The sequence below is a fragment of the Engystomops pustulosus genome, chromosome 4, assembly GCF_040894005.1.
Source record: "Engystomops pustulosus chromosome 4, aEngPut4.maternal, whole genome shotgun sequence".
In the NCBI taxonomy this organism is placed as follows: Eukaryota; Metazoa; Chordata; class Amphibia; order Anura; family Leptodactylidae; genus Engystomops; species Engystomops pustulosus.
Window position 1 is genome coordinate 22,975,044 of NC_092414.1, and position 72,089 is coordinate 23,047,132.

The 72,089-nt window shown below is 45.6% G+C and overlaps 4 protein-coding genes across 5 annotated transcripts; all 4 read right to left on the bottom strand.

The window, feature by feature from the left end:
• Window positions 1–10,437: 10,437 nt before the first annotated feature.
• On the bottom strand, window positions 10,438–35,950 carry LOC140128892 (protein kinase C delta type-like). Of its 2 annotated transcripts, none has more exons than XR_011855172.1 (2): window positions 10,740–10,909; window positions 10,438–10,570 (listed from the first exon to the last, which is right to left on the bottom strand). XR_011855172.1 is itself a non-coding variant. In XM_072150591.1 (2 exons), exon 1 carries the CDS (start codon window positions 35,760–35,762, stop codon window positions 34,626–34,628), a length of 1,137 nt encoding a protein of 378 aa, XP_072006692.1. In that variant the 5' UTR covers window positions 35,763–35,950; the 3' UTR covers window positions 10,438–10,570; window positions 34,366–34,625. The 2 variants fall into 2 exon arrangements, 1 of the variants encoding a protein (XP_072006692.1); XM_072150591.1 differs by lacking the exon at window positions 10,740–10,909 and adding an exon at window positions 34,366–35,950.
• A 776-nt stretch (window positions 35,951–36,726) lies between these two features.
• LOC140128426 (uncharacterized) lies at window positions 36,727–40,451 on the bottom strand. Its single transcript, XM_072150133.1, has 3 exons — window positions 40,169–40,451; window positions 38,631–39,053; window positions 36,727–36,992 (listed from the first exon to the last, which is right to left on the bottom strand). Exons 1-3 carry the CDS (start codon window positions 40,419–40,421, stop codon window positions 36,727–36,729), a joined length of 942 nt encoding a protein of 313 aa, XP_072006234.1. The 5' UTR covers window positions 40,422–40,451.
• A 19,027-nt stretch (window positions 40,452–59,478) lies between these two features.
• Window positions 59,479–61,785, bottom strand: LOC140128893 (protein kinase C theta type-like). Its single transcript, XM_072150592.1, has 2 exons — window positions 60,274–61,785; window positions 59,479–60,104 (listed from the first exon to the last, which is right to left on the bottom strand). The coding sequence occupies exon 1, from the start codon at window positions 61,668–61,670 to the stop codon at window positions 60,534–60,536; it is 1,137 nt and encodes a 378-aa protein (XP_072006693.1). The 5' UTR covers window positions 61,671–61,785; the 3' UTR covers window positions 59,479–60,104; window positions 60,274–60,533.
• Window positions 61,786–62,403: 618 nt separating this feature from the next.
• LOC140128894 (uncharacterized) lies at window positions 62,404–66,518 on the bottom strand. Its single transcript, XM_072150593.1, has 3 exons — window positions 66,236–66,518; window positions 64,718–65,140; window positions 62,404–62,900 (listed from the first exon to the last, which is right to left on the bottom strand). The coding sequence occupies exons 1-3, from the start codon at window positions 66,486–66,488 to the stop codon at window positions 62,635–62,637; spliced, it is 942 nt and encodes a 313-aa protein (XP_072006694.1). The 5' UTR covers window positions 66,489–66,518; the 3' UTR covers window positions 62,404–62,634.
• Window positions 66,519–72,089: the final 5,571 nt, after the last annotated feature.

Here is a 72,089-nt window from a genome sequence, read left to right on the forward strand (position 1 = left end):
GTAGTAATGTAAGAACAGAGTAGGTGATGTATAGTGTAGTGATGTAAGAACAGAGTAGGTGATGTATAGTGTAGTGATGTAAGAACAGAGTAGGTGATGTATAGTGTAGTGATGTAAGAACAGAGTAGCTGGTGTATAGTGTAGTAATGTAAGAACAGAGTAGGTGGTATATAGTGTAGTAATGTAAGAACAGAGTAGGTGATGTATAGTGTAGTAATGTAAGAACAGAGTAGCTGGTGTATAGTGTAGTAATGTAAGAACAGAGTAGGTGGTATATAGTGTAGTAATGTAAGAACAGAGTAGGTGATGTATAGTGTAGTGATGTAAGAAGGCCGGGGCTCAGGAGTAGATGTCACTCCCTGTCCTATATCTTTCTTTCTCTCCCTAGAAGCACAGAAAGAAACATGTCTGACAGACTCAGCAAGTATATCACTGGAGTTACCATATTATATCATCTGCTGTCACCACATACACCTCACACATCATGTACTAGTGTAGCCTCAGCTTACACATCATATATGAGAGGATTTTACCTCAGGAATTAATAACTACCACAGATCATGTCTCCATGTCTCCTCATGTACCTGCTCCCAGCCATCTTACACATGGCAGCTCTGGCTGGGATATATGTGAGCTTATAACCCCACACACTGTAGATATGACTGGTTAATGTTACAGGGGAGCAGCATTACCTCATGTATTGTGCACATGGAGAAAGTTATGTTAGAGGCTGCCATGTTTCCTCAGCCATGTGTCCGCAGCTGCCAGCTATCTTATACCCTGCAGCTATGGCTTTTATATACTATACTTTACTATATATACTATATCTTACACATGGCAGCTATGGCTGTGATATCTGTGAGCTCATATCCTCACACACTGTAGATATGACTGGTTAATGTTACAGGGGAGCAGCATTACCTGATGTAATGTGCACATGGATGTAAGAAGTGACCATGTGTCCTCAGGAGTCTGCTCCTATATTTCTTATACCCTGCACCGATGGCTGTGATGTCTGTAAGATTATACCTCACACTTTAGATATGGCTGCTTTATGCTACATGGGAGCTTTATTTACTAGTTTCATGTGGACATAATGGCAGTCCAGGAGTCGTTATGTTCCTGCCCCTCACATGTTATATACCTGCTCCATGAGACAGATAGGTATGTATATGGGAGCAGCACTGTATATAGTAAGATAATTACCCATGTATATGCTCCTTGTCACCTGACATACTACATATATGGCTGATATGTGAGCTTACACTGTATAGTGCACTACTTTACATGAGGGAGTACTTATCTCACACACTGTATATATCACTGATTTACAAGAGGGTGTAGTTACCTCAAACATTGTGCATATCACTGATTTACAAGAGTGTGTTCTTACCTCACACACTGTACATATCACAGATTTTCAAGAGGGTGTACTTACCTCACACACTGTACATATCACTGATGTATATGAGGGTGTACTTAGCTCACACACTGTACATATCGCTGATGTATATGCATACCTCCCAACTTTTGGAGAAGAGAAAGAGGGACACAAAGCTCCTCCCCCTTTTTCTAAGCCACGCCCATTGTCCCACCCTCAAGCATAGTATAATATCGAACTTGATGGTCCCCAAATGCTACAACGCCCCTTAATTTGCCCCCCTTCCCGTGGACCAATATAATATCCCCTAATGCAACTCTGTAACATGTAAAACATATAGACTGTCCTCCAGTCTCCTCCTGTAGCCTCCAGCCCCCTGTCCTCCTCCTGTAGCCTCCTGTCCTCCAGCCTCCTCCTGTATCCCCCTGTCCTCCAGCCTCCTCCTGTATCCCCTTGTCCTCCAGCCTCCTCCTGTATCCCCTTGTCCTCCAGCCTCCTCCTGTATCCCCTTGTCCTCCAGCCTCCTCCTGTATCCCCTTATCCTCCAGCCTTCTCCTGTCCTCCAGCCTCCTCCTGTCCTCCAGCCTCCTCTTGTAGCCTCCTCCTGTCCTCCAGCCTCCTCCTGTAGCCTCCTCCTGTCCTCCAGCCTCCTCCTGTCCTCTAGCCTCCTCCTGTCCTCTAGCCTCCTCCTGTCCTCTAGCCTCCTCCTGTCCTCTACCCTCCTCCTGTCCTCTACCCTCCTCCTGTCCTCCAGCCTCCTCCTGTAGCCCCCCTGCCTCCTCCTGTAGCCCCCCTGTCCTCCAGCCTCCTCCTGTCCTCCAGCCTCCTCCTGTAGCCCCCCTGCCTCCTCCTGTAGCCCCCCTGCCTCCTCCTGTAGCCCCCCTGCCCTCCAGCCTCCTCCTGTATCCCCCCTGCCCTCCAGCCTCCTCCTGTAGCCCCCCTGCCTCCTCCTGTAGCCCCCCTGCCCTCCAGCCTCCTCCTGTAGCCCCCCTGCCCTCCAGCCTCCTCCTGTACCCCCCCTGCCCTCCAGCCTCCTCCTGTAGCCCCCCTGTCCTCCAGCCTCCTCCACGTGTCCCCCAGTCTCCTCCTGTTCCCCAGCCTGCTCCAGCATCCTCCTCCTGTCCCCCAGCCCCTCCATCCTCTATCTTCCTGCTGTCCTCCAGCCTCCTCCTTCTGCTCCAGCCTGCTCCTGATTTCCCAGCCTCCTCCTCCTGTCCCCCAGCCTCCTCCTCCTGTCCCCCAGCCTCCTCCTCCAGCATACTCCTCCTGTCCTCCAGCCTCCTCCTCCAGCATACTCCTCTTGTCCTCCAGCCTCCTCCTGCCCCCCAGCCGCCTTGAGCATCCTCCTGTCCCCCAGCTGCCTCGAGCATCCTCCTGTCCCCCAGCCCCTCCATCCTCTATCTTCCTGCTGTCCTCCAGCCTCCTCCTTCTGCTCCCCAGCCTGCTCCAGCCTCCTCCTGTCCCCCAGCCTCCTCCTCCTCCTGTCCCCCAGCCTCCTCCTCCTCCTGTCCCCAGCCTCCTCCTCCTCCTGTCCCCAGCCTCCTCCTCCAGCAGCCTCCTGATTTCCCAAACTCCTCCTCTTGGTGATCGGATGTCATGGTAGCCTAAAGTCCCATTGAGACTAGTAGGCCTGCCATGTGTAATGATCTCTAATAGCAGATGAGAGGCTATTAGAGATCAGCAGTAATATTGCTATACACTAGTATTCCAGTATATTATATTAGAGAGTCTAAAATAATGGTAACATTTTTTTAAAAAAATTGAAAAAAAAAAGAAAAATTTTAAAGCAACCCCCTTTCACTAGATCACATATATACACATTATATACCTGTCACACTGCCCCCCCACACATTATATACCTGTCACACTGCCCCCCCACACATTATATACCTGTCACACTGCTCCCCACACATTATATACCTGTCACACTGCCCCCCCACACATTATATACCTGTCACACTGCCCCCCCACACATTATATACCTGTCACACTGCCCCCCACACATTATATACCTGTCACACTGCCCCCCCACACATTATATACCTGTCACACTGCCCCCCCACACATTATATACCTGTCACACTGCCCCCCCACACATTATATACCTGTCACACTGCCCCCCCACACATTATATACCTGTCACACTGCCCCCCCCCACACATTATATACCTGTCACACTGCCCCCCCACACATTATATACCTGTCACACTGCCCCCCCACACATTATATACCTGTCACACTGCCCCCCCACACATTATATACCTGTCACACTGCCCCCCACACATTATATACCTGTCACACTGCCCCCCCCACACATTATATACCTGTCACACTGCCCCCCCACACATTATATACCTGTCACACTGCCCCCCCACACATTATATACCTGTCACACTGCCCCCCCACACATTATATACCTGTCACACTGCCCCCTCCCACATAGGCGTCACATGGTCATGACCTCATCGAAGGTCCTTGACCACATTCACTGCTGTGATGATCCCCAGAGGTAGTGTGTGCTGCAGCCAGCAGGTGTGCCCTGCCCACCCGAACCCCCCGCCCCCCCCTCGCGGTTACCGCGGTCACCGCGTCCGCGGTTACTCTCAGCCAGGCAAGTCGGACCCTGGTCCCGGGACCAGGAGACGGGACTCAGTCTCCTGGCCCGGGACAATGCGGGGAATAGCGTGACATTCCCCTATCCTCCCGGGGCGGCGGGACTGGGGTTAAAAAGCGTGACAGTCCCGCCGAAAGCGGGACGGTTGGGAGGTATGTATATGGGGGTGTAGTTACTACACATTGCAAATATCACTAATTTACATGAGGTTAATTACCTCCTGTATGCTGTATAATGTTACACAGGAACATTTGTACCTTCATGTCAAATGTACACACGGCTAATGTATTACTTTAATGTATACTGAGGTATACTTATCTGCATGGCAAACAATCACAAGCCATGACGGCTAGAGGTGGATTCCAGGGTATTCCGGCAGTAATCACTCGGACTAGGATTCCTTATCTAATTAGGTTTCTTTATTTCATAGCTTTGTAATACGCATTTCGAGCCCGGACTGGGCTCTTTCTCAGTTACATACAGGCATGACATACATTAAAAGTGTGTGGCTTATAAGCTTATGTTTTTTGGCGCAAATCTGTGTTGCGTCAGCATAACCTTAGGAGGCCCATTTTGACATATTTATTGAGGAATTCTTGGTATTTTTTTCTCCAATTGTGAAAATCTTGGGCATTCTTAAGAAACATTGGAACATCATCAAATCTGACCCAGTACTAACCAAAGTTGTACCAGACAACATATCTTGTATCTTTAGGAGAGCCCCTAAAATAAAAAATGTATTAGGTCCCAGCATTCCTAAACAATACAAATCATCTACATCATCTACCATCACCCAAAAAAGTAGTTTCAAATGCCACAAACCCCAGTTCCTATGTTGTAAAATAATAAAGGTATGTGATGCAGTCACATCGGATAATACTAATAATAAAAAATTTAACCTCAAGCACAAATTGAACTGTTGTAGCAAATATGTAATATACCTTATCGAATGCCAATGTGGCATGCAGTATGTAGGTAGAACTACCCAGGCCCTACACTGCAGGATCAATTAATATCGCTACAATATCAAACATAAAGTCCTAAAACACGGACTTTCCATGCACTGTGCGCTCAAACATAAAGGGGAAGGGAAAATTAACATCATCCCAGTTGATTACATCAGCTCGGAGATCAATAACAGATTTGGGGTATTAACTGGCTAGCGACCACCCGCCGTGTATTCACGGCTGCATGGAGAGGGCTCACGGGCTGAGCCCTTTCCTTAGCCGGTAAGGTCTTTGCTGCATATTGCAGCAAAGACCTTACCGGTAACACCCGCGATTGGTGCTAGCACCGATCGCGGGTGTTATAACAGCGATCGCTGCCGGCAAAGCTGCCGATGGCGCCGCCATCTTGCCTAGGATCGTCGCTCCCCATGACATCATTGAGGAGCGGCGATCCGTCTCCATGGTAGCCTCGGGTCTTCCGAAGACCCGAGGCTATTTCGTTTTAACCCCTTCATTACAATGTGCTGATAGCACATTGTAATGAATGAGGAGGAAAATCCCCATATACTGCCATACTCTAGTATGGCAGTATATGATAGGATCGATCAGACAACCTAGGGTTAAAGTACCCTAGGGAGTCTGAAAAATAGTAAAAATAAAAATAAAAAAAAAGTAAAAAAAAAAATTCTAATAAAAAAACCCTAAAATTTCAAATCACTCCTTTTCCCTAGAACGGACATAAATATAAATAAACAGTAAAAATCATAAACACATTAGGTATTGACGCGTCCGAAAATGCCTGATCTATCAAAATATATTAACGGTTTTTCAATGCGTTTAACCCCATAACGGAAAATAGCGCCCAAAGTCGAAAATGGTACTTTGTTGCCATTTTGAAAAATATAAAATAATCTATAAAAAGTGATCAAAAGGTCGTACAATCCTAAAAATTATATCATTGAAAATATTATCAAATGTCGCAAAAAATGACACCACCCACAGCTCCGTACAACAAAGTATAAAAAAGTTATTAGCGCCAGAAGATGGCAAAATAAAAAAAAAAAAATTTGTACAGGAGGTTTTAATTTTTGTAAATGTATGAAAACATTATAAAACCTATACAAATTTGGTATCCCCGTAATCGTACTAACCCAAAGAATAAAGTATACTTGTCATTTGGGGCGATCAATTAAAGCCGTAATATCCAAGCCCACAAGAAAATGGCGCACATGCGTTTTTCACCATTTTCACTGCATTTGGAATTTTTCCCCGCTTCCCAGTACACGGAATGAAATATTCAATACCATCACTATGAAGTGCAATTTGTTATGCAGAAAATAAGCCGTCACACAGCTCTTTACGTGTTAAAATAAAAAAGTTATAGATTTTTGAACGTGGGGAGTGAAAAATGGAAATGAAAAACCAGGAAAGGGCCCGGTCCTTAACCGGTTAAATAAAAAAGAAATCTATTGGATTTATAGGTTTAACACCCTCAAACCATCTGGTCTTAATGAGATGAGAGAAACAGTATTGATCTAAATACTATTTTATTCCACTACGATCACCATCTCATATATCTTTACCCCCTTCAGCCATACTGACACTTACCACTTCATCGACGAGACAGGGACATCTGCTCTCCGCATCAACATACACTCCCATCCACTTACGTGACGTACCAGGTGAGTTCGCCCTCCCACTTTTTTGGACCATAGCAGCTTCCGTAATCCTAAAGACACCAGTGCAGCAGCCGTAGGCAAAAATCTGTAATAAGGACATCGGATGGTAATTTCAATTTCAACAGCACAAATATTGTCGGTCATCGCTCGCTTTTATTAAGTTTATAAACTGGGTCATATTTATATTGATTTTTATTGATTTTAATGGTATTATTTATATAAATATATTTTTAAATACAATATTGGTATTTATCACGTGTTAATATTTGTGTACTTTTTATGTCATGTTATATTTTGTATTTCCCCTCTTACCAAAAACAGATCTAATTTTATGAATGAACACTACTATACCTTATGTTTTTTTAGAAAATGGCTTAAAGGGGAGGTTCTGGTATATTCAAGCTAACCTATAGCATTTCAGTATTTTATCACCTTTTCACGCCCACTGCAAGGTTTTTTCTGTTTTGATATACACTACTGCCTGTTTGAAATAAACTCAGTGATTTGAGTACAGCTTATGACACCTTACAATTGTAGAAGGGCTTTTTGAGCCCTAGATAAAGATCTTTAACATGGTAATAATCATTTTATATAGAGGCTTTTATTAGAAACATTACATGTTTAGTATCTGTTCGTATATATATACATTGTTATGTGTATACCTTATAATATTTATACAAAAAACACTTTAAAAAAGTATATACTAATAATAGTATGGCGGTAGTATATAGAGATCAGTGGGGCCGATGTATTAAGACTGATGCAGTGTGTACACTCAGTGGGAGTCATTTATCTTTATTTTTCTCCCTGTTTTTCCTGTCTTCTTGAGACGTATTGCAATTTTTGCTCCTTTTTGGGGACATTTTGAAATGTCCGGCGGGCGTTTGTTTTTTTGTCAGTAAAAACATTTATCATCTATTCCAGATGTGCTAAATGTTGCAAATGACATTTAGCATTTCAAACTGTCTAAAATGTGCATAATTTTTTTGGCACAGGACACCAGACGAAACCATACATAAGGAAAACTTAGAAAATGGAAAGAAATTACTTGAGACATTTGTAAAAAATCTCTCAAAAAGAGATCTGAAAAAGACCTCATTTAACACAATGAAAAAGGGAGATTGATAAATTACCAAAAAAGCGGATAGAAAAAAGACAGACCAAAACAAACAGAGATGAGTTAAATGACCTCCAGTGAGTGACATGCCAGGTTTACCAGTCGATTACAGCCTCTTAGTAATTCCAGTGGATCACCCATGAGCGGGAATTTAAATCTACACCAGGTCCGGCGGGCATGGATTTCACTCACAAACCCCAGGCTTAAAGGAGTATTCCTATCTGGGAATTTACATTTAATTTAATTCATTTGCCATATGTAAACATTTCTTCAATTGGATGTTATAAAAAAAATGTTCCTGTGTGAAGATAATTTCTTATAAAAGATAGCTTCCTCGGATACGACCACCTCACATTTTGGCAGCAGTGGCCAGACATGTGCTATTGAGTCCTGCCTGTCCACCTGCCTTCAGCAATCATTACCACAGGATGACTGTGGGACCTGCAGTAACTCCAAAGTACTCAAAAGTAACCTTTTGTTTCTTTGTGCAATCCCTCCAGCAGAGGTGGCCGTATCCGGGGAGTCTTGTTTCTAAGGGACCATATGACTACATTAATGCGAAATTATCTTCACACAGGTAAATTTTTTTTAATAACATCTAATTGAAGAAATGTTTATATATGACAGGTTAATGAATCTGAATGTGAATGGCCAGATGAGAATACCCCTTTAAGTAAGAATTTTTCATCTCAGACATGTTGTACTGCCTGCATTCATGATCCACTAGAGGACAGACTTTACGCATGGCAAAGAAAACGCTCTGCAAACCAAATGCAACGCCCCTGCCAATGCGCAAGGCAGAGGAGTGTTTGCGAATAAGCCCCCTGTATCATTCGGTACATCTAGAGGTAACTAGCAGCAGTAGTTTCTGCCTGAACAGGCAAGGGTTAATCTTATTGAATACTGTTATCCAATTAAATGCTTCACTGTAAGCTCGAGTTTGATTGGAGAGTGAGACCACCTGACCAGAGTGTAACAAAACCCCGGGACAAGTCCTCTTAGTGCTGAGCTCTCACCTGATGAGCAGCTCTTGCCAGCCAGCTCTCTTACCAGAGAGACCTTAGAGCAGTGGTTCTCAACCTGTGGGTCGCGACCCTGGCGGGGGTCGAACAATCAAAACACAGGGGTCACCTAAAGCTATCGGAGCCACGATTTTATAGCATTTTTTGGCACAAATACAATATTCTTGTATATGGTTTGGGGTCATTGCAACATGAGGAACTAACTGTATTGCGGGGTCACAGCATTAGAAAGGTTGAGAACCTCTGCCTTAGAGCAAATGCTCTGACCACAGGCCTCTTAGGCCCCAGCTCATCTTCCAGAACACACACTGAGAGAAGGAGACACAGAACACCCAGGAAAAAGCTGCAGCTTCCATATCTGGACACAGCTACCTCCCAGCCTGCACCTACTACCAGGCTGGTGAATCTACTCCTGAGGATCACTCTCCATGACCACTCACAGTAATCCGGACTTCTCCTATAATCCGGCATCTGTTCTGAAATCGCTTGGCCTGTTGCCTGCAGTTGTTCCAATAAAGAACCGTGGGTTACTTTTGCACAATGTTGCCTTCGTCTGGTCCCTGCACACGGCTGTTACACCAAGGGCGCTCCATCCACTACCCCGGGACATATACTACATATACTACATATACTACAGACACTAAGGGGTTGACCCAGGGAGATTCAGTATATCAGCCTCTCCCTCCATATTTTTTGCACACACCACCTGCTGTAGACCTGCCAGACTGTAGGACAGCCCTCCGATCTCCATACCAAGCACCGTGACCACAGCGTGCCTAGGCCACAACCGCCAGCCACTCCAGTATTCTGGTCACCGGCTGCTTCCAGGCCCCAAGAAACGGCTAGGCCCCGGTGGGGGTTGTTGCACAAGCCACAGGCTAAGTGCCTTCCCAAGACTGAAGGGACCCAGAAAAGCCTAAATGTGCTAAATAGAAATTAATTTATGCCATGCTCTAAAAACATACAAGACCACATGCCGGTGCGATCCTGGAAATGACATGCAGAAGTGTTACATATCCCAGCAGAAATATTCTGTGACTGGGTCCAAAAACTGCTACGTGCCATTTAGGATACTGGGGCCTTTTTGTGTGGTTGAAGGCCATTTGAACCTCTCAAGCATCAAAGCAAGAGCAAGGGTTAATAACACCTACCAACATTTGAATCCCACCAAAATGACAAACAGTTTCTATATATTAATGATATTAAATGAAAACAGCACCATGTGATGTAATGTTAGACAAATGTAGAGAATTTTTTAATGATGAGCCTATCAATATGTCTTTTTAATGTGGGAGGAAACCGGAGTACCCGGGGAAAACCCACGCAAACACGGGGAGAACATACAAACTCCATGCAGTTGATGCCCTTGATAATATTTGGACTCTGCAAGACAACAGTGCTAGTCACTGAGCCTCCGTGTTGCCCATGATGGTGGCAGCAGATCATCTTGCTGCAGAAAGTCCAGTTAATGTGTCAAGTCCAGTGGGTGCAGAAGGAAATCCACTTTTTAAGTGAATACATCTTACTGCAGAAAATCCAGTGGTTGAGTCGAATCCGGTGGGTGCAGAAGGAAATCCACTTCGAGAGTGAATACGTCTTACTGCGGTCAAGTCCGGTGGGTGCAGAAGGAAATCCACTTCAAGAGTGAATACTTCTTACTGCAGAAAATCCGGTGGGTTTGTCATATCCAAGTCCTTGAAGATAGCTGCCTGTCCGCTGGTGATTGTGGGGACATGGCTTTAGTAGAAGGAGATGAAGTCACACAGGAGATCACAGTCTGGCATGGAGAAGGTGGATGCATCAGAATTCCCTAATAACACAAAAGAGAAATAATCATCATTATATTATATCACTATCCTGAATAACAAGTGATTTATACCCCCTGATATTTATAGTATTCACTAACTTTGTGGGCATCTCCCTAGACATGTAACCCTGACCAGCAGTATTTACATACTGCATCTACATCTCCTACTCACATGTTGTGCTGGGTTCTCCATGTGATGAGCCTACAGATGACATGGATCTGCTGAGGTTATGGAGGGGAGCGCAGGTGTTTTTTAATTTCACAGTAAGGACAGGATGGCCACAGAGAGGTCAAATGTCTTCTATATTCTGGTTGATGTGAGGACTTTCCTTGGCCTTTGGTGCCGATGTTCTTCTAGAGGTGAGCATCTCTTCCAGCATTATTGTCCTGATGTTACTTTCTTCATGGCCATTTGGATAATAGATTGGCCACTCAGTCTGTGGTCTGTACCATGTCGTTGGGATAATAGGTGTCAGACCATGCAGGACATACAAAGCTGAAGTCAATTATCTGTTCAGCCTCGCTGCTCATCTTGTAATCCAGGCAGCGGCCTTCTGGCAGGTTTAGGTCCTCAGGAGCTGCCAGCAGTATACGTGGGGGAACTGCCGTCCTGTTCTCCACATCAATCCAATTTATTCTATAGAAGAATGGATGATTCCTGATGTTTCCTTTAACTCCAAGCCGATTTTGTGGATCTTTACACAGAAGTCCTTTGATAAACTTTACAGTCTCATCGTTGAGGATCCTTGGGTAGTAAGGATTCTTGTTGATGACTGCAAGCTTAATTTCTGCCCTTGATGTCCCACTGAATGGGTATATTCCAGTTGTCATGTGGTATAAAGTAACTCCCAGAGCAAAGAAGTCCACCTCTGGTCCATAGTCCATGCAATTGACCATTTCCGGGGCAGCAAACCCTGGTGTGCCCTTGCATTGTTGTGAGGTTTTGTCATGCACATCAGTCAATGCCAGGCCAAAGTCGGTGATTTTGATGTGGCCCTCTCTGGTCACCAGAATGTTTGGAGCCTTCAGGTCTCTGTGAATTATGGCTTTTCTATGGAGAAACTGCAGACCGCAGATGACTTCTGCTGTGATGAATCTGGATGTGGGAATATCCAGGAGAGTTTTCTTGAAGAGGATATCTTCAAGGCTTCCCTTGGTGGCCAGTTCCATCACATAGTAGACTTGGTTGTCAGTCTGGAAGGCAGCTAGGCCATTGATCAGAAAAGGGTTCTCATGGGATAGGCGCAGGATGTCGCGCTCTGCCATGCTGTACTTACGCTTGGTGTACAAGTACTTATTGACCACTTTGATGGCAACATGTTCTTTCCTGATGTGATCTGTTGCCAACAGAACTTTTCCAAATGCTCCTTCTCCAAGTAGTTTGTGGAGGGTGAAGCATTTCAGATCAAGTGGTACCAGGACAGTCTCCTTCTGAGTAGATGTGGCCGGCGCCTCCTCCAGACAGACATAGTCACCTCTCGCTTCATGGCAACTGCTGGGACTTGGTGTCACGTCTTCCCTGTCCTCTGCTCCATGCTTCTCGCTGCCCTGCTCCATATGCTGTATGCACCCGTCCTGATAGCTCAAGTGTTGATCTCGTTCCTCTTGGTAGTGCGGACGGATCTGTTCTTCAGCGCAGCAGATAGGTGTTTCCTTCCTGTCAGATTTCTCATTGACTGTTTAAGAAAAAAAAAGATTTTAATGTTGTTATTATCCCAACATAAAACAATTATATGATATCACCTAATGTGACCAAATACTTCAGTGCTGAATTTATGGATAAGAAGTGGAAATTGTATATGTTTTGTGATATAAGACTTTCAGTCTATTTATTTTAAAAACCCTCTTAGTCCTTAGTAATTATCATTATAGATGCTATTTTGATAAATTATATGAGCAGAAGACATGAAATACTGTTTGGTGCTTTAAGCTCAGTTTGAGGCTATGGCCTCTATAACAACGCCCCCCCCCCCCATTCTATGTACTTAAAGTACTTGTGTATAAGCCATGTTTTTCAGCACAAAAAATGTTCTGAAAAACCCCAACTTGGCTTATACATGAGTATATAAAAAAAATAAACGTATATACTCACCTTCCGATGCTCCTCGCGGCTCTTCTTCCTTCTCTTCTTCACAGGCTACAGAACGGATAGAGATGCTTCCATGTGCTCAGCCCGCTGGTGCACGCTATGATATCAGCAGTGGTGACACCGCCGCGTCATAGTGTGCATCAGCGGGCAAAGTGCATGGAGGCTGCTGGGCATTTCATTAGCTGGGGGTGCTGCTGGGCATTATATTACTGGGGGAGGCTGCTGGGCATTATATTGCTGGGGGAGGCTGCTAGGCATTATATTGCTGGGGGAGGCTGCTGAGCATTATATTGCTGGGGTAGGCTGCTTGGCATTACATTACCCAGGGAGGCTGTGACCAATGCACTTCTCTAAGCTTATACTAGAGTCGATAAGGTGATAAAATTAGGGACCTCAGATTATACTCAAATATATATGGTATTTATAGTTCTCTCCATCATTTCCTACCTTTTTCATCCTCCAGGCTGATGCTATTGGGTGCAGGGACGTCTCTGGAAGGTTCTTCCACCTCCTGCTCCCTACAGTACAGGGCATGTACACCCTTCTGGCTGTGGACCTGGGCCTGGATCTCCTGGTAGTCTTGGAGATTGTGCTGGACCACATCCATGCTGGGGGTCAGCTCGTCCATCACCTGGCCAGGTATATTCAGGCTCTGATATTCTCTAGCTTCAGGTTTCTTCTTTCGGTCAGAAGTCGCATGGACTATAAAGAAATAGAAGTGTAATTTATTATTATGGATTAATAATACATTTTCTTATTACTTGTTTATAATTCATATAACATTACATAATATTACACATCACAGGGACAGTTCAGTTATTGGGGAATTTCTTCATACCTGCTTTGAATGTGACAATAAAGCAAGTAAAATCTACAATGGGCTGTAACATGTGTCAGATTGGCCAGATTATTAATCTCTTGTATAATTCGACAATATATTGGAATTTTGTGGACCTTCTGTGCTTCTAGGTATATAAAGTCTTCATATATATATAACAATAACAATATTGTTTAGGAAATGCAATACAAGTTTGTGGATCAGATTTCCCTAGGATTCTGTTGCCTTTTACCTAGTAAGATTCCCCTCCATTGTCTTAAGCAGGGGTCCCTAAACTATGGGGGGGGGGGGGGGGATGATAAAAGAAGCCCTTTCTAATAGCTTACTGTGAGGGGGGGGGTAGCCTTATCAAAAAGCTTACTGAGGGGGCCCTATCTAATGGAAAGCAAATAGGTGTTTCCTTCCTATTACATTTCTCATTGACTGTTAAAGAAAAAAAAAGATTTTAATGTTGTTATAATCCCAACATAAAGCAATTATATGATATCACATGATGTGACCAAAGACTTCAGTGCTGAATTTATGGATAAGAAATGGATATTGTATATGTTTTGTTATATTACACTTTCAGTCAATTTATTTTAAAAACTTTCTTAGTCCTTAGTAATTATCATTATAGATGCTATTTTGATAAATTATATGAGCAGAAGACATGAAATACTGTTTTGTGCTTTTAGCTCAGGTTGAGACTATGGCCTCTATAAAAACGCTCCCCCCATTCTATATACCGTAAAATACTTGTGTAGAAGCCAAGTTTTTCAGCATAAAAAATGTTCTGAAAAACCCCTACTTGACTTATACAAGAATATATTAAAAATGAACATACATACTCACCTTCCGATGCTCCTCGCGGCTCTTCTTCCTTCTCATCTTCACAGACTACAGAACGGGCAGAGATGCGTCCATGTGCTCTGCCCGCTGGTGCACGCTATGATATCAGCAGTTGTGACACCGCTGCGTCACAGTGTGCATCAGCAGGCAAAGTGCATGGATGTTTCTCTGCCCGTTCTGTTATCTGTGAAGAATAGAAGAAAGAAGATCCGCGCAGCACATTGGAAAATGAGTATGTATGTTTATTTTTTTTATACAATTAGGGGCTGGGTTTTACATTACTGTGGGAGGCTGCTGAGCATTACATTACTGGAGGAGGCTGCTGAGCATTACATTACTGTGGGAGGCTGCTGAGCATTACATTACTGTGGGAGGCTGCTGAGCATTACATTACTGGGGGATGCTGCTGAGCATTACATTACTGGAGGAGGCTGCTGGGCATTATATTACTGGGGGAGGCTGCTGAGCATTACATTACTGTGGGAGGCTGCTGAGCATTACATTACTGGGGGAGGCTGCTGAGCATTACATTACTGGGGGAGGCTGCTGATCATTACATTACTGGGGTAAGCTTCTGAGCATTACATTACTGGGGAAGGCTCTGATCGAAGCATTTCCCTAGGCTTATGCTCAAGTCGATACGTTTTCCAAGCTATTTTTGATAAAATTAGATATTTATAGTTGTCTCCATCATTTCCTACCTTTGTCATCCTCCAGGCTGATGCTATTGGGTGCAGGGACATCTCTGGAAGGTCTCCCTGCCTCTCGGCTGCCATAGTTCTGGCTCAGGATCTGTACTTGATCCTGTTGGTAGGGCAGGAGGATTTGCTGTTCTTCGTAGCTGATAGAAGGTTCCTTCTTGTCAGGTGTTTTCTTGTCCTCCAGACCGATGTTACTGGGACCAGGGACATCACTAGAAGGTTCTTCCACCTCCTGCTTCATATAGTACAGGGCATATACATCCTCCTGGCTGTGGACTTGGGCCTGGATCTCCTGGTAGTCTTGGAGATTGTGCTGGACCACATCCATGCTGGGGGTCAGCTCGTCCATCACCTGGCCAGGTATATTCATGCTCTGATCTTCTCTAAATTCAAGTTTCTTCTTTCGGTCAGAAGTTGCATGGACTATAAAAAAATAGAAGTGTAATTTATTATTATTGATTAGTAATACGTTTTCTTATTACTTCTATATAATTCATATAACATTACATAATATTACACATCACAGGGACAGTTCAGTTATTGGGAATTGTCTTCATACCTGCTTTGAATGTGACAATAAAGTGGGTGAACTCTATAATGCGTCATAACATGTGATTATAAATCTCTTGTATAATTAGACTGTATATTGGAATTTTGTGGACCTTCTGTGCTTCTAGGTATATACAGACCGCATTCTGCAACAGTTGGATGTCCAGCAAATGAGGAGTTAAAATATACAGTCCTCATACATTTAACAATAACAATATTGTTCAGGGAATGTAATAAAAGTCTGTGGATCATATTTCCCTAAGATTTTGTTGCCTTTTACCTAGTAAGTTTCCCCTCCAGCAGGGGCCCATAAACTAATGGAGCGGGGGGGGGGGGGGGGAGCCCTTACTGAGGGGGCCCTATCTAAAGGAATACTGAGGAGGGGTTGCCTTATCTTATAGGGCCCCCTTAGTAATCCATTAGATAGGGTCCCCTCAGTAATCTATCTAATGGATAACTGTATGGGGGTGTCTTATCTAATACATTGAAGTCAAGTAACTTGCCTAATTTCTATGTATCTCTCCCCTCTGAGACATTTCCTATTCTCAGGAACCGTGCACTCAAAATGGCAACCATCTTTGGCAGCACTTATGTCTGTGCTCAGACTTTTTCCAGAATGAAACATCTGAAATCTCGAAGCAGATCTAGACTTACGGATACACACTTACATCACTTGTTACGGCTAGAGGTGACAAATATGGAACTGGACATTGACCATCTCATTAGCCAAAAGCTGACCCAAAGTTCCCATTGAAATACAGATAAGTTTGTTGATTTAAATTAACTTCTTAATGAATTTAAGCTGAACTGTGATTGGTTGATATGGGTAATGAGATGGATGTTACATAGTTTATACGAAAAAAGACATGTGTCCATCAAGTTTAACCAAGTAGGGGAAGGGATGCAAGGCTGTTGTGTGGGTATATAATGGTATATAATATCCTACCTTTCTGGTCCTCCAGAACGATGCTGCCGGATCCTGTGGCATCGCTGGAAGGAGTCTCCTTCTTTTTGGATTTCTTTCTCCTTCCCCCACATAAGATCAGTCTTTCCCAGGCTTTCTGCAGGCTCGCTAAGAATCGTTGTGATCGGGTTTTCTTAGGTTTTCCCGCCTTTTCCTGGGGTTCTTCCATGTGTATGACTTTCTCCTCTCCTCCTTTTCTCTCCAAGTGCTTTGTCTTCGTCTTTGCTTTCGGCATGATGCGCTCTCACATATGTCACCTCTCACCTCCTGAATGTGAGTTCTGAGACCCTGAGCCGCGCACCTGTATTTATACCCTATGGGCATTGTGATGTCATCGATTATGTCATCAGGTTCTGCCAATGTGATGTCACAACTCCTCTCCCTGGCTTCTCAATTGTGATGTCATCAGGTTCCGCATTTTGATGTCACAGCTTTAGCTCTCCAGCCGCCATGTTGTTCCATAATAACAAGAAGTCAAGTGACTGGATGAAGCCATTTTATAATTAAAGACATTGCAGTGTGATTAAAGGGATCTATATCTTGATTCAATCCTATTTTGATCTCACAATAAGCCCCATACATTGTATATACAAGTTGTAGTGGGTAGCGTATGTATACACCAGATATTGTAGTGATATAAGATGTATGACCTCTCCTTACTACAGGCCTATCAGAGTAGATTAGGGCAGTGATGTGATACCAAGGCCTCATGTACATTGCCGTTTATTAGAAGCAACGGCATCTGCAATCTATTTTTTGCACCTTAGACAAGGCCCCATTGATTTTAATAGGTGATACTGCTTTCTAGGCTGTGAGACAGCAACGCAAAATGTAGTATTTGTCCTATTTTTTGACATTTTGCGGCACGGTCTCTCCATAGAAGTCTATGGAAGCACAAAAAAATGGTCACATATGGTGTTGTCTACTGCCTGTGGTCAGGTTATTTTGGTGGGTTGCTCAGGAGGCCTCTGTTTTTCTCTTGGGAATACGGCTTGCTTACAGCGGCATATGGTTTATATACGGAAGGCACACGGCAAAAGACGGCGCCAAAAACAGGACTGAAAGATGCATACAGTCATGTGCATAAGGCCTTAGTGAAAGTAAATATTCATATGTATTAGGAAAAATAAAATAAAATACATTGGGGCTTAATTACTAAGGGTCTGCGGACTGCACAAACGTTGGATATTCCGATGTTTACTGTTTTACGCTGCATTTAAAAGCAGATTGTGGCGCAAACAACTGGATTTTGGCGCAAACGCACCGACTTTCATGCCACAGAAATCGGCGGGTGGGCCAACGGACTATCCGATGGATTCGGACAACGTGTGGGATTTCACATTCAAAATATCAGGATATCAGGCGCACAATCATAGTGAATCGCAGCAACTCCGAATCCTCGTTGGACAATGCACCTCGGGGATCGCGATGGAACGGGTAAGTAAATGTGCCCCAATGTGTAGTAACACATTGGGGGTCATTTACTAAGGGCCCGATTCGCGTTTTCCCGACGTGTTACCCGAATATTTCCGATTTGCGCCGATTGTACCTGAATTGCCCCGGGTTTTCGGCGCATGCGATCGGAATTTGGCGCATCGGCGCCGGTATGCACGCGACGGAAATGGGGGGGGGGGGCGTGGCCGAATGAAAACCCGACGTATTCGGAAAAACCGCCACATTTTTTTAAAAAATTGTGTCGCGAAAATTTCACTCACCTTCATCCTGGATAGGCCGGTGTATTTCGAGGCATTCCAGCGGACTTCAGCGCAGCAGCGCCACCTGGTGGACGTCGGAGGAACTGCTTTGATGAATCCCGGCCGGACCCGAATCCAGTGCAGAGAACGCGCTGCTGGATTGCGAACGGACCAGGTAAGTAAATCTGCCCCATTGTCACTTGGAATGTTGTGTAGTATAGTAATATACATGTATATGTAATTTATGTATTGTAATCTTATACAAAGCCCTAAGTCCAGGGCAAAGTGCGGCCCTTGGCAACATTAAAAGTGGGACCCCAAAATAAAACTATTTTATGAACAGTCACAGTCAGTAAGAGGCTCCTTTAGCCCTGCACAAGAATAACCCTTTGTAGTTACACACAGTAGTAGAAGTATAAAGTAGATTATAAATACAGTACATAGATGATAAAAGATAGATATGAGAGATAGATACAATGGAAGAGAGATAGAAGATTGATAGATGGATAGATAATAGATAGGAGATAGATAGACACTTGCCCCATTTTCAAAATTGCATTAAAGAGTTTGTAGACATAGGCGCCTTCATGCAATTTTGGATCAAACTGTAACATTATATAAAAAATGCATAAAATTTTACCTTGATGGCATAAAATAACCGAAAATATTTACTTAAATGTTATAGATGGGCATGTGTACAGTTCGCAGATATCTCATAGTCAATTGTTCCCATAAATTAATCAGAATAATGTCACTACTGTCATGGTTGGTGAGGGGTGAACCATCTGAGAGTCTCTTTGGGAAGCGTCTGTGGACCCTCTGGACCACCGCGGGGGTTGGTATGAGACCCGCGGTGGCGGCCAAGGCAACAGATGCAGGAAACAGTCACAGCTTGAGATGACAGCAGGAACGCAAAGGAGCACTGGTAATACTGGTACAGAGTGAAGACACCGCTGGTCTGGAAGCTAGGAAGGCACAGCAGAAGCACAGGAAGGCAGGAGGTCACCACTTGGCTGGAACTCTGGACGGCACAGCAGGAGTACAGTTGTACGGGAATGGAGCACAGGATACAGACACAGGATACTGAGCACAGGATATGGACCACCGGACACGGTCCACAGGATATGGGCCACAGGACACGGAGCACAGGATGCAGACCACCGGACACGGACCAAAGGATATGAACCACAGGACACGGACCACTGGACATGGACCACAGGATGTGGACCACAGAACACGGACCACAGGATACGGAACACCGGACACGGACCACAGGATACGGACCACTGGACACGGACCACAGGATATGGACCACAGGACACGGACCACAGGATGCGGACCACCGGACACAGACCACGGAGGCGTCTGGAAACGCACAGGAAACGGAACCTCGGGAAACACACAGGAACGGGACCTTAGGATACACACAGGAGGCTTTTATTTCAGTGGGAAGACTTGAAGATCCAGCCGAGAGTGAATGGAGCCGCCGGGTTATATAGGAAACCCGGAAGTGACCAGCGTCCATGGGAAGGGCGATCTCCTTATCAATTCCCCCCTTTTGAGTCTTGCTGGCCTGTAACTCCATCCTGAGCGACCTCCTCAAGCTCCAGGTACCCACAGGTAGGCTAAGCCCTTACCTGCTGGACTTGTTAACTCTTCACCAGATCCCCTGGAGGCCAGTCACTCAGGGGTTACAGGTCTGCATACTCAAATCACATCACTGAGTTTCTATAGTTCATAGGTTTGTAAACAGGCTGGTTCTCCAACAGGCAGCATCATCCTCCGCTCCGGAGGATAGATTTTTGCCCTTTTACCTTCCACCAGCTGTAGCGCTTCCCAGAGTGCCATCACTGCACCACCTGTGCTGACCTGTGTGGAGGGAGTGGTTCTGCTTGTACTACCTCATGTGCACCATTAAATACTGTATATCCAGTGTAGAACCGTCTGACTTCTCCTGCAGACCTGGAGCCATCTATAAAAAAAACTCAACATCTGAGTTAAACACCCTTCCGCCCCCCCCCCTCTGAATCCTGGTAGAGTGGTGACACAACGGCAGGATTTAGAGCTGTGCACCTTTTCAGTGTGACAGGGCATCAGGAGTGCAGACTGGAGTCTGAGCTGTCTGGCCTTTGCTCAGTTGCTTGGGCTGTACTTAGGTGAGGACACTGTGCAAGTCATGTGGGGTTTGCACAGTAACTGAGTGATCTAGGATCTAGGATCAACTCATTGGCCTTGCTGAGCAGATTGCTGGCTGCAGCTACTGACACGTAGCAGCCACGTTCCCCTCACAACTTTGTCTAACAGGGCCTAATAGTGGGCCATTTGGGAGGCTACCACGTTCCTGGGCTAAGACACTTGTGACCTAGATACTCGCTGCAAAATAAAATAAAAGTTCTTGTTCAGTGGGATGTGCCTAAGGCCGGAGCAGACAGGATTTGCCAGCTTAAGGCTTTGGAATGCATCAATTGCCTCCTGACTAAGGGCAAATGGGGAAGAGGCAATTCAGTCAGAAAGGGGCAACATCAGGCTGGGGGCAGCAGACCTTATCCTAGGCCTGCAGGAGCTGGTCAGTCCTAGAAACATGTGTAGAGGCTTAGGACCTCAGGGCAGGGGCACATTCTGGACTGCCAGCTTTCTTTCCTCTGTCGGCCTGTGCCTGGGAAGCAGTGGCCTAGGAAGACCACCTTCTCCTGGCAGCACTAGTTTGTCTCTGGAGAACATCCAGTAAGGAGCTGTCTGCCAGTCTACTCCCTATAGGGCCGTGTAGTATGGAGTACTGGCTGGGGGAGTTTTACCCCCCTTGTGGGAATCTGCATGAGGTATACTGAAATACTGAACAGGTACTGGCAATCTTCATGTAGGGGCACAGAGAGGAAAACATTTGACAAATCAATAGCAGTGAATAATATGTCACTCTCAGGGACTGCTGCCAGTTTGGGCTAGGGACCACTGGGCTTCAGTAGACTTGAAGGTCATGGACCATGCTATATGTATCAGGCTGTTCTTTCCGAGTTTTTTCCTTGACTGGGAATGTGTTAAAATCATCATCAGGCTAGCAGTGGAGGATTCTCTCATCAGTTCTTGTGTGTGCTGATGTCCACCCTCCTATTAGAATATGGCCAGTTACTTAATAATGTCTCCTCCCCGTAACACCCACTTGGGTCGGGCTGTCAGTGGACCGCAACTTTCTCTCAGTCTCACTTTGGCGTGGTCTGTGAAACTAGTCCCTGTTCTTACTGGCTTTCTGTCACAAGTCTGGCAGAGGTGTCTCTAGTCTGCTAACACCTTTGGTAACAACTCGTTACAAAACAGATGTACATTACACTGTCAGGTCATCCCCCATGTGTCCTAAAGCTGTACCGAGTTCCTGTGACACACAGGACTCTCTTAACCATCTCGAGCTCAGTGTTCTGTGCTTTCTATAAAATTCTGGCCAGACTCCAACGTCTCAATATGGAGAAATTCTGTGTTATCTACTCTTGAAAGTCACTGTCTGTTCTGTTCATAACACAGACACAGAATTCCAATCCAAGCTGCGCAGATGTCTGCCCCATGGTCTGACCCACGTTAACTTTATTTTTCTGCAATTGTCAGGATTAGGAATAAGTTTTAACTAGACCATACCCAAACAAACAGCGTCGCACATCCAAGAATAATCCGAACAGAGAACTGAAATAAGATGAAATCATCTCAGCCGGCGTTTATCTCAGACATCTGTCCAGGCTCTTCAAGGGTGCTCAGCTGCTAAACTTAAACTATTATCCTCAACCAGCCTTTATGGCTGCCAACAGAGTAGAGTCATAGGCAATTAACTTTCAGGGACTTGAAGGGAATACAACTGTCTTAAGATGGCCGCCACTGAAGGATGGTAAGGCGTGTCATCTTCTCTAACCACCAGATACGGGGGTGGAGTCTAAGAGAGTGCTGGTCTGCATTCCAGATGACTCCATCTTTCTTCTTTTTTTTTCTTTTCCCTCAAATTCTTTCCACATCAAAAACTTTGAAATGTCCCTTATTGCCCATCTCTTTCTTTAATGGGCACTCTCTAGGATTCCTGTCACTCTGTCCTGGTCCGTCCGTAGTCACTGGTCTAAGTCTCCAGTAATCAACCCCATACACTTTCTTTTCCTTTGTAACACTATGTCAGTTGCCTTTTTAGGTCTGCAGTGTCCATCCATCTTACTTTGATCAATACCTATTTTTGATCTGTGGAATCCCTGTTTTTGTTCAAGGGCTCCGTAAATACAGCTCCAGACTACCCCGCTACCTATCAGTAAGTACAAATTAGAGACCTTCACACAGGAGTTAACTCTCAACTGTAAAATCTCCATCAGTGTCCCTGAGTCTCTACTGTCCCTTACCGCATCATGGGGCCGATCCAATCCCTAATGAAAGATATGTAAACTTGGCCAGAGTTTGTCTCTGCAAATTTCCAGATTCTATCAGCGCTTATATGAACAAAAATCTCAACACCATCACAAACTCGCTGAACTACCTCAACAATCCACAAGAGGACACTGCAGACCTTTTTCTACAACATATATGGTCACTGTCAGTCACCTTACAAGTGATTTTTTGCCACAATTATAGTGACCATACTGTTATATATGGACATTTAAAGACAAAGTACATAATGTCACACAAGGAGATGATCTTACCCAATCTTTTCAGCCAGCGAAACAGAAGTGACAGTCAAGGTAGACAATAAAATAGACTTACCCCGAGCGCTCATTTTCAGTTCTGGTCACTGGCCGCCTGGACTCTTGCGGAGGTCACCTAGATGGTCAGATGTCCATAATAGTATAGCCACCCAAGGGACGCCAATTCTCAGAGAATTTTATCTGGGGCTCAAACTCCCCTCCTCATTCTAAAGGCGACTTTCAAATGATATGAGTCTTTGTATTCCAGCTTTGGAATGGAGTAACACAGGAAAGACACACTGTCCTGTCTGAATATTAGCTCAAGACTGCTTTATTCTTTTGGCACTGAAACTCTTATATGGAAAGTCATAAAACACTCTGCAAGGGGCCTGCAAATACACAAGCGGGCAATACTTTTGGGTGGTTTGACCCTGGAAATGCAACACTATTGGATGTAAGCATACAAAGGAATGTAGAACCATTGGCTGTCTTCATATAAACAAAATGCCCAGGTGTTCACCTGGATACCTTTCCCTAGGTGGTGCTTCATTATAGCGGTAAATGTTGGATGATAAGTTTTGTGTTTATTTACAAAAAAAATAAAAAATGATGAATTTTTTGAAAAATTTGCCATTTTTGATATTCAAAATCACCGCGTTTTCAGGCAGATAGATTTACCACCTAAATAAATTGCTGAATAACATTTCCCATATGTCTACTTTACATTGTCATAATTTTTGAAACGTCTGAATAATTTATTTTGATGTCACGCGATTTTCCGTATTTTCAGAATTGACCATTTTGGGGATAAATACCGTTTTGAATGAAATTTTAAATATTTAACATTAAAAACCCCCTATATAACCAACCCATTTTCAAATCTGCACCCCTCAAACTATCAGAAACAGCTTTTAGGAAGAATGTTAACCCCTCAAGATCTTCATAGTAATTGAATCAAAATGGAGGTGAAATTTAGAATGGTCAAATTGTGTCGGATATACGTTCATTTAGCCCTAAAATTTACACATTTCCAAAAGATAAAAAGTGAAAACCCAACATACAATTTGTTTTGCAATTTCTTCCAAGTACAGAGACCCCCCACATGTCGCCGTTGTGGCCGTTACATGTTTTATGGGCGCACAGCGAGGTGCAGAGGGGAAGAAGTGCCCTGCAGCTGACAGGATTTTAGGTTCCTCATTGGCCCCTTTTGTAGACTATAAAATTTTAGCGTTTTCGTTATCAGGGGCCATGTGATGGCATTTTTTTTTGCAGGATGAGATGCTTTTTCCATTGTTACCATTTTGGGGTTGGTATCACCTATTGTTGAAAATTTAGGAACTGGTTTTTGAGGGCAGGAGTAGAAAAGCATCAATTCTGTACTGGATTTTTTTTTTTCGTGTTCACCTTTTAGCCTAATAATCATGTTATCTTTATTCTATGGGACGATACGATTACGGGGATACCAGACATGAATATATTTTCTTACGTTTTACTAAATTTGTCAAATAAAATCCTAATGTGGGGAAAAATATATCATTTTTGCATTGCCCACTTCCAAGTGGCATAACATTGTTACTTTTTTGGATACGGAGCTGGTTGATGGCTTGCTTTTTTGCGGAACATGTTGTACTTTGCACACGTATCATTCTGGAGTACATATGTTTTTTTGATCAATTTTTATTGCATTTTTTGTAAGATTGAATGGGTAAAAATGATAAGTTTCGGTGGGTTTATAATAGAGATGAGCGAGCACTAAAATGCTCGGGTGCTCGTTATTCGAGACAAACTTTTCCCGATGCTCGAGTACCCGACTCGAATAACGAACCCCATTGAAGTCAATGGGAGACTCGAGAATTTTTCAGGGGGACTGAACAGGGAAGCTTGGCTGAACACCTGGAAACCTCAGAAAATGATGGAAACACCATGGAAATGGACAGGAAACAGCAGGGGCAGCATGCATGGATGCCTCTGAGACTGCTTAATCGCACCCTTATGCCAAAATTATGGGCAACAGCATGGCAATAACAGAGTGACCGTATGAGGCTAGATAGCATCGAAAACATCCAATAATTGACCCTGACACTATAGAAGATGGCATGCAGAGGCAGCGGCAGCAGTGGCAGGCTAGAGAGTGTCATGGCGACATACCCTAAATGGACTCAGGCTTCAAACCAATGGGTGGCAGAGAGGAACCAAAGGAGGTGAGCAAGAAGCGCTGAAATTATTTCCTATGTGGACAAAAGGTTGACGGTATATTTAGTCGATAACACAGCATGGTGGCGACATGGTGACCAAGTTAAGGGGACGACATGTGGAGGCAGCCATGGAGACGACTTCCATGATTAAGAGTGACAGTATGGGGCATCCATATTGCGCTGCTATGATTGAAACTTCAGGTCTCCAGTATGGCGACGACAGATGCGCCGAGTTCCATTATGTATCTGGTGAAACACCCAAAAATTCTGCCTGACACAGCTCGTTTGATAAGGGGATGATGTGCTCTATATCCTCTCGCGCTCCAGCGTCTGGGGTATAGAGAGTTGAAAGTTGCGCATGGTGGACATTGGTGGACGCTGAGGAGGGGAAATGGACAGGGAACAGCAGGGGCAGTATGCATGGATGCCTCTGAGGCTGCCTAATCTTGGGATGGAGCTGGCGGTCCGCTGCCAGGCGAGCTTTCGCCTGTCCAAGCCCCTGTCTCTCGGCTCCTCCCCACCCAAAATGGGCCTGGGGGCCAGAAGCGTTTACTTTAAAAAAAATTTAATTTTCAAAGCAGACGGGGTCGTTTGAATGTTTCATCTAGGAATAATGGAATAGCATAGCGGTTCTATTTTTAATAGTTTTTTCAGAAATGGTTCCATGATTAAGAGCGACAGTATGGGGCATCTATATTGCGCTGCTATGATTGCAACTTCAGGTCTCCAGCATGGCGGTGACAGATGCGCCGAGTTCCATTATGTATCTGGTGAAACACCTGAAAATTCTGCCTGACACAGCTCGTTTGATAAGGGGACCATGTATGGAGGCAGTGAACTAGTAGTAGATTAAAGGTGCTGCAGTTAAAACTATGTTAGTTGGATCTTGGGATGGAGCTGGCGCTCCGCTGCCAGGCGAGCTTTCGCCTATCCAAGCCCCTGTCTCTCGGCTCCTCCCCAAACAGCACTTCTAAGAACCTTTTGTATAAGATCAAGTGTAGTAGTGTTCTGATAAGTTTGGGTTATGGTGGGTGAGGGGAATGTAAACAGAAGCGCAAGAAGCGCTGAAATAATATCGGTAAATGATAAAAGTTTGCCAGTATATTTTGTGGATTACACAGCAGGGTGGTGACAAAGTTAACAAGTTTGATGTGGAAGCCATGAAAACAACCCATAATTCTGCCTGACACAGCTCGTTTGATAAGGGGACCATGTATGGAGGCAGCTATATGGACGACTTTGGGAGGCAGCTATGGAGATGATGTTTGGAGGTAGCAATGGAGACAACGTGTGGAGGCAGCTATAAAGACGACGTGTGGAGGCTGCTATGGAGACAATTAAATTTGGATAGTGCCTGTATGTGGCAGTCCAAAAAATTTTTCAAACCAGAGGAGCAGGTAGGTGGTCCTCCAGAAAAATTAAATAGATTGAGTGCCTGTATGTGGCACTCCCAAAAATTGTTTAAAACAGAGGACCGGGTAGGTGGCCCTCCAGAAAAATTAAATACATAGAGTACTATAGCTAGAGCCAGTTGGCCCTGGCAAAAAATAGCCAGTTTCCTCTGCTTTAGTGTACAAAGAGGAGGAGAAGGAGGAAAATGAGGAGGAGGAGTGCATACATTATTCAGGTTGAGCTTCTTTCACCTGGTGGAGAATGGAAATCCTGAGAAATCCAGGCTTTATTCATCTTGATAAGCGTCAGTCGACAGGCGTGTACGCTTATCGGTGATGATGCCACCAGCTGCACTGAAAACCCGCTCATACAACACGCTAGCGGCAGGGCAGGCAAGAACCTCCAAGGCGTACAGCGCCAGTTCGTGCCACATGTCCAGCTTTGAAACCCAGTAGTTGTAGGGAGCTGTGTGATCATTTAGGACGATGGTATGGTCAGCTACGTACTCCCTCACCATCTTTCTGTAAAGATCAGCCCTACTCTGCCGAGACTGGGGACAGGTGACAGTGTCTTGCTGGGGTGACATAAAACTGGAAAAGGCCTTGTAAAGCGTACCCCTGCCAGTGCTGGACAAGCTGCCTGCTTGCCTACTCTCTCTTGCTACTTGTCCCGCAGAAGTACGCCTTCAGAAGGGAAATACTGTTTCAGCTTGTGTACCAGGGCCTGCTGGTATTCATGCATTCTTACACTCCTTTCCTCTCCAGGGATGAGAGTGGAAAGATTTTGCTTGTACCGTGGGTCCAGGAGAGTGAATACCCAGTAATCGGTGCAATAAATTCTTTGAACGCGAGGGTCACGGGATAGGCAGCCTAGCATGAAATCTGCCTTATGTGCCAGAGTCCAACGCGCAAGAATTCACTACCCTCACTGGCCTGACTGTCCATTTCCTCCTCCTCCAACTCCTCTTCTTCTGCCCATACACGCTGAACAGTGAAGGACTGAACAATGGTCCCCTCTTCTGTCTCGCCAACATTCTCCTCCTCTTCCTCCTCATCCTCCTCCACCTCCTCCGATATGCGCTGAGAAACAGATCTGAGGGTGCTTTGGCTATCAACAAGGGAATCTTCTTCCCCCGTCTCTTGTGATGAGCGCAAAGCTTCTGACTTCATTCTGACCAGAGAGTTTTTCAACAGGCCAAGCAGCAGGATGGTGAGGCTCATGATGGCTGCATCGCCACTGACCATCTGTGTTGACTCCTCAAAGTTACTCAGCACCTGACATATATCAGACATCCTCGTCCACTCCTCATTGTAGACTTGAGGAAGCTGACTGACCTGACTACCAGTTCTGGTGGAAGTTGACATCTGGCAGTCTACAAACGCTCTGCGCTGCTGGTAAACTCTGGATAACATGGTTAATGTTGAATTCCACCTCGTGGGCACGTCGCACAACAGTCGGTGAGCGGGCAGTTGGAGGCGGCGCTGCGCTGCCCTGAGAGTGGCAGCATCTGTGCTGGACTTCCTGAAATGCGCACAGATGCGGCGCACCTTTGTGAGCAAATCAGACAGATTGGGGTATGTCTTGAGGAAACGCTGAACTATGAGATTTAACACATGGGCCAGGCATGGCACATGTGTCAGTCTGCCGAGTTGCAGAGCCGCCACCAGGTTACGGCCGTTGTCACAAACAACCTTGCCTGGCTTCAGGTTCAGCGGTGCCAGCCACAGATCAGTCTGCGCCGTGATGCCCTGTAATAGCTCTTGGGCGGTGTGCCTTTTATCGCCTAGGCTCAGCAGTTTGAGCACCGCCTGCTGTCGCTTAGCGATGGCATTGCTGCTGTGCCTAGAGCTACCGACTGATGGCGCCATGCCCACGGATGGTAATTCGGAGGAGGAGGTGGAGGAGGGGTGGGAGGAGGAGGAGGCATAGTAGGCCTTTGAGACCTGGACCGAGGTAGGCCCCGCAATCCTCGGTGTCGGCAGTATGTGACCAGCCCCAGGATCAGACTCAGTCCCAGCCTCCACCAAGTTAACCCAATGTGCCGTCAGCGAAATATAGTGGCCCTGCTCGGCAGCACTCGTCCACGTGTCCGTGGTCAGGTGGACCTTGTCAGAAACGGAGTTGGTCAGGGCACAGATGATGTTGTCTGACACGTGCTTGTGCAAGGCTGGGACGGCACATCGGGAAAAGTAGTGGCGGCTGGGGACCGAATACCGAGTGGCGGCCGCCGCCATGAGGTTTCGAAAGGCCTCGGTCTCTACCAGCCTATAGGGCAGCATCTCCAGGCTAAGCAGTTTGGAGATGTGGACGTTGAGGGCTTGGGCGTGTGGGTGGGTTGCACTATACTTCCTTTTGCGCTCCAGCGTCTGGGGTATGGAGAGCTGAACGCTGGTGGATGCTGTGGAGGATCGTGGAGGCGAAGATGGGGTTTTCGCACGGGAGGTGTTTGGGCTGGGGTCCTGGGCAGGGGGCTGACTAGCAGATGACACAGGGGAAGGAGCAGTGGTGTGCCCGGCCGGAGGTGAACGGGCTTGGTGCCATTGAGTGGGGGTAAAGACACCTCTTTACACACTTCTTCCACTACGTCAATAATGTCATCATCACCCACAGACTGCGACCGGTGGAAAACCTGGGCATCGGAAAATAGCTCAGCAGCAACCGGACAAGTGGTTTGTGACTGTGGGAAGGGTCCAGAAAACAGTTCCTCACAGTATGCCGGTTCAAATGCCAAATTTTCCTGGGAGGGGGCAGACTGGGGGGAAGGTAGCTGAGGCGGAGGTGCTGGAGGAGTGCTGATTTCGGTGACATGGGTGGACTGAGTGGAAGACTGACTGGTGGACAAATGGCTAGAAGCATTGTCCGCAATCCACGACATCACCTTTTCGCACTCTTCTGGCCTCAACAGTGCTCTACCACAAGTTCCAGTAACTTGAGACATGATGAACCTAGGGAGTGTAGCTCTGCGGCGTTCCCCTGCTCCCTCATCAGCAGGTGGTGTCTCACCCTGCCCAGGACCACGGCCTCTGACCCCTGCAGTAGTTGTACGCCCACGTCCACGCCCTCGTCCTCTACCCCTAGCCCTCGGGTTAAACATTTTCAAAATTAAAGTGTAAATTTCAAATTTATTTTTTTTTTAAACAAAATGATGCTATCCTATTCCTATGGCTAGTTTCTAAACAACACTGACAGCACACAACTGGATTTTGTGCTGTGCCTGATGACTTTAAGTTATAAAAAGAAATAAACGTAAAAAAAAAAAAATCAGCAGACTGTGCCTAATTCAAATCAAACACCCAATAAATTGTCCCTCTTCGGTGTTTGAGGTGGATATGTGTGTCACTAAGAGCTAAACACAACGGTCGCACGTCTCCCTGCAAATTCCTCACAATATGGTACTAGCTGCACTACTAATGGCAGCAAGCCCAGCCACAAGCAAACCAAAAAATAGTAAAATATAACGCTATTGTAGGCCTAAATAAGCCGTTGGGGTTCTCCTATGGCTATTTTCTAGCCTACACTGAAAGCACACTGCTTTGCCAGATTACTTTGAGTTATAAAAAGAAATAAACGTAAAAAAAAATAAATCAGCAGACTGTGCCTAATTCAAATCAAACCCCTAATAAATTGTCCCACTTCGGTGTTTGAGGTGGATATGTGTGTCACTAAGAGCTAAACACAATGGTCGCAAGTCTCCCTGCAAATTCCTCACAATATGGTACTAGCTGCACTACTAATGCCAGCAAGCCCAGCCACAAGCAAACCAAAAAAAAAGTAAATATATAACGTTATTGTAGCCCTAAGAAGGGCTGTTGGGTTCTTGTAGACTCACTCCTGCCTAACAGTAAGCTAATATAACACCCTAACGCTATCCCTGCAGCAGCAGCAGCTCTCTCCCTAACGGCATCCAGACAGAGAATGATACCAGCAGCGCCAGAAGGGGCTAGTCTATTCCAGGGTCACCTGATCAGGCCAGCCTACCACAGCTATCGACGTGTAAGGGTACCACGTTATGCTGGGTGGAGTGCAGAGTCTCCTGGCTTGTGATTGGCTCTGTTTCTGGCCGCCAAAAATCAAAACGGCGGGAGATGCCATTTTCTCGAGCGGGCGAAGTATTCGTCCGAGCAACGAGCAGTTACGAGTATGCTAATGCTCGAACGAGCATCAAGCTCGGACGAGTGTGTTCGCTCATCTCTAGTTTATAACAGTTTTTTTTTTAACAGCATTCATCGTGCAGGTTCAATAATGATTTACTTTGATTCTACGGATTGTTGCGGACGCGGTGATACTATATATGTGGGGTTTTTGTTATGATTTAGACTTTGTTTGGGTTATATGTCTCTTTATATGTTATTGGGCTTATGAGCATTTTTATTGATTTATTTCTACATTTTTTATTGAATAACATTTTTAAATTTTTCACTTTTTCCACCATGGGACATGAACAAGCAATCATCTGATTGCTTGTTCATGATAATACTATGCAATACTAATGTATTGCAGAGTATTAGCAGTGTCAGTCTATGCACAGTGTCATCCTCTGCCCACTCCGACTGCGTGTGTTACACTGGGGTGTTGGCTATATGTTACAGCAGGCACCCCATGTTGGCCGATGGCGGTTCGGTTCCGATCCAGAGCCAAGCATCATCATCTGCAGTGGATGTATCCGCCGCAGAGCGGGAAGGGGTTACAGTGTAAAAATGGATGCAAATGGATGTGACGTATATGACAGATAAACATAGATGGATAACACAAAATGCATCCCTTTTTTGTCAATTTTTAAATATATACATTTCAGCCTACGTCAGGGGAAAAAACGAGATGTGAACCCAGCCTGAAAATTTTTCATCTCAGACATGTTGTACTGCCTGCATTCATGATCCACTAGAGGACAGACTTTACACATGGCAAAGAAAATGCTCTGCATCCCTCAGAGCTAAGTGTCTTCCCAGGACTGATGGGACCCAGAAAAGCCTAAATGTGCTAAATAGAAATTAATTTATGCCATGCTCTAAAAACCCTGAGAGCTTAGAATCATCTGTGGGCTCACATACAAGACCACATGCCGGTGCGATCCTGAAAATGACATCTGCAACGTCCCTTCCAATGCGCATGGCAAGGGAGTAGTAGCGAATAAGCCCCTTTGGCCATCCAGTACATATAGAGGTAATTGTGCAGCGGTAGATACTGCCTGGATAGGCAAGGGTTAAAATGTATTTAATGTGATCATCCAATTACATGTTCTGATACCTGACAATGTTAACTCGAGTGTGACTGGAGAGTGGACCACCACCTGACCAGGAGGTGTAACAAAACCCCTTATCAGGAAAGTTCCAGGAGTCAGATGAGAGCAGACAGCTCTTAAGATCCAGCTTCTGACAGAGAAGCATCACATGCTCTGCACACAGGCCTCCTAGGCCTCAGCAACTACATACAGAGTGACACAGGATAAACAGGACCAAGCTGCAGCTTCCAGCATTGGACACAGCTACATCCCAGCCTGCCCCTGCATCCAGGCTGGTGACACAACTCCTGAGGTTCCTTCTCCAAGATCACTCCAGTACTGCCTTTGTACAGAGTCGTTTGGCTTGTTGTTGCCGTTGGTTCGAATAAAGAACTGTAAGTTACTTTTATGCAGAACATTGCCTCCATCTGGTCCCTGCTACGACTGTATCACCATCAAGGGCGCCCATCCTGCGGTTCCTGCTGTGGTTCCCGATCCTCCGGCTGCTCCCGTTCCGGTTCCGGCACCTTCCCGACCACCTGCGAGACGCTGTCTCAGAACAGCCACGTCGGGAAAAGGAGGCCCAGCGGTTCATGGCAGGCCGATCCAAGAAAGGCACTTGGGTCAAGCAGAACCGGACCACCGGGATGGTCCGGTACTTTGATCGACAGCGGGGCTCCGGCTTCTCCATCCAGGACTACACTGGACGGGAGGTCTTCATTCCCCGCCGGTCCGTCAACAGGCCTGATCTGCCGGAGCAGCTTCACAACTTGAAACCAGGAGAGTGCATTAAATTCTCCCTGTAGGAAGGACCCCGTGGACCCTGGGCGGTTGGTGTCATCCGGATCCCAGATCCAGAGGATGACCGCTACCAGTCCTGTGAGGATCTCTTCGAGGATGATGAGTGGCCAGAGTCTCCGACTTCTTCCTCTTCACCTGCGGTGAGTCCCTAGGCTGTGACCCATGTAAATGCCCCTTCTACTGTCATCGTCAGCATGGGCCCCATTGCCATCCATGGGCCAGGCATGGTCCAGGGGAACACTCCAGCCGCCTCTACTGCGGGGAGTGAGGCTGGATCCCGAGGGTCCTCCGTGGCAAAGGATGGCCCGGCTGATGAGCCTTATCCGGAGGCTCCAACGAGAGCATCACCTCAATCCGCCACCTACCAGTGGGGTGATGACCCAGCCCCGGAAGAGTTGGAGCTGGAGGAAGTCGTGCCACCTGGAAAGTTCCAGGAGTCAGATGAGAGCAGACAGCTCTTAATGTCCAGCTTCTGACAGAGAAGCATCACATGCTCTGCACACAGGCCTCCTAGGCCTCAGCAACTAGAGTGACACAGGACCAAGCTGCAGCTTCCAGCATTGGACACAGCTACATCCCAGCCTGCCCCTGCATCCAGGCTGGTGAAAGAACTCCTGAGGTTCCTATTCCAAGATCACTCCAATACTGCCTCCCTCCTACGACTGTATCACCATCAAGGGCTGCCCCAGGAAGAACCAGTACCACAGCCTCTCCCTCATCTAATTTCTTGCACACACCACCCGCTGGAGACCTGCCAGGCTGTGGGACAGTCCTCCGGTCCCCATACCAAGCACCGTGACACTAGTGCGCCTATTCTGCAAGCACCAGCCACTCCGATATTCTGTGCCCCTGCTACCTTCAGGACCCAAGAAAAGGCTAGGCCCAGGTGGGGGATGTTGCACATCCAGAAGTGATACATATCCCAGCAGAAATATTCTGTGACTGGGTCCAAAAACTGCTACATGCCATTTAGGATACTGGGGCCTTTTTGTGTGGTTAAAGGCCATTTGAACCTCTCAAGCATCAAAGCAAGAGCAAGAATTAATAAAACCTACCGACATTTGAATCCCACCAAAATGACAAACAGTTTGTATATATTAATGATATTAAATGAAAACAGCACCATGTGATGTAATATTAGACAAATGTAGAGAATTTTTTAATGATTAGCCTATCAATATGTCTTTTTAATGTGGGAGGAAACCGGAGTACCCGGGGAAAACCCACGCGAACACGGGGAGAACATACAAACTCCATGCAGTTGATGCCCTTGGTAATATTTGGACTCTGCAAGACAACAGTGCTAGTCACTGAGCCTCCGTGTTGCCCATGATGGTGGCAGCAGATCATCTTGCTGCAGAAAGTCCAGTTAATGTGTCAAGTCCAGTGGGTGCAGAAGGAAATCCACTTGTTAAGTGAATACATCTTACTGCGGAAAATCCAGTGGTTGAGTCGAATCCGGTGGGTGCAGAAGGAAATCCACTTCAAGAGTGAATACGTCTTACTGCAGTCAAGTCCGGTGGGTGCAGAAGGAAATCCACTTCAAGAGTGAATACGTCTTCTGCTGGAAAATCCGGTGGGTTTGTCCTATCCAAATCCTTGGAGATAGCTGCCCGTCCTCTGGTGATTGTGGGGACATGGCTTTAGTAGAAGGAGATGAAGTCACACAGGAAATCACAGTCTGACATGGAGAAGGTGGATGCATCATAATTCCCTAATAACACAAAAGAGAAATAATCATCATTATATTATATCACTATCCTGAATAACAAGTGATTTATAACCCCTGATATTTATAGTATTCACTAACTGTGTGGGCATCTCCCTAGACATGTAACCCTGACCAGCAGTATTTGCATACTGCATCTACATCTCCTACTCACCTGTTGTGGTGGGTTCTCCATGTGATGAGCCTACAGATGACATGGATCTGCTGAGGTTATGGAGGGGAGCGCAGGTGTTTTTTAATTTCACAGTAAGGACAGGATGGCCACAGAGAGGTCAAATGTCTTCTATATTCTGGTTGATGTGAGGACTTTCCTTGGCCTTTGGTGTTGATGTTCTTCTATAGGTGAGCATCTCATTCAGCAGTATTGTCTTGCTGTTACTTTCTTCATGGCCATTAGGATAATAGATTGGCCACTCAGTCTGTGGTCTGTACCATGTCGGTGGGATAATAGGTGTCAGACCACGCAGGACATACAAAGCTGAAGTCAATTAGCTGTTCAGCCTCGATGCTCATCTTGTAATCCAGGCAGCGGCCTTCTGGTAGGTTTAGGTCCTCAGGAGCTGCCAGCAGTATACGTGGGGGAACTGCCGTCCTGTTCTCCACATCAATCCAATTTATTCTATAGAAGAATGGATGATTCCTGATGTTTCCTTTAACTCCAAGCCGATTTTGTGGATCTTTACACAGAAGTCCTTTGATAAACTTTACAGTCTCATCGTTGAGGATCCTTGGGTAGTAAGGATTCTTGTTGATGACTGCAAGCTTAATTTCTGCCCTTGATGTCCCACTGAATGGGTATATTCCAGTTGTCATGTGGTATAAAGTAACTCCCAGAGCAAAGAAGTCCACCTCTGGTCCATAGTCCATGCAATTGACCATTTCCGGGGCAGCAAACCCTGGTGTGCCCTTGCATTGTTGTGAGGTTTTGTCATGCACATCAGTCAATGCCAGGCCAAAGTCGGTGATTTTGATGTGGCCCTCTCTGGTCACCAGAATGTTTGGAGCCTTCAGGTCTCTGTGAATTATGGCTTTTCTATGGAGAAACTGCAGACCGCAGATGACTTCTGCTGTGATGAATCTGGATGTGGGAATATCCAGGAGAGTTTTCTTGAAGAGGATATCTTCAAGGCTTCCCTTGATGGCCAGCTCCATCACATAGTAGACTTGGTTGTCAGTCTGGAAGGCAGCCAGGCCATGGATCAGAAAAGGGTTCTCATGGGATAGGCGCAGGATGTCGCGCTCTGCCATGCTGTACTTACGCTTGGTGTACAAGAACTTATTGACCACTTTGATGGCAACATGTTCTTTCCTGATGTGATCTGTTGCCAACAGAACTTTTCCATATGCTCCTTCTCCAAGTAGTTTGTGGAGGGTGAAGCATTTCAGATCAAGTGGTACCGTGACAGTCTCCTTCTGAGTAGATGTGGCCGTCGCCTCTTCCAGACAGGCATAGTCACCTCTCGCATCGTGGCAACTGCTGGGACTTTGTGACGGTTTTGGTGTCACGTCTTCCCTGTCCTCTGCTCCATGCTTCTCGCTGCCCTGCTCCATATGCTGTATGCACCCGTCCTGATAGCTTAAGTGTTGATCTCGTTCCTCTTGGTAGTGCGGACGGATCTGTTCTTCAGCGCAGCAGATAGGTGTTTCCTTCCTGTCAGATTTCTCATTGGCTGTTTAAGAAAAAAAAAGATTTTAATGTTGTTATTATCCCAACATAAAACAATTATATGATATCACCTAATGTGACCAAATACTTCAGTGCTGAATTTATGGATAAGAAGTGGAAATTGTATATGTTTTGTGATATAAGACTTTCAGTCTATTTATTTTAAAAACCCTCTTATTCCTTAGTAATTATCATTATAGATGCTATTTTGATAAATTATATGAGCAGAAGACATGAAATACTGTTTTGGTGCTTTTAGCTCAGGTTGAGACTATGGCCTCTATAAAAATGCACCCCCCCCCATTCTATATACTTAAAATACTTGTGTATAAGCTGAGTTTTTCAGCACAAAAAAATATTCTAAAAAACCCAAACTAGGCTTATACACGAATATATAAAAAAATAAACATATATACTCACCTTCCGATGCTCCTCCCGGCTCTTCTTCCTTCTCTTCTTCACAGGCTACAGAACAGGCAGAGATGCATCCATATGCTCTGCCCTCTGGTGCGCTCTATGATATCAGCACTGGTGAAACCGCTGCGTCATAGTGTGCATCAGCGGGTAAAGTACATGGAGGCTGCTGGGCATTTCATTTGCCGGGGATGCTGCTGGGGATTATATTACTGGGGGAGGCTGCTGGGCATTATATTGCTGGGGGAGGCTGCTGGGCATTATATTGCTGGGGGAGGCTGCTGAGCATTATATTGCTGGGGGAGGCTGCTTGGCATTACATTACCCAGGGAGGCTGTGACCAATGCACTTCCCTAAGCTTATACTCGAGTCGATAAAATTAGGGACCTCAGATTATACCCGAATATATATATATGGTATTTATAGTTCTCTCCATCATTTCCTACCTTTGTCATCCTCCAGGCTGATGCTATTGGGTGCAGGGACGTCTCTGGAAGGTTCTTCCACCTCCTGCTCCCTACAGTACAGGGCATGTACACCCTTCTGGCTGTGGACCTGGGCCTGGATCTCCTGGTAGTCTTGGAGATTGTGCTGGACCACATCCATGCTGGGGGTCAGCTCGTCCATCACCTGGCCAGGTATATTCAGGCTCTGATATTCTCTAGCTTCAGGTTTCTTCTTTCGGTCAGAAGTTGCATGGACTATAAAGAAATAGAAGTGTAATTTATTATTATTGATTAATAATACATTTTCTTATTACTTGTATATAATTCATATAACATTACATAATATTACACATCACAGGGACAGTTCAGTTATTGGGGAATTTCTTCATACCTGCTTTGAATGTGACAATAAAGCAAGTAAAATCTACAATGGGCTGTAACATGTGTCAGATTGGCCAGATTATTAATCTCTTGTATAATTCGACAATATATTGGAATTTTGTGGACCTTCTGTGCTTCTAGGTATATAAAGTCCTCATATATATATAACAATAACAATATTGTTTAGGAAATGCAATACAAGTTTGTGGATCAGATTTCCCTAGGATTCTGTTGCCTTTTACCTAGTAAGATTCCCCTCCATTGTCTTAAGCAGGGGTCCCTAAACTATGGGGGGGGGGGGGGGGATGATAAAAGAAGCCCTTTCTAATAGCTTACTGTGAGGGGGGGGGTAGCCTTATCAAAAAGCTTACTGAGGGGGCCCTATCTAATGGAAAGCAAATAGGTGTTTCCTTCCTGTTAGATTTCTCATTGACTGTTAGATTTATGGATAAGAAATGGATATTGTATATGTTTTGTTATATTAGACTTTCAGTCTATTTATTTTAAAAACCTTCTTAGTCCTTAGTAATTATCATTATAGATGCTATTTTGATAAATTATATGAGCAGAAGACATGAAATACTGTTTGGTGCTTTTAGCTTAAATTGAGACTATGACCTCTATAAAAACGCCCCCCCCCCATTCTGTATACCATAAAATACTTGTGTATAAGCCATGTTTTTTAGCACAAAAATGTTCTGAAAAACCCAAACGTGACTTATACAAGAGTATATTTAAAAATTTACATACATACTCACCTTCCGATGCTCCTCGCGGCTCTTCTTCCTTCTCATCTTCACAGACTACAGAACGGGCAGAGATGTGTCCATGTTCTCTGCCCGCTGGTGGACGCTATTATATCAGCAGTGGTGACACCGCCGCGTCATTGTGTGCATCAGCGGGCAAAGTGCATGGATGTTTCTCTGCCCGTTCTGTTATCTGTGAAGAATAGAAGAAAGAAGATCCGTGCAGCGCATTGGAAAATGAGTATGTATGTTTATTTTTTACATACAATGAGGGGCTGGGCTTTACATTACTGGGGGAGGCTGCTGGGCATTTCATTAGCCGGGAAGGCTGCTGGGCATTTCATTATCCGGGGAGGCTGCTGAGCATTACATTACTGGGGGAGGCTGCTGGACATTACATTACTGTGGGAGGCTGCTGAGCATTACATTACTGGGGGAGGCTGCTGGGCATTACATTACTGGGGGAGGCTGCTGGGCATTACATTACTGGGGGAGGCTGCTGAGCATTACATTACTGGGGGAGGCTGCTGAGCATTACATTACTGTGGGAGGCTGCTGAGCATTACATTACTGGGGGAGGCTGCTGGGCATTACATTACTGGGGGAGGCTGCTGAGAATTACATTACTGGGGGAAGCTTTTGAGCATTACATTACTGGGGAAGGCTCTTACCAAAGCATTTCCCTAGGCTTATGCTCGAGTCGATAAGTTTTCCAAGCTATTTGTGATAAAATTAGATATTCATAGTTGTCTTCATCATTTCCTACCTTTGTCATCCTCCAGGCTGATGCTATTGGGTGCAGGGACATCTCTGGAAGGTCTCCCTGCCTCTTGGCTGCCATAGTTCTGGCTCAGGATCTGTACTTGATCCTGTTGGTAGGGCAGGAGGATTTGCTGTTCTTCGTAGCTGATAGAAGGTTCCTTCTTGTCAGGTGTTTTCTTGTCCTCCAGACCGATGTTACTGGGACCAGGGACATCACTAGAAGGTTCTTCCACCTCCTGCTTCATATAGTACAGGGCATGTACATCCTCCTGGCTGTGGACCTGGGCCTGGATCTCCTGGTAGTCTTGGAGATTGTGCTGGACCACATCCATGCTGGGGGTCAGCTCGTCCATCACCTGGCCAGGTATATTCATGCTCTGATCTTCTCTAAATTCAAGTTTCTTCTTTCGGTCAGAAGTCGCATGGACTATAAAGAAATAGAAGTGTAATTTATTATTATTGATTAGTAATATGTTTTCTTATTACTTCTATATAATTCATATAACATTTCATAATATTACACATCACAGGGACAGTTCAGTTATTGGGAAATGTCTTTATAGCTGCTGTGAATGTGACAATAATGCGAGTGAACTCTATAATGGGTTGTAACATGTGATTATAAATCTCTTGTATAATTAGACTGTATATATTGGAATTTTGTGGACCTTCTGTGCTTCTAGGTATATACAGACCACATTCTGCAACAGTTGGATGTCCAGCAAATGAGGAGTTAAAATATACAGTCCTCATACATTTAACAAAAACAATATTGTTCAGGGAATGTAATAAAAGTCTGTGGATCATATTTCCCTAAGATTTTGTTGCCTTTTACCTAGTAAGTTTCCCCTCCATTATCTTTAGCAGGGGTCCATAAACTAATGGAGCGGGGGAGGGGGGGGGGGCCTTACTGAGGGGGACCTATCTAAAGGAATACTGAGGAGGGGTTGCCTTATCTGATAGGGCTCCCTTAGTAATCCATTAGATAGGGCCCCCTTAGTAATCCATTAGATAGGGCCCCCTCAGTAATCTATCTAATGGATAACTGTATGGGGGTGTCTTATCTAATACATTGAAGTCAAGTAACTTGCCTAATTTCTATGCATCTCTCCCCTCTGAGACATTTCCTAATCTCAGGAACCGTGCACTCAAAATGGCAACCATCTTTGGCAGCAGTTATGTCTGTGATCAGACTTTTTCCAGAATGAAACATCTGAAATCTCGAAGCAGATCTAGACTTACGGATACACACTTACATCACTTGTTACGGCTAGAGGTGACAAATATGGAACTGGACATTGACCATCTCATTAGCCAAAAGCTGACCCAAAGTTCCCATTGAAATACAGATAAGTTTGTTGATTTAAATTTACTTCTTAATGAATTTAAGCTGAACTGTGATTGGTTGATATGGCTAATGAGATGGATGTTACATAGTTACATAGTTTATACGAAAAAATACATGTGTCCATCAAGTTTAACCAAGTAGGGGAAGGGATGCAAGGCTGTTGTGTGGGTATATAATGGTGTATAATATCCTACCTTTCTGGTCCTCCAGAACGATGCTGCCGGATCCTGTGGCATCACTGGAAGGAGTCTCCTTCTTTTTGGATTTCTTTCTCCTTCCCCCACATAAGATCAGTCTTTCCCAGGCTTTCTGAAGGCTCACTAAGAATCGTTGTGATCGGGTTTTCTTAGGTTTTCCCGCCTTTTCCTGGGGTTCTTCCATGTGTATGACTTTCTCCTCTCCTCCTTTTCTCTCCAAGTGCTTTGTCTTCGTCTTTGCTTTCGGCATGATGCGCTCTCACATATGTCACCTCTCACCTCCTGAATGTGAGTTCTGAGACCCTGAGCCACGCACCTGTATTTATACCCTATGGGCATTGTGATGTCATCGATTATGTCATCAGGTTCCGCCATTGTGATGTCACAACTCCTCACCCTGGCTTCTCATATGTGATGTCATCAGGTTCCGCATTGTGATGTCACAGCTTTAGCTCTCCAGCCGCCATGTTGTTCCATAATAACAAGAAGTCAAGTGACTGGATGAAGCCATTTTATAATTAAAGACATTGCAGTGTGATTAAAGGGATCTATATCTTGATTCAATCCTATTTTGATCTCACAATAAGCCCCATACATTGTATAAAGGAGTTGTACTGCACAGCGTATGTATACATCAGATGTTGTAGTGATATAAGATGTATGACCTCTCCTTACTACAGGCCTATCAGAGTAGATGAGGGCAGTGATGTGATGCCAAAGGCTCATATACATTGCCGCTTATTAGAAGCAACGGCAACTGCAATGTATTTTTTGCACCTTAGACAAGGCCCCATTGATTTTAATAGGTGATATTGCTATCTAGGCCGTGAGGCAGCAACGCAAAACGTAGTATTTGTCATATTTTTTGACATTTTGCGACACAGTCTCTCCATAGAAGTCTATGGAAGCACAAAAAAATGGCCACATATGGTGTTGTCTACTGCCTGTGGCCAGGATATTTTGGTGGGTTGCTCAGGAGGCCTCTGTTTTTTTCTTGGGAATACGGCTTGCTTACAGCGGCATATGGTTTATATACGGAAGGCACATGGTGAAAGACGGCGCCAAAAACAGGACTGAAAGATGCATACAGTCATGTGCATAAGGCCTTAGTGAAAGTAAATACTCATATGTATTAGGAAAAATAAAATAAAATACAATGGGGCTCAATTACTAAGGGTCCGCGGACTGCACAAACGTTGGATATTCCGACGTTTACTGTTTTACGCTGCATTTAAAAGCAGATTGTGGTGCAAACAATTGGATTTTGGCGCAAACGCACCGACTTTCATGCGACAGAAATCGGGGGGTGGGCCAACGGACTATCCGATGGATTCGGACAACGTGTGGGATTTCACATTCAAAATATCAGGATATCGGGCGCACAATCATAGTGAATCGCAGCAACTCCGAATCCTCGTTGGACAACGCACCTCGGGGATCGCGATGGAACGGGTAAGTAAATGTAGTGACACATTGTCACTTGGAATGTTGTGTAGTATAGTAATAAACATGTACAGGCAGTCCCCGGGTTACATACAAGATAGGGTCTGTAGGTTTGTTCTTAAATTGAATTTGTATGTAAGTCGGAACTGTATATTTTATAATTGTAATCCCAGCCAGAACTTTTTTGGTCTCTGTGACAATTGGATTTTAAAAATGTTGGGTTGTCATTAGAACCAGGATTAACACTAAAGCTCAATTACAGACACCTGTGATAACTGTTATAGCTGTTTATTGTAGCCCAGGACTAAAGGACAATAAATTACCAATATCCAAAGGTCCGTTTGTAACTAGGGGTTGTATGTAAGTCGAGTGTTCTTAAGTAGGGGACTGCCTGTATATGTAATTTATGTATTGTAATCTTATACAAAGCCCTAAGTCCAGGGCAAAGTGCGGCCCTTGGCAACATTAAAAGTGGGACCCCAAAATAAAACTATTTTATGAACAGTCACAGTCAGTAAGAGGCTCCTTTAGCCCTGCACAAGAATAACCCTTTGTAGTTACACACAGTAGTAGAAGTATAAAGTAGATTATAAATACAGTACATAGATGATAAAAGATAGATATGAGAGATAGATACAGTGGAAGAGAGATAGAAGATTGATAGATGGACATATAATAGATAGGAGATAGATAGACACTTGCCCCATTTTCAAAATTGCATTAAAGAGTTTGTAAACATAGGCGCCTTCATGCAATTTTGGATCAAACTGTAACATTATATAAAAAATGCATAAAATTTTACCTTGATGGCAGAAAATGTGCTCCAAACCGAAAATATTTACCTAAATGTTATAGATGGGCATGTGTAGAGTTCGCAGATATCTCATAGTCAATTGTTCCCATAAATTAATCAGAATAATGTCACTACTGTCATGGTTGGTGAGGGGTGAACCATCTGAGAGTCTCTTTGGGAAGCGTCTGTGGACCCTCTGGACCACCGCGGGGGTTGGTATGAGACCCGCGGTGGCGGCCAAGGCAACAGATGCAGGAAACAGTCACAGCTTTAGATGACAGCAGGAACGCAAAGGAGCACTGGTAATACTGGTACAGAGTGAAGACACCGCTGGTCTGGAAGCTTGGAAGGCACAGCAGAAGCACAGGAAGGCAGGAGGTCACCACTTGGCTGGAACTCTGGACGGCACAGCAGGAGTACAGTTGTACGGGAATGGACCACAGGATACTGAGCACAGGATATGGACCACCAGACACGGTCCACAGGATATGGGCCACAGGACACGGAGCACAGGATGCAGACCACCGGACACGGACCAAAGGATATGAACCACAGGACACGGACCACTGGACATGGACCACAGGATGTGGACCACAGAACACGGACCACAGGATACGGAACACCGGACACGGACCACAGGATACGGACCACTGGACACGGACCACAGGATGCGGACCACCGGACACAGACCACGGAGGCGTCTGGAAACGCACAGGAAACGGAACCTCGGGAAACACACAGGAACGGGACCTTAGGATACACACAGGAGGCTTTTATTTCAGTGGGAAGACTTGAAGATCCAGCCGAGAGTGAATGGAGCCGCCGGGTTACATAGGAAACCCGGAGGTGACCAGCGCCCATGGGAAGGGCGATCTCCTTATCAATTCCCCCCTTTTGAGTCTTGTTGGCCTGTAACTCCATCCTGAGCGACCTCCTCAAGCTCCAGGTACCCACAGGTAGGCTAAGCCCTTACCTGCTGGACTTGTTAACTCTTCACCAGATCCCCTGGAGGCCAGTCACTCAGGGGTTACAGGTCTGCATACTCAAATCACATCACTAGATACTCGCTGCAAAATAAAATAAAAGTTCTGGTTCAGTGGGATGTGCCTAAGGCCGAAGCAGACAGGATTTGCCAGCTTAAGGCTTTGGAATGCATCAATTGCCTCCTGACTAAGGGCAAATGGGGAAGAGGCAATTCAGTCAGAAAAGGGCAACATCAGGCTGGGGGCAGCAGACCTTATCCTAGGCCTGCAGGAGCTGGTCAGTCCTAGAAACATGTGTAGAGGCTTAGGACCTCAGGGCAGGGGCACATTCTGGACTGCCAGCTTTCTTTCCTCTGTCGGCCTGTGCCTGGGAAGCAGTGGCCTAGGAAGACCACCTTCTCCTGGCAGCACTAGAGTTTGTCTCTGGAGAACATCCAGTAAGGAGCTGTCTGACAGTCTACTCCCTATAGGGCCGTGTAGTATGGAGTACTGGCTGTGGGAGTTTTACCCCCCTTGTGGGAATCTGCATGAGGTATACTGGAATACTGAACAGGTACTGGCAATCTTCATGTAGGGGCACAGCGAGGAAAACATTTGCCAAATCAATAACAGTGAATAATATGTCACTCTCTGGGACTGCTGCCAGTTTGGGCTAGTGACCACTGGGCTTCAGTACACTCATTGGCAGCTTGAAGGTCTTAGACCATCCTACATGTATCCGGCTGTTCTTTCCGGGTCTTTTCCTTGACTGGGAATGGGTTAAAATCATCATCAGGCTAGCAGGGGAGGAGTCTCACATCAGTTATTGTGCGTGCTGACGTCCACCCCCCCTATTAGAATGTGGCCAGTTACTTTAATAATGTCTCCTCCCCGTAACGCCCACTTGGGTCGGGCTGTCAGTGGACCGCAACTTTCTCTCAGTCTCACTTTGGCGTGGTCTGTGAAACTAGTTTCTGTTCTTCCTGGCTTTCTGTCACAAGTCTGGCAGAGATGTCTCTAGTCTGCAAACACCTTTGGTAACAACTCGTTTCAAAACAGATGTACACTACACTGTCAAGTCATCCCCCATGTGTCCTAAAGCTGTACCTAGTTCCCGTGACACACAGAACTCTCTTAACCATCTCGAGCTCAGTGTTCTGTGCTTTCTATAAAATTCTGGCCAGACTCCAACGTCTCAATATGGAGAAATTCTGTGTTATCTACTCTTGAAAGTCGCTGTCTGTTCTGTTCATAACACAGACACAGAATTCCAATCCAAGCTGCGCAGATGCCTGTCTGCCCCATGGTCTGACCAACGTTAACTTTACAAACTCAAGAAAGCAGGTCCTAAAAACATTGCAACACTTTTTAATAGTAATTTTTTTTGCAATTGTCAGGATTAGGAATAAGTTTTAACTAGACCATACCCAAACAAACAGTGTCACACATCCTAGAATAATCCGAACAGAGAACTGAAATAAGATGAAATCATCTCAGCCGGCATTTATCTCAGACATCTGTCCAGGCCCTTCAAGGGTGCTCATCTGCTAAACTATTATCCTCAACCTGCCTTTATGGCTGCCAACAGAGTAGAGTCATAGGCAATTAACTTTCAGGGACTTGAAGGTAATATAACTGTCTTAAGATGGCCGCCACTCAAGGATGGTAGGGCGTGTCATCTTCTCTAACCACCAGACACGGGGGTGGAGTCTAAGAGAGTGCTGGTCTGCATTCCAGATGACTCCATCTTTATTAATTTTTTTTTTCTTTTCCTTCAGGTTCTTTCCACATCAAAAACTTTGAAATGTCCCTTATTGCCCATCTCTTTCTTTAATGGGCACTCTCTAGGATTCCTGTCACTCTGTCCTGGTCCGTCCGTAGTCACTGGTCTAAGTCTCCAGTAATCAACCCCATCCACTTTCCTTTCCTTTGTAACACTATGTCAGTTGCCTTTTCAGGTCTGCAGTGTCCATCTATCTTACTTTGATCAATACCCATTTTGTGATCTGTGGAATACCTGTTTTTATTCGAGGGCTCCGTAAATACAGCTCCAGACTACCCCGCTTCCTATCAGTAAGTACAAATTAGAGACCTTCACACAGGAGTTAACTCTGAACTGTAAAATCTCCATCAGTGTCCCTGAGTCTCTACTGTCCCTTACCGCATCAAGGGGCCGATCCAATCCCGAAGGAAAAATATGTAAACTTGGCCAGAGTTTGTCTCTGCAAACTTCCAGATTCTATCAGCGCTTATATGAACAAAAATCTCAACACCATCACAAACTAACTGAACTACATCAACAATCCACAAGAGGACACTGCAGACCTTTTTCTACAACATATATGGTCACTGTCAGTCACCTTACAAGTGATTCTTTGCCACAATTATAATGACCATACTGTTATATATGGACATTTAAAGACAAAGTACATAATGTCACACAAAGAGATGATCTTACCCAATCTTTTCAGCCAGTGAAACAGAAGTAACAGTCAAGGTAGACAATAAAATAGACTTACCCCAAACGCTCATTGTCAGTTCTGGTCACTGTCCGCCTGGACTCTTGCGGAGGTCACCTAGATGGTCAGATGTCCATAATAGTATGGCCACCCAAGGGACGCCAATTCTCAGAGAATTTTATCTGGGGCTCAAACTCCCCTCCTCATTCTAAAGGTGACTTTCAAATGATATGAGTCTTTGTATTCCAGCTTTGGAATGGAGTAACACAGGAAAGACACACTGTCCTGTCTGAAGATTAGCTCAAGACTGCTTTATTCTTTTGGCACTGAAACTCTTATATGGAAAGTCATAAAACACTCTGCAAGGGCCTGCAAGTACACAAGCGGGCAATACTTTTGGGTGGTTTGACCCTGGAAATGCAACACTATTGGATGTAAACACACAAAGGAATGTAGAACCATTGGCTGTCTTCATATAAACAAAATGCCCAGGTGTTCACCTGGATACCTTCCCCTAGGTGGTGCTAGCGAGCACTAAGACTTTATGTGCTTTGCTTAGGGATGAACCCCACCCAAACTTTCGTTTTCACTACACAAAGTCATGTAAAATGAATACTGAGTCTTTAAAATGTCTGACAGTATGTAAGATGGCATCCAAGACCAGTGTGATATCCTCAACACTGTGGATGAGGCCTCTATTCCCTGGTACCAAGCACTGGGCGGTGCTCAATCAGCCACTTAGGTACCTAGGGATCCAGCTACCCCAAGGCATGGAGATGTTGCACTGCCAACACTAGCCTACTTCATCATTGCCCAGCCCTGGCACTAGGAACACCTAGGATCTATAAAGCTTAGATGCTTGTTGTTTAACACCTTAGATATTGCTGTCACACAAGATAGTGCAGAGAGGGTGACTTCCCTCTGCCAGCCATCAACACCCCGCAGTATCGATGGGGTGCTTTCGACATCATAGGCATGCTGGGGCTCCCTAATATTAGGGACCCCTGGACTGCCTTTAGTATATTTATACAAACCTCCCAACTTTTCCAGATGAGAAAGTGGTACAAGGCCGCGGCAATTTCCTCCTGTAGCCACACCCTAACCACGCCCCAAAATCTGCTGAGGCCGCACTCTTGCACAGCACCACAGGACTCAGATGTGAGTACTAAGCATCTACCATCAGTGATTCTAATGGTAGATGTACTTTAACCCCATGGCGCACCATGAAGTTCCCCAACGTCCTGGTGCGGCAGCAGCTGTATGAAGTGGGCTCACAAGCTGAGCCCTCTTCATACACACTTGTTGTTTGCTGCATAATGCAGCAAACACCCACGATCGGTGCTGTGTGTTAACCATTACATGCCATTGGCAAAGCCACTGGCGGCATGTGATATCATCAGAGAGTGATAATAAGTTGCCATTACAGCCTGTGGTCTTCAGAAGGTGCAGGAAGTGGAAGTAAAAAAAAAACATATATGTTTTTAACCCCTTAAGGACGCAGCCATTTTGTAGCTTAAGGCTCAGTCCCATTTTTTGGATTCTGACTTGTGTCGCTTTATATGGTTATAACTTTTGAACACTGTTACTTATCAAAGTGATTCTGAGAATGTTTTTTCCCCCACATGTTGTGTTTCATTTTATTGGTAAATGTTGGATGATAAGTTTTGTGTTTATTTACAAAAAAAAGAAAAAAGGGTGAATTTTTTGAAAAATTTGCCATTTTTGATACTCAAAATCACCACGTTTTCAGGCAGATAGATTTACCACCTAAATAAATTGCTAAATTTTCCATATGTCTACTTTACATTTTCATAATTTTTGAAATGTCTGAATAATTTTTTTTCTATGTCACGCGACTTACAAATCGAATATCGATTTTCCGTATTTTCAGAATTGACCATTTTGGGGATAAATACCGTTTTGAATGAAATTTTAACTTTTAACATCAAAACCCCTATATAACCAACCCATTTTCAAATCTGCACCCCTCAAACTATCTGAAACAGCTTTTAGGAAGAATGTTAACCCCTCAAGATCTTCATAGTAATTGAATCAAAATGGAGGTGAAATTTAGAATGGTCAAATTGTGTCGGTTATACGTTCATTTAGCCCTAAAATTTACACATTTCCAAAAGATAAAAAGAGAAAACCCAACATAACCAAGTACAGAGTGGCGCACAGCGAGGCGCAGAAGGGAATAAGCGCCCTGCAGCTGACAGGATTTTAGGTTCCTCATTGGCCCCTTTTGAAGACTATAAAATTTTAGCTTTTTCGTTATCGGGGCCATGTGATGGCATTTTTTTTTGCAGGATGAGATGCTTTTTCCATTGTTACCATTTTGGGGTTGGTATCACCTATTGTTGAAAATTAGGAACTGGTTTTTGAGGGCAGGAGTAGAAAAGCATTAATTCTGTACTGGATTTTTATTTTTTCGTGTTCGCCTTTTAGCCTAATAATCATGTTATCTTTATTCTATGGGACGATACGATTACGGGGATACCATACATGAATATATTTTCTTACGTTTTACTAAATTTGTCAAATAAAACCCTAATGTGGGGAAAAATATATCATTTTTGCATTGCCGTCTTCCAAGTGGCATAACATTGTTACTTTTTTGGCTACGGAGCTGGTTGATGGCTTGTTTTTTTGCGGGACATGTTGTTCTTTGCACCGTATCATTCTGGAGTACATATGTTTTTTTGATCACTTTTTATTGCATTTTTTGTAAGATTGAATGGGTAAAAAGGATAAGTTTCGGTGGGTTTTTAACCCCTTCCCGCCGCGGCCCTTTTTCGATTTTGCGTTTTCATTTTTCACTCCCCACATTCAAAAATCTGTAACTTTTTTATTTTTCCATGTACAAAGCTGTGTGATGGCTTATTTTCTGCGTAACAAATTACACTTCAAAAGGGTGGTATTTAATATTTCATGCTGTGTACCGGGAAGCGGGAAAAAAATTCCAAATGCAGTGAAATTGGTAAAAAAACGCATTTGTGCCGTATTCTTGTGGGCTTGGATTTTACGGATTTCACTGTGCACCCCAAATGACATGTCTACTTTATTCTTTGGGTCGGTACGATTACGGGTGTGAAGGAAACCGCAACGTTCCGGACCCCTGAAGGGTACGTAAGGCCACTCAGTTATCCTTTTACAGACACTCCCAGAACGCACGGGCTCTGAGAGGCGCAGGAAGTGATTTAAAGTTGTCCACACAACTTCCGGATATGGCACAACCCTAAATCAAATCCCTGAATGGCTATAAGATCCCTCTCACTAGCCGCAGTGAGACAGAATATTATCAGCCTTATGCTGCCACCAGTTCTCCTTTAATATAAGCCCGGTCCGTAACGGGATTATATAGGGTGAGGAACCAACCCGGTAGCATGTATATAAGCGAGAAACCCGGACGTAAGATTCGTGATCGAGATAAAAGAGCAACACAGATTAGATTTTATATTTAATTGCCTTAAGGGCACACTAGACAATACAGTACACACAATAGATATATACAGTAAACAGAGTACAAATTACACGGGCAGCACCACAAGTCTAAGCAGCTTGGTTAGTTAGTTAGTTACCTTTGTGTGTGGCCTAATGGGGATGGATAGTCCACACTTTTAGATCCTCCCTGCGCTTAGTTGATGTTAGTTTCCCCCAGGGCAAAGACACCGGCCCCTTCAAGGGCGCCCGATTATATCAGGTGTGGACACACCTCTGCCCATCCTAAGGGGGGTCAATGGTCCCTCCTACCTGATATTACATCCAGAGCCCTGGAGAAGCCACAGCTACCCCATGGGAAGGTCCTGGGGTCATGGTTCTGGTATCATTGGATCCGGGTGAATCCCAGGATCGCATTGATACCAAACCTGACCCATTTGCTATGGTCCTATCCAGAGATATTGATATCTCTGGATCTGAGTATCCTAGAGCAATGAACAATGGGTTGTTATGATTTATGGAGAATAACTGATCCAAAAATGTATTTGGTGTTCTGGTGAGACGGACCATAACTTCATAACTGTCTCTATACAACCTGGTGATGTGAAAGTTTTAATGGCTCTTTGTTTGCGACTGGGGAGGCGAGGGGGGGTGAGGCCTGCAGTCGGTTTGTCTGTATAGGTCTTTGAAGCCCAGCCACATGCTGGTTTTGTCAACAAACTGGCTCAATTAGGTTAATTTATGGTGGTGAATTACCAGCAGGCCTCCCCTCCCCCTGGTCACCCTGGTCACATCATCACACCTCCCTCCTATAGAGGGCGCTAAGGGGTAATACCTTTGTGTTTCCCCATGCGCCCACTCACTACCTCTCTAAGCCTGAGAGATACCCAGCTGTGGCGCTGTTGCACCTCAGGAGGCACCCGGTATGCTGAAAACTGGGATGGGGTTTGGTCCCCGGGGTCCATGTGATGGACTGCCAATGGGTTCCTCCCAGGTTGGTTGCTGAGCAACTCCCGGAAGGGGTGAAGGGTTGCCCACAGCTGGGACCTTTGGTCCGTCCGGAGCTGCTGGCAAGCCTCTACATCCGCAATGGGTTCCTCTGCCCAAACTGGACAGGGTACCATTGCATGTGGGTCACTGGGCCATACCTCTGGTGTACCCTGCTGAATTGTCCTCTGGTACAGTCGCCCTTGGTCCCAGGCCCGCTTGGGGTCGGAGTCCAAGGGAGACTCTACCACCTGCTTCTCCTTAATTTTCAGGCAAGCGTCAGCGTCTAACGCTGCCGGAAACTCCTGGCTGGACGTGACAAGAAGTGGTGCAACTGCCCCATCTTCTGCTGGCTTCCCAGGATCGATCTCCTGGCCTCTGTCTGACTTGGCAGCCAATTGGTCGGAAGGGAGGAAGGCAGTGGACCCCCAGAGGGCCTCGAAGCTACGCCTGCACGTCACCGCGGCGATGGTCGCCGTGAACGCAGGTAGTGTCTGCTTCCTCTCAGCTTCCAACCCAGTCTCCAAGGCAGACAGACTGACCTGGTGCTGTGACATTCCAGTTGGGGATGGGCCATGTAGCGAGTCCTTGCCGTGAAGACCTACCTCTACCGGCACTTTCCCGTCCTCGCTGACAGGCCCTCCCTCCTGAGACCACTGACTCGACGTGGTGAGAGTAGAAGAAACCCCCACGCCTTCTGCCAGTTCCTCCGGATCTGTCTCCTGGCCTCCATCTGACCTGGCAGCCACTTGATCAGAAGGGAGGAAGTCGGCGAGCCCCCGAGGGGCTTCAACGCTCCAGCTGCGCGGCCCAGCGGCGATGGTCGCTGTGACCGCAGGTAGCGTCCGATTCCTCACTGCCTCTGACCCAGTCGCCAGGGCAGACAGGTGGGCCCTGTCCTGAGACAGTTCAGTTGGGGATGGGCCATGTAGCGAGTCCTTGCCGTGAATACCTACCTCTACCGGCACTTTCCCGTCCTCGCTGACAGGCCCTCCCTCCTGGGACCACTGACTCGACGTGGTGAGAGTAGAAGAAACCCCCACGCCTTCTGCCAGTTCCTCCGGATCTGTCTCCTGGCCTCCATCTGACCTGGCAGCCACTTGATCAGAAGGGAGGAAGTCGGCGAGCCCCCGAGGGGCTTCAACGCTCCAGCTGCGCGGCCCAGCGGCGATGGTCGCTGTGACCGCAGGTAGCGTCCGATTCCTCACTGCCTCTGACCCAGTCGCCAGGGCAGACAGGTGGGCCCTGTGCTGAGACAGTTCAGTTGGGGATGGGCCATGTAGCGAGTCCTTGCCGTGAATACCTACCTCTCCCGGCACTTTCCCGTCCTCGCTGACAGGCCCTCCTTCCTGAGACCACTGACTCGACGTGGTGAGAGTAGAAGAAACCCCCACGTCTTCTGCCAGTTCCCCCGGATCTGTCTCCTGGCCTCCATCTGACCTGGCAGCCACTTGATCAGAAGGGAGGAAGTCTGCGAGCCCCCGAGGGGCTACAACGCTACAACCGCATGTCCCAGCAGCGATGGTTGCTGTGACCGCAGGTAGCGTCCACTTCCTCTCCACCTCTGACCCAGTCGCCAAGGCAGACGGACCGGCCCGGTCCTGAGACAGTCCGGTTGGGGATAAGCTCTGCACAGAGTCCTTACCTGGGCACTTCACTAGTCCCGGTATTTTCCCGTCCTCCCCTGCAAGCTTTTCCCCCCGCAGCTGTTAGCCCCCTGTCTCTCCCTACTCTAGGAGTGTCAGAGGACAACAGGTATCCAGAGAATGACAGGCCACTCCCCATAGTAGCCTGACCCTCTGCTTGGATGGTCCCCTCCCCCAAGGGCAAAGTGGGACCCATGACTCTACCCACCCCCACATTCCTGGCAGTAGGTAGGTCACACACATCAGTATTATCATTGACAATATCAACATCAGAGTCATAACAATCAATCTCAACAGTTACAGCGGCCGGCTGCATATTGCTGTCTGAGCGATCAGTCCCTGATGATTCTGGGGTCACATACTGTGACACTAGTCGGCCCAAGTCTGTTCCCAGCAGAACACTCACAGGAAGGTCAGGTGACACGCCCACCTCCCTCATGCCCCTCCCCGCACCCCAGTCCAAATACACCTTGGCGATGGGCAGTGCCGGTTCTGTTCCTCCAATTCCGGAAACAGTGAGGGTTTTCCCGGGTATCAAATCCTGTGGTGACACCAGTTCAGGCCGTTCGAGGGTCAACCCAGCACCAGTGTCTCTCAGTCCCATGGCCCTAGCCTGGCCTATGGTGACGGGCTGCAAATTATCAGGGGACCTCCCACCACCCCCACCCACAAACAAAACAGGAGATGGTGTCAGGGACGGTCCTGGGCCTCTCTGGCGCTGTGGACACATGGCCTTGAAGTGTCCTGGTTGTCTGCAGAAATGACACAGATGGTTTTCGCCCACTGATGTGAAGAGGGGAGCATGGGCAGGTTCCCCCTTGGGTGCAGGGGCAGGGGTAAGAGGGATGGTGTTCGTCTTACCCCCTCTCCAGCCAGCAGGTCTCCTGGTCTCCAGCGTCCGGTTGTTGCTGTATTCATCTGCCAGGCCAGCTGTTTCCAAAGCATCTTTGGGTTTCCGGTCACGAAGGTGCTGCTGTAATTCCTCCGGGCAATTCCACAAAAACTGCTCGATGGCGATTAGCTGCTTCAGCTGCTGGAAGGTGGTAAGTCCCAGTCCTGAGGTCCACTGGTCCACTGCTCGGAGAAGAGCCCTCATGTGATCAGTCCAGCTGTCAGCAGACCCCCGCTGCAAACTCCGGAGCTTCTTCCGGTAAGTCTCAGGGGTCAGGTTGTACTGACGGACCAGAGCCTGCTTGATATCATCATAGGTCAGGGTGGTCTCACTGGACAAATAGCCAAATATCTCAAGGGCCTTCCCTCTGAGACGAGGGGTAAGGTACCGAACCCATTGGTCCACAGGCACATGGTACTGTTGGCAAGTTTTTTCAAAAGCCAGCAAAAAAGTGTCCAAGTCAGTACCTTTATCCAAAAGGGGAAAGTCCTCAGTCCGCAGCTTTGGGACATGGCTCTCTGGCAACACTGGACTAGCAGGAGCAGACTGTTGTAGCTGGAGCATCTGCAGCTGGTGTTCACGCTCCCGTTGCCTTTCTGCAGCTTGTGCTCGCTCTCGTCGCTCTGTAGCCTCTACTTGCTCTCGCCGCTCTGCAGCAGCCATGAGGGTCTCGTATGCAGCATGGTTCCCCGCCTGTAAACTGGACAAGGCAGCTTGCAAGATGGCTGCCGAGCCCATCAGACCATGTGGGTGGGCGGTCCAATGTGGGACTGACCACTGGCGACTGGCTCCTTGGGGAGTCTGGGCAGAGCTCCCCCTCGCCTTGAACAATAGCGCCCCCCACCTCCTCCTGGTCCAACTGCGGTACTGCATCGTCCTCTGTAATGTCCACAGCACTGGCAGCATTCTTCCTGCCTTTGTTCCTACCGGCCATTATCACAGCTGTTGGTAACTAACAAAGAACTGCAACTTGATGTACCTCACACCTTACTGTAATTGCACTCTGCTTGTGTCTAGTGCTGAATTGGTCTTAAGATCCCAACACAAACGCTGCTGTTGGCAATCTTTAGTATTTGAGAGTATGGATTACACAATCAAACACTATTATCTCGATTATCCCACCGCTGCCACCAATGTGAAGGAAACCACAACGTTCCGGACCCCTGAAGGGTACGTAAGGTCACTCAGTTATCCTTTTACAGACACTCCCAGAACGCACGGGCTCTGAGAGGCGCAGGAAGTGATTTAAAGTTGTCCACACAACTTCCGGATATGGCACAACCCTAAATCAAATCCCTGAATGGCTATAAGATCCCTCTCACTAGCCGCAGTGAGACAGAATATTATCAGCCTTATGCTGCCACCAGTTCTCCTTTAATATAAGCCCGGTCCGTAACGGGATTATATAGGGTGAGGAACCAACCCGGTAGCATGTATATAAGCGAGAAACCCGGACGTAAGATTCGTGATCGAGATAAAAGAGCAACACAGATTAGATTTTATATTTAATTGCCTTAAGGGCACACTAGACAATACAGTACACACAATAGATATATACAGTAAACAGAGTACAAATTACACGGGCAGCACCACAAGTCTAAGCAGCTTGGTTAGTTAGTTAGTTACCTTTGTGTGTGGCCTAATGGGGATGGATAGTCCACACTTTTAGATCCTCCCTGCGCTTAGTTGATGTTAGTTTCCCCCAGGGCAAAGACACCGGCCCCTTCAAGGGCGCCCGATTATATCAGGTGTGGACACACCTCTGCCCATCCTAAGGGGGGTCAATGGTCCCTCCTACCTGATATTACATCCAGAGCCCTGGAGAAGCCACAGCTACCCCATGGGAAGGTCCTGGGGTCATGGTTCTGGTATCATTGGATCCGGGTGAATCCCAGGATCGCATTGATACCAAACCTGACCCATTTGCTATGGTCCTATCCAGAGATATTGATATCTCTGGATCTGAGTATCCTAGAGCAATGAACAATGGGTTGTTATGATTTATGGAGAATAACTGATCCAAAAATGTATTTGGTGTTCTGGTGAGACGGACCATAACTTCATAACTGTCTCTATACAACCTGGTGATGTGAAAGTTTTAATGGCTCTTTGTTTGCGACTGGGGAGGCGAGGGGGGGTGAGGCCTGCAGTCGGTTTGTCTGTATAGGTCTTTGAAGCCCAGCCACATGCTGGTTTTGTCAACAAACTGGCTCAATTAGGTTAATTTATGGTGGTGAATTACCAGCAGGCCTCCCCTCCCCCTGGTCACCCTGGTCACATCATCACAACGGGCATACCAAATTTGTATAGGTTTTATAATGTTTTCATACATTTAAAAAAATTAAAACCTCCTGTACTATTACGTCACATGTCGGTAAGGGGTTAACAGTTTTTATTTTAACAGCATTCATCGTGCAGGTTCAATAATGATTTACTTTGATTCTACGGATTGTTGCAGACACGGTGATACTATATATGTGGGGTTTTTGTTATGATTTAGACTTTGTTTGGGTTATATGTCTCTTTATATGTTATGGGGCTTATGAGCATTTTTATTGATTTATTTCTACATTTTTTATTGAATAACATTTTTAAATTTTTCACTTTTTCCACCATGGGACATGAACCAGCAGTCATCTGATTGCTTGTTCATGGTAATACTAAGCAATACTAATGTATTGCAGGGTATTAGCAGTACCTCCTGTACCAAATTTTTTGGGGGAATTTTGCCATCTTCTGGGGCTAATAACTTTTTCATACTTTGGTGTATGGATCTGTGGGTGGTGTCGTTTTTTTTGAGGATTTTGATGACGTTTACAATGTTATCATTTTCAGGACTGTACGACATTTTGATCACTTTTTATAGAATTTAAAAAAAAAATTTAAATGGCAAAAAAGTGCCTTTTTCGACTTTGGGCGCGATTTTCAGTTACGGGGTTAAACGCAGTGATAAACCGTTATCATATTTTGATAGATCGGGCATTTTCGGACGCGGAAATACCTAATGTGTTTATGATTTTTACTGTTTATTTATATTTATATCAATTCTAGGGAAAGGGGGGTGATTTGAATTTTTAGGTTTTTTTATTATAATTTTTTTATTTTAACTTTTTTTTTATTTTTACTATTTTTCAGACTCCCTAGGGTACTTTAACCCTAGGTTGTCTGATCGATCCTATCATATACTGCCATACTACAGTATGGCAGTATATGGGGATTTTACTACTCATACATTACCATGTGCTGACACATGGTAATGAATGGGTTAACCCGAAGTAGCTTCGGGTCTTCGTGTGACCCGAAGTTACCATGGCGACGGATCGCCGCTCCCCGATGACGTCACGGGGAGCGACGATCCACGGAAAGATGGCGGCGCATGCGCGCCCGCCGTCTTTTTGAAGCTGCCGGCACCTTTGCCGGTGGCGATCAGCGGTAAAACACCCGGCATCGATCGCGGCTGTTACCGGTAAGCCTTTGCTGCAATATGCAGCAAAGACTTACCGGCTATGGAGAGGGCTCGGCCCGCAAGCCCTCTCCATGTACCGGGACCCGACATGTGACGTACTATTACGTCACATGTCGGTAAGGGGTTAACAGTTTTTATTTTAACAGCATTCATCGTGCAGGTTCAATAATGATTTACTTTGATTCTACGGATTGTTGCAGACACGGTGATACTATATATGTGGGGTTTTTGTTATGATTTAGACTTTGTTTGGGTTATATGTCTCTTTATATGTTATGGGGCTTATGAGCATTTTTATTGATTTATTTCTACATTTTTTATTGAATAACATTTTTAAATTTTTCACTTTTTCCACCATGGGACATGAACCAGCAGTCATCTGATTGCTTGTTCATGGTAATACTAAGCAATACTAATGTATTGCAGGGTATTAGCAGTGTCCGCCTATGCACAGTGTTAGCCTCTGCCCACTCCGACTGCGTGTGTTACACTGGGGTGTTGGCTATATGTTAAAGCAGGCACCCCATGTTGGCCGATGGCGGTTTGGTTCCGATCCAGAGCCGAGCATCATCATCTGCAGTGGATATATGCGCCGCAGAGCGGGAAGAGGTTAAAGTGTATAAATGGATGCAAATGGATGTGACGTATGCGACAGATAAACATAGATGGATAACACAAAATGCATCCGTTTTTCGTCAATTTTTAAATATATACATTTCAGCAGACTTCAGGCGAAAAAACGTGATGTGAACCCAGCCTGAACATTTTTCATCTCAGACATGTTGTACTACCTGCATTCATGATCCACTAGAGGACAGACTTTACACATGGCAAAGAAAATGCTTTGCATCCCTCTGCATACCAAGCCACAGGCTAAGTGTCTTCCCTGGACTGATGGGACCCAGAAAAGCCTAAATGTGCTAAATAGAAATTAATTTATACCATGCTCTAAAAACCCTGAGAGCTTAGAATCATCTGTGGGCTCACATACAAGACCACATGCTGGTGCGATCCTGGAAATGACATCTGCAACGTCCCTGCCAATGCGCATGGCAGGGGAGTAGTTGCGAATAAGCCCCTTTGGCCATCCAGTACATATAGAGGTAATTGTGCAGCGGTAGATACTGCCTGGATAGGCAAGGGTTAAAATGTATTTAATGTGATCATCCAATTACATGTTCTGATATCTGACAATGTTAACTGGAGTGTGACTGGAGAGTGGACCACCACCTGACCAGGAGGTGTAACAAAACCCCTAATCAGGAAAGTTCCAGGAGTCAGATGAGAGCAGACAGCTCTTAAGATCCAGCTTCTGACAGAGAAGCATCACATGCTCTGCACACAGGCCTCCTAGGCCTCAGCAACTACATACAGAGTGACACAGGATAAACAGGACCAAGCTGCAGCTTCCAGCATTGGACACAGCTACATCCTAGCCTGCCCCTGCATCCAGGCTGCTGACACAACTCCTAAGGTTCCTTCTCCAAGATCATTCCAGTACTGCCTTTGTACAGAGTCGTTTGGCTTGTTGTTGCCGTTGGTTCGAATAAAGAACTGTAAGTTACTTTTATGCAGAACATTGCCTCCGTCTGGTCCCTGCTACGACTGTATCACCATCAAGGGCGCCCATCCTGCGGCTGCTCCTGTTCCAGTTCCGGCACCTTCCACACCACCTGCAAGGCCAGAGCCTACTCCGGAGAGACAGCCTGCAGCACCGACACCCCCGTTGCCTCGGGGCCGAGGTGAGGCCCTCCGCCGGCATCTTCGAGACGCTGTCTCAGAACAGCCACGTCGGGAAAAGGAGGCCCAGCGGTTCATGGCAGGCCGATCCAAGAAAGGCACTTGGGTCAAGCTCCGGCTTCGCCATCCAGGACTACACTGGACGGGAGGTCTTCATTCCCCGCTGGTCCGTCAACAGGCCTGATCTGCCGGAGCGGCTTCACAACTTGAAACCAGGAGAGTACATTGAATTCTCCCTGCAGGAAGGACTCCGTGGACCCTGGGCGGTTGGTGTCATCCGGATCCCGGATCCAGAGGATGACCGCTACCAGTCCTGTGAGGATCTCTTCGAGGATGATGAGTGGCCAGAGTCTCCGACTTCTTCCACTTCACTTGCGGTGAGTCCCTAGGCTGTGACCCATGTAAATGCCCCTTCTACTGTCATCATCAGCACGGGCCCCATTGCCATCCATGGGCCAGGCATGGTCCAGGGGAACACTCCAGCCGCCTCTACTGTGGGGAGTGCAGCTGGATCCCTAGGGTCCTCCGTGGCGAAGGATGGCCCGGCTGATGAGCCTTATCCGGAGGCTGCAACGAGAGCATCAACTCAATCCGCCACCTACCAGTGGGGTGATGACCCAGCCCCGGAAGAGTTGGAGCTGGAGGAAGCCGTGCCCCCTGGAAAGTTCCAGAAGTCAGATGAGAGCAGACAGCTCTTAATGTCCAGCTTCTGAAAGAGAAGCATCACACGCTCTGCACACAGTCCTCCTAGGCCTCAGCAACTAGAGTGACACAGGACACAGGACCAAGCTGCAGCTTCCAGCATTGGACACAGTTACATCCCAGCCTGCCCCTGCATCCAGGCTGGTGACAGAACTCCTGAGGTTCCTTCTCCAAGATCACTCCAATACTGCCTTTGTACAGAGTTGTTTGGCTTGTTGTTGCCGTTGGTTCGAATAAAGAACTGTAAGTTACTTTTATGCACAAAATTGCCTCCGTCTGGTCCCTGCTACAACTGTATCACCATCAAGGGCTGCCCCAGGGAGAACCAGTACCACAGCCTCTCCCTCATCTAATTTCTTGCACACACCACCCGCTGGAGACCTGCCAGGCTGTGGGACAGCCCTCCGGACCCCATACCAAGCACCGTGACACTAGCGCGCCTAGTCTGCAAGCACCAGCCACTCCGTTATTCTGTGCCCCGGCTACCTCCAGGCCCCAAGAAAAGGCTAGGCCCAGGTGGGGGATGTTGCACATCAAGAAGTGATACATATCCCAGCAGAAATATTCTGTGACTGGGTCCAAAAACTGCTACGTGCCATTTAGGAAACTGGGGCCTTTTTGTGTGGTTAAAGGCCATTTGAACCTCTCAAGCATCAAAGCAAGAGCAAGAATTAATAAAACCTACCGACATTTGAATCCCACCAAAATGACAAACAGTTTCTTTATATTAATGATATTAAATGAAAACAGCACCATGTGATGTAATATTAGACAAATGTAGAGATTTTTTTAATGATGAGCCTATCAATATGTCTTTTTAATGTGGGAGGAAACCGGAGTACCCGGGGAAAACCCACGCGAACACGGGGAGAACATACAAACTCCATGCAGTTGATGCCCTTGGTAATATTTGGACTCTGCAAGACAACAGTGCTAGTCACTGAGCCTCCGTGTTGCCCATGATGGTGGCAGCAGATCATCTTGCTGCGAAAAGTCCAGTTAATGTGTCAAGTCCAGTGGGTGCAGAAGGAAATCCACTTGTTAAGTGAATACATCTTACTGCGGAAAATCCAGTGGTTGAGTCGAATCCGGTGGGTGCAGAAGGAAATCCACTTCAAGAGTGAATACGTCTTACTGCAGTCAAGTCCGGTGGGTGCAGAAGGAAATCCACTTCAAGAGTGAATACGTCTTACTGCAGTCAAGTCCGGTGGGTGCAGAAGGAAATACACTTCAAGAGTGAATACGTCTTCTGCTGGAAAATCCGGTGGGTTTGTCATATCCAAGTCCTTGGAGATAGCTGCCCGTCCTCTGGTGATTGTGGGGACATGGCTTTAGTAGAAGGAGATGAAGTCACACAGGAGATCACAGTCTGGCATGGAGAAGGTGGATGCATCAGAATTCCCTAATAACACAAAAGAGAAATAATCATCATTATATTATATCACTATCCTGAATAACAAGTGATTTATACCCCCTGATATTTATAGTATTCACTAACTTTGTGGGCATCTCCCTAGACATGTAACCCTGACGAGCAGTATTTGCATACTGCATCTACATCTCCTACTCACATGTTGTGCTGGGTTCTCCATGTGATGAGCCTACAGATTACATGGATCTGCTGAGGTTATGGAGGGGAGCGCAGGTGTTTTTTAATTTCACAGTAAGGACAGGATGGCCACAGAGAGGTCAAATGTCTTCTATATTCTGGTTGATGTGAGGACTTTCCTTGGCCTTTGGTGCTGATGTTCTTCTAGAGGTGAGCATCTCATCCAGCAGTATTGTCTTGCTGTTACTTTCTACATGGCCATTATGATAATAGATTGGCCACTCAGTCTGTGGTCTGTACCATGTCGTTGGGATAATAGGTGTCAGACCATGCAGGACATACAAAGCTGAAGTCAATTAGCTGTTCAGCCTCGATGCTCATCTTGTAATCCAGGCAGCGGCCTTCTGGCAGGTTTAGGTCCTCAGGAGCTGCCAGCAGTATACGTGGGGGAACTGCCGTCCTGTTCTCCACATCAATCCAATTTATTCTAGAGAAGAATGGATGATTCCTGATGTTTTCTTTAACTCCAAGCCGATTTTGTGGATCTTTACACAGAAGTCCTTTGATAAACTTTACAGTCTCATCGTTGAGGATCCTTGGGTAGTAAGGATTCTTGTTGATGACTGCAAGCTTAATTTCTGCCCTTGATGTCCCACTAAATGGGTATATTCCAGTTGTCATGTGGTATAAAGTAACTCCCAGAGCAAAGAAGTCCACCTCTGGTCCATAGTCCATGCAATTGACCATTTCCGGGGCAGCAAACCCTGGTGTGCCCTTGCATTGTTGTGAGGTTTTGTCATGCACATTAGTCAATGCCAGGCCAAAGTCGGTGATTTTGATGTGGCCCTCTGTGGTCACCAGAATGTTTGGAGCCTTCAGGTCTCTGTGAATTATGGCTTTTCTATGGAGAAACTGTAGACCGCAGATGACTTCTGCTGTGATGAATCTGGATGTGGAAATATCCAGGAGAGTTTTCTTGAAGAGGATATCTTCAAGGCTTCCCTTGGTGGCCAGTTCCATCACATAGTAGACTTGGTTGTCAGTCTGGAAGGCAGCCAGGCCATGGATCAGAAAAGGGTTCTCATGGGATAGGCGCAGGATGTCGCGCTCTGCCATGCTGTACTTACGCTTGGTGTACAAGAACTTATTGACCACTTTGATGGCAACATGTTCTTTCCTGATGTGATCTGTTGCCAACAGAACTTTTCCAAATGCTCCTTCTCCAAGTAGTTTGTGGAGGGTGAAGCATTTCAGATCAAGTGGTACCAGGACAGTCTCCTTCTGAGAAGATGTGGCCGGCGCCTCTTCCAGACAGACATAGTCACCTCTCGCTTCATGGCAACTGCTGGGACTTTGTGACGGTTTTGGTGTCACGTCTTCCCAGTCCTCTGCTCCATGCTTCTCGCTGCCCTGCTCCATATGCTGTATGCACCCGTCCTGATAGCTCAAGTGTTGATCTCGTTCCTCTTGGTAGTGCGGACGGATCTGTTCTTCAGCGCAGCAGATAGGTGTTTCCTTCCTGTCAGATTTCTCACTGACTGTTTAAGAAAAAAAAAGATTTTAATGTTGTTATTATCCCAACATAAAACAATTATATGATATCACCTAATGTGACCAAATACTTCAGTGCTGAATTTATGGATAAGAAGTGGAAATTGTATATGTTTTGTGATATAAGACTTTCAGTCTATTTATTTTAAAAACCCTCTTAGTCCTTAGTAATTATCATTATAGATGCTATTTTGATAAATTATATGAGCAGAAGACATGAAATACTGTTTGGTGCTTTAAGCTCAGGTTGAGACTATGGCCTCTATAACAACGCACCCCCCCCCTCATTCTATGTACTTAAAGTACTTGTGTATAAGCCATGTTTTTCAGCACAAAAAATGTTCTGAAAAACCCCAACTTGGCTTATACATGAGTATATAAAAAAAATAAACATATATACTCACCTTCCGATGCTCCTCCCGGCTCTTCTTCCTTCTCTTCTTCACAGGCTACAGAACGGACAGAGATGCGTCCATGTGCTCTGCCCGCTGGTGCATGCTATGATATTAGCTGTGGTGACACCGCCACGTCATAGTGTGCATCAGCGGGCAAAGTGCATGGAGGCTGGGCATTTCATTAGCCGGGGGTGCTGCTGGGCATTATATTTCTGGGGGTGCTGCTGGGCATTATATTTCTGGGGGTGCTGCTAGGCATTATATTGCTGGGGGAGGCTGCTGAGCATTATATTGCTGGGGTAGGCTGCTTGGCATTACATTACCCAGGGAGGCTGTGACCAATGCACTTGTCTAAGCTTATACTCGAGTCGATAAGGTGATAAAATTAGGGACCTCAGATTATACTCAAATATATATGGTATTTATAGTTCTCTCCATCATTTCCTACCTTTGTCATCCTCCAGGCTGATGCTATTGGGTGCAGGGACGTCTCTGGAAGGTTCTTCCACCTCCTGCTCCCTACAGTACAGGGCATGTACACCCTTCTGGCTGTGGACTTGGGCCTGGATCTCCTGGTAGTCTTGGAGATTGTGCTGGACCACATCCATGCTGGGGGTCAGCTCGTCCATCACCTGGCCAGGTATATTCAGGCTCTGATATTCTCTAGCTTCAGGTTTCTTCTTTCGGTCAGAAGTTGCATGGACTATAAAGAAATAGAAGTGTAATTTATTATTATGGATTAATAATATGTTTTTTTAATACTTGTATATAATTCATATAACATTGCATAATATTACACATCACAGGGACAGTTCAGTTATTGGGAAATTTCTTCATACCTGCTTTGAATGTGACAAAAAAAGCGGGTGAACTCTATAATGGGTCGTAACATGTGTCAGATTGGCCAGATTATAAATCTCTTATATAATTCGACAGTATATTGGAATTTTGTGGACCTTCTGTGCTTCTAGGTATATAAAGTCCTCATATATATATAACAATGACAGTATTGTTCAGGAATTGCAAGACTAGTTGTGGATCAGATTTCCTTAGGATTCTGTTGCCTTTTACCTAGTAAGATTCCCCTCCATTGTCTTAAGCAGGGGTCCCTAAACTATAGGGGGGGGGGATGAAAAAAGAAGCTTTTTCTAATGGCTTACTGTGTGTGTGTGGGGGGGGGGGGTAGGGTAGCCTTATCAAAAAGCTTACTGAGGGGGCCCTATCTAATGGAAAGCAAATAGGTGTTTCCTTCCTGTTACATTTCTCATTGACTGTTAAAGAAAAAAAAAGATTTTAATGTTGTTATTATCCCAACATAAAGCAATTATATGATATCACCTGATGTGACCAAATACTTCAGTGCTGAATTTATGGATAAGAAGTGGATATTGTATATGTTTTGTTATATTACACTTTCAGTCTATTTATTTTAAAAACCCTCTTATTCCTTAGTAATTATCATTATAGATGCTATTTTGATAAATTATATGAGCAGAAGACATGAAATACTGTTTGGTGCTTTTAGCTCAGGTTGAGGCTATGGCCTCTATAAAAACGGACCCCCCATTCTATGTACTTAAAGTACTTGTGTATAAGCCGAGTTTTTCAGCATAAAAAATGTTCTGAAAAACCCCAACTTGACTTATACAAGAATATATTAAAAAATTAACATACATACTCACCTTTCGATGCTCCTTGCGGCTCTTCTTCCTTCTCTTCTTCACAGGCTACAGAATGGGCAGAGATGTGTCCATGTGCTCTGCCCGCTGGTGCACGCTATGATATCAGCAGTTGTGACACCGCCGCGTCATAGTGTGCATCAGCAGGCAAAGCGCATGGATGTTTCTCTGCCCGTTCTGTTATCTGTGAAGAATAGAAGAAAGAAGATCCGCGCAGCACATTGGAAGGTGAGTATGTATGTTTATTTTTTTTATACAATGAGGGGCTGGGTTTTACATTACTGTGGGAGGCTGCTGGGCATTTCATTAGCCAGGGAGGCTGCTGGGCATTACATTACTGTGGGAGGCTGCTGAGCATTACATTACTGGGGGAGGCGGCTGGGCATTATATTACTGGGGGAGGCTGCTGAGCATTACTCTACCCGGGGAGGCTGCTGAGCATTACATTACTGGGGGAGGCTGCTGAGCATTACATTACTGGGGGAGGCTGCTGAGCATTACATTACTGGAGGAGGCTGCTGGGCATTATATTACTGGGGGAGGCTGCTGAGCATTACATTACTGTGGGAGGCTGCTGAGCATTACATTACTGGGGGAGGCTGCTGCGCATTACATTACTGGGGGAGGCTGCTGAGCATTACATTACTGGGGGAGGCTGCTGAGCATTACATTACTGGGGGAGGCTGCTGAGCATTACATTACTGGGGTAAGCTTCTGAGCATTACATTACTGGGGAAGGCTCTAACCAAAGCATTTCCCTAGGCTTATGCTCGAGTCGATAAGTTTTCCAAGCTATTTGTGATAAAATTAGATATTTATAGTTGTCTCCATCATTTCCTACCTTTGTCATCCTCCAGGCTGATGCTATTGGGTGCAGGGACATCTCTGGAAGGTCTCCCTGCCTCTTGTCTGCCATAGTTCTGGCTTAGGATCTGTACTTGATCCTGTTGGTAGGGCAGGAGGATTTGCTGTTCTTCATAGCTGATAGAAGGTTCCTTCTTGTCAGGTGTTTTCCTTTCCTCCAGTCCGGTGTTACTAGGACCAGGGACATCACTAGAAGGTTCCTCCACCTCCTGCTCCCTACAGTACAGGGCATATACATCCTCCTGGCTGTGGACCTTGGCCGGGATCTCCTGGTAGTCTTGGAGATTCTGCTGGACCACATCCATGCTGGGGGTCAGCTCGTCCATCACCTGGCCAGGTATATTCAGGCTCTGATCTTCTCTAGATTCAAGTTTCTTCTTTCGATCAGAAGTTGCATGGACTATAAAGAAATAGAAGTGTAATTTATGATTATTAAATCTTAACATGTTTTCTTATTACTTGTATATAATTCATATAACATTACATAATATTACACATCACAGGGACAGTACAGTTATTGGGAAATGTCTTTATAGCTGCTTTAAATGTGACAAAAAAGCGGGTGAACTCTATAATGGGTCGTAACATGTGTCAGATTGGCCAGATTATAAATCTCTTGTATAATTAGACTGTATATATTTGAATTTTGTGAACCTTCTGTGGTTCTAGGTATATACAGTCCTCATTCTGCAACAGTTGGATCCAGCAAATGAGGAGTTAAATTCTGGAGGAGTTAAACTATACAGTCCTCATACATAGGATACCTAGGATTTTGTTGCCTTTTACCTAGTAAGTTTCCCCTCCATTGTCTTTAGCAGGGGTCCATAAACTAAGGGAGTGGGGGGGAGTCCTTTCTAATGGCTTACTGTGGGGGGGGGGCTATCTTATGAAATAGCTTACTGAAGGGACCCTATCTAAAGGAATACTGAAGAGGAGTTGCCTTATCTTATAGGGCCCCCTTAGTAATCCATTAGATAGGGCCCCCTCAGTAATCTATCTAATGGATAACTGTCTTATCTAATACATTGAAGTCAAGTAACTTGCCTAATTTCTATGCATCTCTCCCCTCTGAGACATTTCCTAATCTCAGGAACCGTGCACTCAAAATGGCAACCATCTTTGGCAGCCCTTATGTCTGTGATCAGACTTTTTCCAGAATGAAACATCTGAAATCTCGAAGCAGATCTAGACTTACTGATACACACTTACATCACTTGTTACGGCTAGAGGTGACAAATATGGAACTGGACATTGACCATCTCATTAGCCAAAAGCTGACCCAAAGTTCCCATTGAAATACAGATAAGTTTGTTGATTTAAATTTACTTCTTAATGAATTTAAGCTGAACTGTGATTGGTTGATATGGCTAATGAGATGGATGTTACATAGTTACATAGTTTATACGAAAAAATACATGTGTCCATCAAGTTTAACCAAGTAGGGGAAGGGATGCAAGGCTGTTGTGTGGGTATATAATGGTGTATAATATCCTACCTTTCTGGTCCTCCAGAACGATGCTGCCGGATCCTGTGGCATCACTGGAAGGAGTCTCCTTCTTTTTGGATTTCTTTCTCCTTCCCCCACATAAGATCAGTCTTTCCCAGGCTTTCTGAAGGCTCACTAAGAATCGTTGTGATCGGGTTTTCTTAGGTTTTCCCGCCTTTTCCTGGGGTTCTTCCATGTGTATGACTTTCTCCTCTCCTCCTTTTCTCTCCAAGTGCTTTGTCTTCGTCTTTGCTTTCGGCATGATGCGCTCTCACATATGTCACCTCTCACCTCCTGAATGTGAGTTCTGAGACCCTGAGCCACGCACCTGTATTTATACCCTATGGGCATTGTGATGTCATCGATTATGTCATCAGGTTCCGCCATTGTGATGTCACAACTCCTCACCCTGGCTTCTCATATGTGATGTCATCAGGTTCCGCATTGTGATGTCACAGCTTTAGCTCTCCAGCCGCCATGTTGTTCCATAATAACAAGAAGTCAAGTGACTGGATGAAGCCATTTTATAATTAAAGACATTGCAGTGTGATTAAAGGGATCTATATCTTGATTCAATCCTATTTTGATCTCACAATAAGCCCCATACATTGTATAAAGGAGTTGTACTGCACAGCGTATGTATACATCAGATGTTGTAGTGATATAAGATGTATGACCTCTCCTTACTACAGGCCTATCAGAGTAGATGAGGGCAGTGATGTGATGCCAAAGGCTCATATACATTGCCGTTTATTAGAAGCAACGGCAACTGCAATGTATTTTTTGCACCTTAGACAAGGCCCCATTGATTTTAATAGGTGATATTGCTATCTAGGCCGTGAGGCAGCAACGCAAAACGTAGTATTTGTCATATTTTTTGACATTTTGCGACACAGTCTCTCCATAGAAGTCTATGGAAGCACAAAAAAATGGCCACATATGGTGTTGTCTACTGCCTGTGGCCAGGATATTTTGGTGGGTTGCTCAGGAGGCCTCTGTTTTTTTCTTGGGAATACGGCTTGCTTACAGCGGCATATGGTTTATATACGGAAGGCACATGGTGAAAGACGGCGCCAAAAACAGGACTGAAAGATGCATACAGTCATGTGCATAAGGCCTTAGTGAAAGTAAATACTCATATGTATTAGGAAAAATAAAATAAAATACAATGGGGCTCAATTACTAAGGGTCCGCGGACTGCACAAACGTTGGATATTCCGACGTTTACTGTTTTACGCTGCATTTAAAAGCAGATTGTGGTGCAAACAATTGGATTTTGGCGCAAACGCACCGACTTTCATGCGACAGAAATCGGGGGGTGGGCCAACGGACTATCCGATGGATTCGGACAACGTGTGGGATTTCACATTCAAAATATCAGGATATCGGGCGCACAATCATAGTGAATCGCAGCAACTCCGAATCCTCGTTGGACAACGCACCTCGGGGATCGCGATGGAACGGGTAAGTAAATGTAGTGACACATTGTCACTTGGAATGTTGTGTAGTATAGTAATAAACATGTACAGGCAGTCCCCGGGTTACATACAAGATAGGGTCTGTAGGTTTGTTCTTAAATTGAATTTGTATGTAAGTCGGAACTGTATATTTTATAATTGTAATCCCAGCCAGAACTTTTTTGGTCTCTGTGACAATTGGATTTTAAAAATGTTGGGTTGTCATTAGAACCAGGATTAACACTAAAGCTCAATTACAGACACCTGTGATAACTGTTATAGCTGTTTATTGTAGCCTAGGACTAAAGGACAATAAATTACCAATATCCAAAGGTCCGTTTGTAACTAGGGGTTGTATGTAAGTCGAGTGTTCTTAAGTAGGGGACTGCCTGTATATGTAATTTATGTATTGTAATCTTATACAAAGCCCTAAGTCCAGGGCAAAGTGCGGCCCTTGGCAACATTAAAAGTGGGACCCCAAAATAAAACTATTTTATGAACAGTCACAGTCAGTAAGAGGCTCCTTTAGCCCTGCACAAGAATAACCCTTTGTAGTTACACACAGTAGTAGAAGTATAAAGTAGATTATAAATACAGTACATAGATGATAAAAGATAGATATGAGAGATAGATACAGTGGAAGAGAGATAGAAGATTGATAGATGGACATATAATAGATAGGAGATAGATAGACACTTGCCCCATTTTCAAAATTGCATTAAAGAGTTTGTAAACATAGGCGCCTTCATGCAATTTTGGATCAAACTGTAACATTATATAAAAAATGCATAAAATTTTACCTTGATGGCAGAAAATGTGCTCCAAACCGAAAATATTTACCTAAATGTTATAGATGGGCATGTGTAGAGTTCGCAGATATCTCATAGTCAATTGTTCCCATAAATTAATCAGAATAATGTCACTACTGTCATGGTTGGTGAGGGGTGAACCATCTGAGAGTCTCTTTGGGAAGCGTCTGTGGACCCTCTGGACCACCGCGGGGGTTGGTATGAGACCCGCGGTGGCGGCCAAGGCAACAGATGCAGGAAACAGTCACAGCTTTAGATGACAGCAGGAACGCAAAGGAGCACTGGTAATACTGGTACAGAGTGAAGACACCGCTGGTCTGGAAGCTTGGAAGGCACAGCAGAAGCACAGGAAGGCAGGAGGTCACCACTTGGCTGGAACTCTGGACGGCACAGCAGGAGTACAGTTGTACGGGAATGGACCACAGGATACTGAGCACAGGATATGGACCACCGGACACGGTCCACAGGATATGGGCCACAGGACACGGAGCACAGGATGCAGACCACCGGACACGGACCAAAGGATATGAACCACAGGACACGGACCACTGGACATGGACCACAGGATGTGGACCACAGAACACGGACCACAGGATACGGAACACCGGACACGGACCACAGGATACGGACCACTGGACACGGACCACAGGATGCGGACCACCGGACACAGACCACGGAGGCGTCTGGAAACGCACAGGAAGCGGAACCTCGGGAAACACACAGGAACGGGACCTTAGGATACACACAGGAGGCTTTTATTTCAGTGGGAAGACTTGAAGATCCAGCCGAGAGTGAATGGAGCCGCCGGGTTATATAGGAAACCCGGAGGTGACCAGCGCCCATGGGAAGGGCGATCTCCTTATCAATTCCCCCCTTTTGAGTCTTGTTGGCCTGTAACTCCATCCTGAGCGACCTCCTCAAGCTCCAGGTACCCACAGGTAGGCTAAGCCCTTACCTGCTGGACTTGTTAACTCTTCACCAGATCCCCTGGAGGCCAGTCACTCAGGGGTTACAGGTCTGCATACTCAAATCACATCACTAGATACTCGCTGCAAAATAAAATAAAAGTTCTGGTTCAGTGGGATGTGCCTAAGGCCGAAGCAGACAGGATTTGCCAGCTTAAGGCTTTGGAATGCATCAATTGCCTCCTGACTAAGGGCAAATGGGGAAGAGGCAATTCAGTCAGAAAAGGGCAACATCAGGCTGGGGGCAGCAGACCTTATCCTAGGCCTGCAGGAGCTGGTCAGTCCTAGAAACATGTGTAGAGGCTTAGGACCTCAGGGCAGGGGCACATTCTGGACTGCCAGCTTTCTTTCCTCTGTCGGCCTGTGCCTGGGAAGCAGTGGCCTAGGAAGACCACCTTCTCCTGGCAGCACTAGAGTTTGTCTCTGGAGAACATCCAGTAAGGAGCTGTCTGACAGTCTACTCCCTATAGGGCCGTGTAGTATGGAGTACTGGCTGTGGGAGTTTTACCCCCCTTGTGGGAATCTGCATGAGGTATACTGGAATACTGAACAGGTACTGGCAATCTTCATGTAGGGGCACAGCGAGGAAAACATTTGCCAAATCAATAACAGTGAATAATATGTCACTCTCTGGGACTGCTGCCAGTTTGGGCTAGTGACCACTGGGCTTCAGTACACTCATTGGCAGCTTGAAGGTCTTAGACCATCCTACATGTATCCGGCTGTTCTTTCCGGGTCTTTTCCTTGACTGAGAATGGGTTAAAATCATCATCAGGCTAGCAGGGGAGGAGTCTCACATCAGTTATTGTGCGTGCTGACGTCCACCACCCCTATTAGAATGTGGCCAGTTACTTTAATAATGTCTCCTCCCCGTAACGCCCACTTGGGTCGGGCTGTCAGTGGACCGCAACTTTCTCTCAGTCTCACTTTGGCGTGGTCTGTGAAACTAGTCTCTGTTCTTCCTGGCTTTCTGTCACAAGTCTGGCAGAGATGTCTCTAGTCTGCAAACACCTTTGGTAACAACTCGTTTCAAAACAGATGTACACTACACTGACAAGTCATCCCCCATGTGTCCTAAAGCTGTACCTAGTTCCCGTGACACACAGAACTCTCTTAACCATCTCGAGCTCAGTGTTCTGTGCTTTCTATAAAATTCTGGCCAGACTCCAACGTCTCAATATGGAGAAATTCTGTGTTATCTACTCTTGAAAGTCGCTGTCTGTTCTGTTCATAACACAGACACAGAATTCCAATCCAAGCTGCGCAGATGCCTGTCTGCCCCATGGTCTGACCAACGTTAACTTTACAAACTCAAGAAAGCAGGTCCTAAAAACATTGCAACACTTTTTAATAGTAATTTTTTTTGCAATTGTCAGGATTAGGAATAAGTTTTAACTAGACCATACCCAAACAAACAGTGTCACACATCCTAGAATAATCGAACAGAGAACTGAAATAAGATGAAATCATCTCAGCCGGCATTTATCTCAGACATCTGTCCAGGCCCTTCAAGGGTGCTCATCTGCTAAACTATTATCCTCAACCTGCCTTTATGGCTGCCAACAGAGTAGAGTCATAGGCAATTAACTTTCAGGGACTTGAAGGTAATATAACTGTCTTAAGATGGCCGCCACTCAAGGATGGTAGGGCGTGTCATCTTCTCTAACCACCAGACACGGGGGTGGAGTCTAAGAGAGTGCTGGTCTGCATTCCAGATGACTCCATCTTTATTAATTTTTTTTTTCTTTTCCTTCAGGTTCTTTCCACATCAAAAACTTTGAAATGTCCCTTATTGCCCATCTCTTTCTTTAATGGGCACTCTCTAGGATTCCTGTCACTCTGTCCTGGTCCGTCCGTAGTCACTGGTCTAAGTCTCCAGTAATCAACCCCATCCACTTTCCTTTCCTTTGTAACACTATGTCAGTTGCCTTTTCAGGTCTGCAGTGTCCATCTATCTTACTTTGATCAATACCCATTTTGTGATCTGTGGAATACCTGTTTTTATTCGAGGGCTCCGTAAATACAGCTCCAGACTACCCCGCTTCCTATCAGTAAGTACAAATTAGAGACCTTCACACAGGAGTTAACTCTGAACTGTAAAATCTCCATCAGTGTCCCTGAGTCTCTACTGTCCCTTACCGCATCAAGGGGCCGATCCAATCCCGAAGGAAAAATATGTAAACTTGGCCAGAGTTTGTCTCTGCAAACTTCCAGATTCTATCAGCGCTTATATGAACAAAAATCTCAACACCATCACAAACTAACTGAACTACATCAACAATCCACAAGAGGACACTGCAGACCTTTTTCTACAACATATATGGTCACTGTCAGTCACCTTACAAGTGATTCTTTGCCACAATTATAATGACCATACTGTTATATATGGACATTTAAAGACAAAGTACATAATGTCACACAAAGAGATGATCTTACCCAATCTTTTCAGCCAGTGAAACAGAAGTAACAGTCAAGGTAGACAATAAAATAGACTTACCCCAAACGCTCATTGTCAGTTCTGGTCACTGTCCGCCTGGACTCTTGCGGAGGTCACCTAGATGGTCAGATGTCCATAATAGTATGGCCACCCAAGGGACGCCAATTCTCAGAGAATTTTATCTGGGGCTCAAAC

Coding starts and splice junctions, on each gene's coding strand:
- LOC140128892 (XM_072150591.1), bottom strand. CDS start 35,762: ATGGAGCAGGGCAGCGAGAAGCATGGAGCAGAGGACAGGGAAGACGTG.
- LOC140128894 (XM_072150593.1), bottom strand. CDS start 66,488: ATGCCGAAAGCAAAGACGAAGACAAAGCACTTGGAGAGAAAAGGAGGA. Junction 65,141..66,235: donor CGTTCTGGAGGACCAGAAAG/GTAGGATATTAT, acceptor ATTTCTTTATAG/TCCATGCAACTTCTGATCGA. Junction 62,901..64,717: donor CAGCCTGGAGGATGACAAAG/GTAGGAAATGAT, acceptor ATTTCTTTATAG/TCCATGCAACTTCTGACCGA.
- LOC140128893 (XM_072150592.1), bottom strand. CDS start 61,670: ATGGAGCAGGGCAGCGAGAAGCATGGAGCAGAGGACTGGGAAGACGTG.
- LOC140128426 (XM_072150133.1), bottom strand. CDS start 40,421: ATGCCGAAAGCAAAGACGAAGACAAAGCACTTGGAGAGAAAAGGAGGA. Junction 39,054..40,168: donor CGTTCTGGAGGACCAGAAAG/GTAGGATATTAT, acceptor ATTTCTTTATAG/TCCATGCGACTTCTGACCGA. Junction 36,993..38,630: donor CAGCCTGGAGGATGACAAAG/GTAGGAAATGAT, acceptor ATTTCTTTATAG/TCCATGCAACTTCTGACCGA.